General features: G+C 61.2%; 3 protein-coding genes across 3 annotated transcripts in view; all 3 read left to right on the top strand.

Annotated features, from left to right (window-relative positions):
- The window catches only part of LOC113247645 (plectin), a gene marked incomplete at its 5' end in the record, with an annotated part of 5997 nt that extends 4979 nt beyond the window's left edge, over window positions 1-1018 (top strand). The window contains one exon of the mRNA XM_057311234.1: window positions 1-1018. This exon is cut by the window's left edge and continues 4979 nt beyond it.
- Window positions 1019-41477: 40459 nt separating this feature from the next.
- Window positions 41478-64621, top strand: LOC123000583 (epiplakin). Its single transcript, XM_057311233.1, has 3 exons — window positions 41478-41565; window positions 46787-57959; window positions 58038-64621. The coding sequence occupies exons 2-3, from the start codon at window positions 46839-46841 to the stop codon at window positions 64029-64031; spliced, it is 17115 nt and encodes a 5704-aa protein (XP_057167216.1). The 5' UTR covers window positions 41478-41565; window positions 46787-46838; the 3' UTR covers window positions 64032-64621.
- On the top strand, window positions 64270-69088 carry LOC130543568 (epiplakin-like; the record flags this gene model as incomplete). The annotated part of the gene is given in 8 exon segments (XM_057311232.1): window positions 64270-64566; window positions 64615-65377; window positions 65380-66213; window positions 66378-66658; window positions 66703-67451; window positions 67508-67849; window positions 67938-68316; window positions 68318-69088. Coding segments are annotated over 8 exon segments (4416 nt in total), but the record flags the coding sequence as incomplete, so codon positions are not given.
- Window positions 69089-69092: the final 4 nt, after the last annotated feature.

Here is a 69092-nt window from a genome sequence, read left to right as displayed (position 1 = left end):
AAAACCAGACTAATATATTAATATCTGTTTGCTGTCCAGACAGTCTGTGTCTTGGGGGATGGGGCCGGTCCAGCCCCACGGACCACCTCGTCCCCCAGGTCTCCCTGCTCCTGTCTACCTGCCACTCACACAGCCAGGTGCCTTGGAGGGTCCCGAGCCAGGCCCCCAGCCCAGCCCTCCTGTGTCTCCAGGGAGAGTTTTGTCTGGGCCCAGTTCCCCCAGCCCTGCCCGCTGGGCTCCCTGACACCCAGCCACCAGTCCTAGCTGCTCGGGGCAGTGGGGGTCGGCCCCGTCACGAGCAGAGCTTTCAGGACCAGCTTTCTTTCCTGTTTTTGGGACTGACTTCCGTGCTCAGCGGGCCTTGCTGGGGAGGGCTGGGGGGGGTGGGTGTCCTTGGGTCAGCCATCTCTTCCAGCCTGCCCTGAGAAGCCCCTTCCCCACGGGCAGATGAGGGTCCAGTCTACAGAGCCAGCCGGCCCCTGCCAAGCTGCAGACTCTGCCCCCAGCCCCCAGCCCCTGATGCTCTCCCAGGACCCCAGGCCTCTGGCTTCCGCCTTCCAGCCTCAGCCCCCCTAGTAAGTGCCTTCACTGTCCTCCCTCCCACCCCAGGCCCCAAGGACCCAGCTCTGGGGTGGGAGGGAGACCCTTTGGTGAGACTCCCCACGGCCCAGTTCTCGGGCACGCCGGCCCCGGGCCAGACTGGGTACGGCTGGGGCTTCTGCAGGGCCCTGCTCTCCTGGGGCCCCACCCTGGGTGCTTCCTGCCTGTCTCTTCGAGGGAGACTGCCCCCTTTGTTTGGCCTCGGGGACAGGCCGCCCAGTCCAGGGCCGGCCCCTCCTGTCCCACCTTGGTGGCCCCCGCCCCCGGCCTCTACCCTCTGACTAAGCTTTGCATGTTCCACTAACCCCGGCGGCGGTGGGTGGGGCCCAGGCTTCCAGCTGCCTCCAGGAAGGCAGAACACTAACCCGACCATGGGTGGGCCTGCTGTGCTCACCCCAATAAAAGCAATTCCAACCTTCCTGTGGAGCCTACCTTGCTTTTTTGTCCTGGGGTCAGGTGTGCGTTGGGGTGTGGTGCAGGCCGCCGCCATGGGCTCGGAGCTTGGCCAGTGTGTCTGGGCAGGGGCAGAGAAGCAGGGCCTCGGGGGAGATGCTGGCCTGAGGCCGCGTGTGTCAGGGAAGAGAAGGCCGGACTGAGCGGCGGCCAGGTGGAGGCCAGCCCCGCTGAGGCCTGCTCCTGGACGTCCCTCAGCCCCTGCCGCTGGTCTGGCCGGCGACTCTGCCTGGCCCCTAAGGTTCCGTTCACAGCTGGCCCTTACATCTGAGGCGGGGGCTCCATGCTCTCGTATCAGCTAACACGGGCTGTGCCCCCCGGGGCCCATCGTTTGAGGGAGCAATGTGACCGTCCCGCCAAGTCGGTTCCTGTTGGCGAGGGGTAATGCTCCAGAGGTGTACGCAGTCGTGAGCCTCAGCAGCTGGCCTCTGCTGCAGTCCGTCCACCCTGTCCCTCCACGTCCACGCGGTGCCACTCACACCTGCCGGATCCCAGCTTCCCAGGTTCTTTCTGGGAAAACCTACAAGGGTGGGGTGAGTGGGGCCTCCCCACTGAGCCACTGGCCCTGAGGCCGTGACCGACGCCCATGGGCCTGATTTGCCCAGAGCAGGGGCAGCTGACCGAGACCCCCGTCCATGGAGGGTCTGAATCCTGGTGACTGGGTCTTTGTTGGCCTCTGCTCCTTGGTTACAACAGGGCGTGGAAATACCAGATGCCATGACAGGGCCATCCCTACCCCCGTGGCCCCCGTTGACTGCGGGGTTCCTGCGGCAAGGAGCTGCCATGGCCAAGTGGCAGCCATGGTGAACCCAAGTGGGTGGGACACCGTTGCTGTGCCCCGGGTGGCGGTTCCTGGGCGCTGACCGTCCTGGGCGTCAGGACTAGCCATTTCTTACTGTCGCAGGCACGAGAAGCGCACACGCCCCAGTGGGTCCCTGGGAGCGTGGTGGGTGGGCCACTTCTTCCACTCCTTGGTTCCCAGACCCAGGCAGACCGCCTCCTGGGACCACCGACTCAAGGAAACAGCCACATCCTGGGCTGCAGTCCTGGGCAGCGTCTAACCTTCAGCCAGCCCCGCCGCGTCTGAAGGGGGTGGTGTCCCGGGTGGTCCTGGGCCCTGCTGCACACCCTTGCTGGAAGGGGGTGTGAGCGCCGAGGCCGTGTCGCACATACGCGCACCCTGCAGGTGGAGACCGAAGCGCCGGGATCCCGAGTCCCAGGTGAAGAACCCCCGCTGGGCCGCGGGCTGGTGTCGGTCAGAGGTCTCTGCAGCGGGCGCTGACGGGCGGCATCATGCACCACCCCAGAGTGGCTGGGCCGGCCTGGGGAAGCAGCCTGTCTCTGCACCTGGGCCACTTGGGTTGTGAGCCTGCGTGGGAGCCCTGGTGGCCAGTGCCCCCTCCAAGCCGTCTTGTCCACCGGTGGCTCAGTGGATACCGGCACGCGGCACAAGCCCAGGCTCCCTGGGCCCATCAGCACCTCCTTCCCTCAGGCCCCCTGTCTCGGCCCCTCGGGCCCCTCGGAGCCCGCCACGCCATTCCCCAACCCCGCCCGGCCGCGAGTCCCTGTGCACACTGGCCGCCAGCTCCTTCCCACCCAGCGTGCCCGCCGCTCAGGCCAGGCGGTTCCCTCATGGCTCCCGAGGCGGGCTGTGGTCTGGTGGGCCCAGCGCACCGTGCGGGCCATCTTGAACAGGCATGGGGCTTCTCTGTCACCTCACCACTGGGAGCCTCCCCAAGGCCGTGTGTGGCCGTGGTGGGTGATGGGGTCCGGGCCACCCGCTCGGGTAGCCCTCGGGCCCTGTGTGAGCCTCGGCCCGGGGGGTCCATGCCACCTTACCCTGGACCCGCGCTGAGCCCACCCACCTTCTGGCTCGGCAGGACCGGCGGCGGCCCCTGCTGGAAGCTGGGGTGCATGGTCACGGCTGCCCCTGGCCAGATGCTCCGTCTCCACTGAGACCCTCCATCCTCGCTCTGGAACGCAGGGCCTGTGCGAGAGTTCTGGAGACCCCACGTCACACTCTTACCCGCCTGCCACAGGTGCGGACCTTTCCAGCTGTGTTGCCCTTCCTTCTCTGAGCCCGCTCACGACTGGAAGCCTCCATGTCCTCCAGCAACGGGACCGAGGCTCCACCCCCTGGTGTGTTAGGGGACCGAGGCTCCACCCCCTGGTGTGTTAGGGGACCGAGGCTCCACCCCCTGGTGTGTTAGGGGACCGAGGCTCCACCCCCTGGTGTGTTAGGGGACCGAGGCTCCACCCCCTGGTGTGTTAGGGGACCGAGGCTCCACCCCCTGGTGTGTTAGGGGACCGAGGCTCCACCCCCTGGTGTGTTAGGGGACCGAGGCTCCACCCCCTGGTGTGTTAGGGGACAGAGGCTCCACCCCCTGGTGTGTTAGGGGACAGAGGCCTACGAGGCGTTGTGCCTTTTCCTTAGAGCCAGGAAAGACAAGCCTCAGAATCTGTCCTTTACCTTGGAGAGGGTGTCCTAGCGTGACCCAGACCTCTGGACTCCTGAAAGCTTTCTCGAAGTGACCAGTCCCTGAATGTTTGCCTGGGTGTAGGCCACGCTATGGCACACGTGTCCTGCCAGGACACTCAGAATACTCGCCACCTCCTGCTAATTAGGCCTGGTGACGTCCGTTAGTGGACGGCTGTGCTTTTCTGTGCGTTGGTCAGTCTATACGGGGACAGAGCGGGAAGCCGACATAGTCTGGGGCAAAGTGTGTGTACAGTCCCTCTCCCTGAAATTCTACCAGGATGGGACAGAAACTTTTGCCAAGACGAGAGCCACAGACCCCTTACCAGAGGCCCTGTTAACCCGTTCTAGAAAAGACCATCACCCCTGCTACCTCTGTCATTTCAACGCGGATGCAGTATTTTTTATTTATTATACTGGCCGGCGAGGGGAGGAGCGTCTGGGGCCCCATTGGTCTTACCTGCTACAGTAAGTTTTTGTTCTATTGCCCGAAGAACCAAGATGAGGATCCCACCAGTGGGTATGTGTGTCCGTTGCCAGCGTACGTCCACGTACTGACAAACGTCTGCTCCGTGGCTCTGTGGGTGCGCTGGACCCTCTGTGAGTGGGACCAGACTAGGACTCCGTTCGTTCCCAGACCCCATGTTCCGCCCAGAGCAGGAGTCCGTGCTGGTGCTCTGGGCCCCCAGCTGTCTGTCAGCCCAGACGCTGACCTGGCGGTGTCCCTTCCTCGGGCTCGCTTGCCCAGAGCAACGGTTCTGTGAGCTTTAGAGAAGGCCTCGGGTCCTGCCGCCTCTACGTCACAGGGTCTCAGGGAGACCTAAGAGATCTTGCAGCTGCTGGGTTCTGGGTCTGAGAACTGGCTCAGGGAGGGAGGCGGGTCAAGTGGTTGTATCTCCCACTGGGGCGGCAGACATCAACCGTATCGTTTGTCTTAAACTTTCTGTGGATTCTGTGTAATGAGCTAGTAGTGTTCCTCACGGTGTGGCCTTCGGGGCCTCCGGGCAGCAGGCGACATGCAAATTCCCGGCCCCACCCTGGACCTCTGGGATCAGAAACTCTGGGGCTGGGACCGCAGCTCGCGTGTTCGCCCCGCCCGAGAGCGCGGCCGGAGTTCGGGAGCCCCTGCTGCGGCAACCCCCTTGCCAACACCCACCTCTCGGAGCACCGTGTTCGGGGCCGTCCTCGCCCCTGTGCACCAGGCCTGCAGGGCCCCCTCCTCCTTGCTGGCCAGCGGCGGCGGCCGTGTCGATACCAGGACCAGGGCCTTCGACAGCAGAATTACCTCCTCACAGCTCTGGGGGCCGGACGTGTGACCATGTTGTTGCAGGGCTGCTCCTCCTGAGGCCTCCCCCTGGCGTGTGGACGCCATCTCCTCCCCGGGGCCTCACGTGGTTGATCCGCCCCCCCCTCCCCCGCCGCACGTGTTCTTGTCCTGGGCTCCTCTTGTGAGGACCAGTCGACTTGCGCCAGCCCCCTCCCCGCAATGACCTTGACTTTCGTCATCTCCGTGAAGACCCGTCTCCAAGCATGGTCACTCTCTGAGGTCCTGAGACCAGCACTCAGCCTGCGCGTGGGGGCTACAGTTCATCCCGGCACATCGCCATGATCATGATGCCCTCCGCGCGGTCTGCTCACCCTTCCCTACGCACCAGTGTTCGCAGCCGGCCGCTGAGGACGCGGGGGCTGACATTATTCAGCTGCTGCCAGAAATGAGGCCTACAGCCAAGTGGCCAGTGGGCGTTCTAGCCACAGAGCACGCTCTCTGGGACCACACCCGGACCACCTGTCTCAGGTCCCCAGAAGCAGAGCCCGTGGTGCCGGTTCAAGGGCGTCTGGCTTATGGAAGTCATGCCCTCAGGACAGGGTGAGGACGGCCGGCCACGGATGCGCATTCAGCTGGAGTCCGGCCACAGCTCACACGACGGGGAGCTCAGGAGTGTGGGTGTCCCCTAAGAGGTTGTTTCTCCCGCAGCAGGTGTCTGAGCTGCTGTCCCAGTCAGTCATTGGCTAGCAGCTGCCCTCGGGGCAGGGGAGGGGCTCCCAGGCGGGCAGCTTCCCAGCGGAGGGGCACTCTCTGGCGAAGGGTGCTTGTGTGAGTCAACAGCAGCTAGGGGTGGGCATGCCGACCCCCAAAGGGTTTGAGGGGGCCGCCAGCAGCACCTGCTCTAACCAGCCGCAGCAGCGATGTGACAGACCTAGATAGCCTGGAAACCCCTCCACTCTAAATTTCCTAGGTAAAACCTCACAGATCGGTTCTCAGACACCTGAGGTTGCAAAACGGAAAAGGAAACCCCCAGGGGTGAAAAAGCAGGACTCAGCATGGCAGCGGACTCTTCCCTGAGCCATGTGCTGACTCTAGAAACCCAAACCCTCAAGTTGGAACAGGTCCTAGACCTCGGACCTCCATGAGCACAGGCTCCGTGTGAAATCTGGTGAAAACGTGGACCAGAAAAACCCTGCCCACTGGCAAATGGTGCCAGAACGGAAACCCAGCAGATTCTCTGGGCTCCGCAGGACAGCTTCCGCTAGACAGTGTGTTTTTTAAGCGCCGTGTAGAGCCCGACTCGGGGCTTGAACTCATGAGATCAGGACCTGAGCCGAGATCAAGAGTTGGGTGTTTAACTGACTGAGCCCCACAGACACCCCTTCCACTGGATGTTTATAACTCAGGTCCTCCCCCTGCCTATTCGGGGGAGCTGCATGCAGAGAAACTAAGTCAACGTGGCCCCAGATGGATTACAAGCTGGTGGCTGGCATGAGCCAACATAATCTCTGGAGGTCTTGTCCCCAAGATCTCACAGGAGTCCCAGGGCGAAAGCTCGGGCCTTCACACATGGTCTCACAATTCACAATTAAAAGAACGCAAATGCGGTGTGCCGGCCAGTTGGAGTCCCGACGGGAAACAGGGTGGCTGATACACAAGACTGTATCGAAGGAGTCGTTTACAAGATGTGGGCAGGGGAGGTCCGCAGCCCAGGAGGGCGGCGAGAGCCGGCGACTGTGGGGCAGACACATCCCGGCTGAAAACTGCCAGTCTCGTTTGGGTAGAATGGATGTCTCTTTCCCCTGTTTCCAAGAGTGCTTTTTCTTCGGTTTATTTGCCTGGTTCTACAAAGTCCCCAGGTGGCAATATTATAGACTTTATTGTCCAAACAGCTGACCCCAGTCAGGGACGATGCAGGTGTGTTCTACAAGCCACACTTGTCCCACTGACAAGCACAGCCTGCTCGGGGGGGTGGGGGGGGCGGCGATCAGCCTGACCCAGACCACGGGGCTCTGGGAGCAGGTAACTCTTCGCTGCTAGGGATGGATCAAGGTATGCCCCAGACAGGGCCAGAGCCCCTGGGACATACGGGCGTCATGGTTCAGGTACTGAGAAGCTGAGCCCCTGAGTCCCGGGTCCAGGCCTGTGGGGACCACGTCCCCTGATGGCACAGGGCCTGGTGTGGGAGGCGGGAGGCGGGAGGCGGGAGGCGGGAGGCCTGCAGGCGCAGGTGGCTTCACGCGCCCACTGAGCACACATCCACCTGCTGAGGATCTCAGGCCAGCTCCAGCACACGTGCATGGGGCCTTGGTGGCAACACTGGCATGTCCTACTTGTTCGTAGGCAGGCAGGACCCAGGTGTCCTATCTCCTGAACTCTCACCCCTTCCTGTTTGCCTGGCAGGGTCCAGAGACAGCACTGTTCCCTGGCTCCTCCACCCCAGGCTCAGCACAGATGAGCTGTCCTTGTTTTCTGGGGCCTCCACCTATTCTAGCTGACCCCTGTATTCAGCCCATCCCACATCACCCCAGCAGTCCTGGAAACAGCTGCACTGTGAGCCTTAGACTTAAGGGGCTGGGAGGAGGAGGGTAAGGCCCCAGCTTTCCTTCCAGGCAGAGAGGCCATCAGCTCCTGTAACTGTGGCTGCCGGGGGCAGAGCCCAGGAGTTCCCTGGAGGAGGCCTGGCCTCCACTGAGCCTATCCTTTGGGCTCCAGGCCCCAATGGCATCTCAGCTCCTATCTCAGCAGAATGTCGAGGGGGCATGTGTTCCCAAAGACCCAACATGAAGCAAGGGAGCGCCGGCCAAGCAAGGCAGAATTGCAGGCCACACTGGGCACCCCATGACCAAAACGGCAGCAGCTTCCAGAAAGCCAGCCCCCAGAAGGGATGGGACTTCTGTGACCCGCTGAAAAGGGGTTTCTTGCTCTGGTGTCCTCTCAGAACGTGACGCTTTACAATATTAGGAATTGGAAGATGGGACAATGTGAGTATCAGTGAAGAAAATAGCTGCTTGAATCTATGAGTTAAAAAAACTGAGTTGCTCATCTTCAGAGGGTAACCAACTTCTTATATATATTTTTAAATTGATAAATAATGCAAGAGACTCATGCATTGGAAGATGGCAGAGTATGAAGCACCAGGAACCCATCTCTGCACTAAAACAACAGTTGCACTGGCAGAATCTGTCTGATTGACCCACTAATGGAAGTCTGGGATCTAGTGAAGGTTGGTAACTTCCAGGGAAAGGCTTAGATGGGCTGATGTGGTTAATTGAGGTCAATATGAGCTCTTAGCACAGTAGCAGCTACTCATCCCCAGCCCCACCTCATGGCAGGTGCTCCTGGAGCATCGCGCACACAGCTTGCAAGATCTTGGGTGGACAAAAGGACCCTGTCCTCCAAATATTGAGGGTCTGTGCCCTAATCACTAATTGCCTCTTCTGATCACATAGGTGTTGACAGAGAGGTGGGAGGCTATCGTTGCTCCTCCTATACTGATGCAAGGCCCCTCCCCTCTGGTTGAAGTGCTTTCCAGGGTATTTAAGGGCTGGCACCAGGGCACGTGGTGGCTCAGTCAGTTAAGCATCTGACTCTTGTTTTTGGCTCAGGTCATGACCTCAGGTCTGTGAGATCGAGCCCTGCATTGGGCTCCATGCTCAGCAGGGAGTCTGCTTTAGATTCTCTCTCTCCCTCTCCCTCTGTCCCTCCCCCCCAACATAAATAAATAAATCTTAAAAATAAAATGAAATAAAATAAAGGGCTGGCACCCTTTCCTCCAGCTTTATTTTCCTCTTTTCTCCCCTATGGGAGCCAAACATTACAGCCTAGGACATTCAAAAGCAACTGAATATAAAAGAAAAATTAAGGAGTGACCACACGGGGAGCCTGGGTGGTTCAGTGGGTTAGGCATCTGCCTTTGGCTCAGGTCATGATCCTGAAGTCCTGGGGTCGAGCCCTGCATTGGGCTCCCTGCTCAATGGGGAGCCTGCTTCTCCCTCTCCCTCTGCCTGCTGCTCCCCCTGCTTGTGCTCTCTCTCTCTCAAATAAGTAAATAAAATCTTAAGAAAGAAAGAAGGAAGGAAAGAAAGAAAGTAAGAAAGAAAGGAAGAGACCACTCAGGCACACTGAAAGGAACAGGCTCAGAAAAGACCAAATAAGATCTTATGTTTACCCCTGACACTAATCGTTAGCACAGAGACAGGTAACAACAATAACAACAACAAGAATAAAAGAGCAAACCCTGGGGAAGGAGGAGAATCTGATTTCCAAAGTTAACACATTATTAGATTCAAATGTCCAGTCTTCAACAGAAAAATCAGAAGGCACACCAAGAAATAGGAAAGTATGGCCCATTCAAGGAAAACAAGGTCAACAGAAACTGACCCTGAAAAAGACCTGATGGCAGATCTGCTAAACAAAGACTTTAAAACAGTTGTCTAAAAGAAGCTCAAAGAACTTAAGGAAGATGTGGAGAATGTCAGGAAAATGATGCATGAATAAAATTGAGATATTAACAAAAAGTTAGAAAACCTAAAGAGAAACTAAAAAGAAAGTCTGGAGCTGAAAAGAACAATACCTGAAATGAAAAAAAATCATACATTTTGTACAAAAACTGAATGAAAGAGATTCAAAGGCAGATTTGAGCAGGCAGAACAAAGAACTGGCAAACCAGAAGACAGTACACTAGAAATGATCAAGTCTAAAGAACTGAAGGAAAAAAAGATTGACATGAGCAGAGCCTGAGGGAGTTGTGGCATCGCCAAGCAGACCAACATATACATCACGGGGTACCAGAAGAAGAGAGAGAGAGAGAAAGAGACAGAGAATATCTGAAGAAATTATGGCTTAAAACCTCCCAAACTTGATAAAAGACATGAACATAAACATCCAAGAGGCTCGATGACCTCCAAGTTAAGGTGAACTCAAAGAGACCCACACTGAGACACAGTGTAACCAAAACTTCAAGAGACAAAACAGAAAGAATTTTGAACGCAGCAGGAGAGAAGCAGCTCACTGCATCCAAGGGGTCCTCAGTACGATGACGAGCAGATTTCGCATCAGAAACTTTGGAGGCCAGAGGGCAGTGGGCTGATGTATTCAAAGTGCTAAAAAGGAAAAAAATGTCAACTAAGAATCCTATTTCCTCCAAAACTGCCTTCAAGAGTGAGGGAGAAATAAAGACATTCCCACATACACAAAAACGGAGGGAGTTCATTACCATTAGGCCTGACCTGAAAGAAATGCTCAAAGGAGTTCTGTAGGGTGAGATGAAAGACGCAATACTATAATAAAGGAAATCCCCACATGGCCATCTCAATTGACTCAGAGTAAAGCATTAGACAAAAATTCAGCACCCTTTCCTGATAAAAACACTCAACGAACTGGGAGTAGAAGAAAACTTTCTCAGCATAATAAAAGCCAAAGTTGAAAAATCCATAGCAAACATCATACTCGATGGTGAAATCCCGGAAGCGTTTCCTCTAATATCAGAATAAAGCAAGGATGTCTGCTTTTGTTATTTCTCTTCAAAATAGTTCTGGAAATTCTAGCCAGAGCAATTAGACAAGAAAAAGAAATAAAGGGCATCCCAATTGGAAAGGAAGAAGTAAACTTATCTCTTTTTGCAGATAATAAAGTCTTACATGTAGGAAAACCTAATGACTGAGCAAAAATCCATTAGAACTAGTAAATGCATTCAGTGAAGTAACAGGACACAAAGTCAACGCACAAAAATTAGTTGAGGGGCGCCTGGGGGGCGCAGTCCTTAAGCGTCTGCCTTCGGCTCAGGGCGTGATCCCGGTGATCTGGGATCGAGCCCCACATCAGGCTCTTCCGCTGGGAGCCTGCTTCTTCCTCTCCCACTCCGCCTGCTTGTGTTCCCTCTCTCGCTGGCTGTCTCTGTCAAATAAATAAATCAATAAATAAAATCTTTTAAAAAATTAGTTGAGTTTCTATATATTAATAACTATTAATTTCTAATAACTATTAGAAACTATTAATAATAGTTTCTATATATATAATTAATAAAAGGAAATTACAAAACAGGGTGGGGGAATGAGATAGGCTGGTGATGGGTAGTAAGGAGGGCACGTATTGCATGGTGCACTGGGTGTTATATGCAAGTAATGAATCATGGAACATTGCATTAAAAACTGGGGATGTACTGTATGGTGACTAACATAATATAATAAAAAATTATTATTAAAAAAAATTACAAAACAATTCCATTTACAGCAGCACCAAGAAGAATAAAAGAGTTAGGACTTAACCAAGGAGGTGAAAAACAAGGAAAACTACAAATCATGGCTCAAAGAAATTAGAGAAGATGGAAATAAATGGGAACACATTCATGTTCGTGGATTGCAAGACTTACTATTATGAAAATGTCAATGCTACCCAAATGATCTACAGATTCAGTGCAATCCCTATGAAAATCCTGATGACAATTTTTTGCCGAAATAGAAAAACTTATCCTAAAATTACATGAAATCTCAAGGTAACCCAAATAGCCAAAACCACCTTGAAAAAGAATGAATCTGGAGGATTCACACTTTCTGATTTCAAAACATACTACCAACCTACTGCAATAGAAATAATACGGTAATGGCATAAAGACAGATATATGGACCAAAGGACTAGAATAGAGAGCCCAGAGATAAACCCTTACATATATGATCAAATGATTTTTGACAAGGATACCAAGGCCACTCGATGGAGAAGGGCAGTCTTTTCAACAAATGGTCCTGGAAAACCGGACATCCATGTGCAAAGGGATAAAGTTAGACCCTTACCTCGCATCATATATAAGAATTAACTCAAAACGGATCAAAGATTTAATTTTAAGACCAAAATCAATAAAGCTACTAGAATAAAACATAGGACAAGAGATGCATGACTTTGGATTTGGCAGTGATTTCTTGGTTACAGGCAACAAAAGAAAAAGTAAGCAAACTGGATTGCATGAAAATTTAACATTTTTATACATCAAAGGACACTAGCCACACAATGAAAAGGCAACCCACAGAATGGGAAAAAATATTTGCAAATCATGTACCTGATAAAGAATTAGTACCCAGAATAGGGAGAGAACTCCTACAAGCACAGCCGCGAACAAGCCGGTTCGACAATGGGCGGAGGACGTGAGCAGACTATTCTCCGGAGAAGATGTGCAAATGGCCGACAAGCACCTGAAGAGAAGCCCCACAGCACTAGCTGCCAGGGAAACGCAAATCACAGCTGTTCTAAGATACCACCTCACACTCATGAGGATGACTAGGCTGACCGCTATCGGAGAATAAGAATAAAAAATACCAAGTGTTGCCGAGGATATGGAGTAACTGGAACACGACTTGTGCACTGCTGCTGGGGGAAAAGCATGGCGTTTCCTTAAAGTATCGATAATATAATTACCATCTGATCCAGTAGTTCCACTTGTGGGCATAGACCCCAAAGACTTGAAAGCCAGGACTTGAATAGGTATTTGTACACCCGTGTTCATAGCAGCAATATTGACTGTAGCTAAAAGATGGAAGTAACACAAGTGTCCATGGATGGATGAACGGACAAGCGAAGTGTGGAAAGTCCATACACCGGAATGGTATTCAGCCTTCACCAGGAAGGACATTCTGACACACGCAAACATGGGCGAACCCCGAAGACATTATGCTCTGTGAAATAAGCCAGCCATGGAAAGACAAATACTTTATGATTCCACTTATAGGAGATACATAGTCAAAATTATAGAGACAGGAAGTAGAAGGGTGATTGCCAGGGGCTGGAGGAGGTGACAATTTGGAGTCAGTATTTAATGGGTATTGTTTCAGTTTTACAAGGTGAAAAGAGTTCTGGAGAAGGATGGCGGTGATTGGCTGCGTGCTATGCATGTATGTAGCGCACAGAACTCTACACTTAAAAATGGTTAGAATGATAAACTTATGTTACGTATATTTACCACAATAACAACAAAAGGAAAAGAGAACAGTTTTTTAAAAATTGGAAACAAGCTAAACACCCAACAATTGGAGAATTATTAAATTGGAAGGGAAAAAAAGAGTCAGGGACTTACCCTGCTTTTCCTATACAAACTAGGACTCTAGGTAACCAAACAGTAGGAGAAGGGAAGTTTCTCCCTGTGGAAATACCCCAGCCAGTGATCAAAGGTCACCCCCATGAACCTTCTGACGGAAGCACAAACCACTAACAGTCTTGCCAAAAACCCAGCCCATTTCACCAACGTCCCATTCTGATGCATTTCAGAACCTTCCGGGGAGCAACTCCCACCCACACAGCCAGGAGGACCCCCAGAGGGGCACAAAGGGGCATGACCGTGTCAGAGAAGGACCCTATAAAGGGGGAGCAGAGTGTGCTGATGGATTGCTGGTCTTGGGGCAGCCACACCCTCAAGGACCATAAGCCAAGTGGAGACAGAGGACAGAAGCTGGAATGTTGGGGGAAGCCTTCTCTCCTCACCCCGGAAAAGAAAGGGGGCTTCTCTGGTGGGTCTGGACTGTGGGAAGGAGGAAGCATGCCCTTCCCCTCTGCGCTGGGCTGCGCGAGCCATGTCCCACTCAACCACGCACCCACATCCCCTCAAGAAATGGGGGTTCTAACTGCCCGTCTTTGAGGATGGGGGCAATGGGTCCAACCCGCCAAAGGCGTGATATCGACATGTGGGCTGAGAAGAGTCAGCGTCGTGGGGTTTCACTCCACCTGCTCCTCTCCTGTCCGGCTCCTTTGTCTGTCGTTGTGACTGGCCCTTGGCCAGGCCAGGAGGAGGACAGTGACTGCGAGAGCGTTACCTCTGAGGAGGCGCGTCATGTCACAGATGTCCTTCTTAATTTAGACAACTGTTTATTTATTTTCGTTTGAATATGTTGTAATTACGGTTTTGGGGTCTCCAACGATGGTGGCAAAGGCAGGTATGTATCAGGAGAGTTTCCCAGCAGAGGGCAGCAAAGCGCCTTGTTCAGATACGAATCCGGTTCCGACCGGCTTTGGGCCCTAGGAAGGGAGTGTGGGGTCCCGCCAGGCTGCGCGCACGTCAGCTCTTGAGGAAGCAAAGAAATGGCCCAGAATCAAAGGGCCTTTTGACCTGACATCATCTCAAACAAGTGTGCTTCTCACACGTGGTATAGTACACAACACTCAAAAGATGGTGCTTTGTTTTTATTTCGACTGCTTTGGGCTGAGAACACACCAGGAGATGCGGGAGGACAGACAAAGTGCATGTCAGCGAACACTCTCAGTGAACACGAAGATGAAACGTGCGCGTCAGGAATGACACTGAGCGTTAGGACTGTTTCAGAAGTTTGAAAAAAATTAACGTCTATGCTATGGAATCGACACTGAACTAAAAAAGTATAATTTAGGTGGTTTGCTGCTGTCAGTTGCTCAGACACAGGTCTCTTCCATTTATTTATTTATTTAAAATTGTATTCATTTATTGGACAGAGAGAGACACAGCGAGAGAGAGAACACGAGCAGGGGGAGTGGGAGAGGGAGAAGCAGGCTCCCCACCGAGCGGGGAGCCCGATGCAGGACTCGATCCCAGGATCCTGGGATCATGACCTGAGCCGAAGGCAGACGCTTAACGACTGAGCCACCCAGACACCCCAGGTATCTTCCATTTAATGTCAAGAATCTATTACTCTAAGTCAAACATTCTCCACAAAAATATCGGTCGGGAGTCTATTTTAAGTGGGAAAACTTACAATAGAACTAAACATGAGTAAAACATTTATATGTAAGTAACACAAACATATAATTGAATGTAAAATGCTAAACACTTCCTTTCCTAAGCACGGTGATGAACAGGGATGTTAACAAGTCCACCAGTAGGAACGTGGGTTCTCTCAGCCCAGCCCTGTCCTGAGGGCGCCCACTCATTTGTTTACGCGAGCTGTGCAGAGTGCCCTCAGTGACCACAATCACGCAGCCATTGTTTCTGAGATGTGACCCAAGATATTCCCCACACATTATTTTTTAGAAGATTTTATTTATTTATTTGAGAGAGAGAGTGTGAGTGTGGGGGGTGGAGAGCAGAGGGAGAGGGAGAAGGAGACACTCCGCGGAGCAGGGACCTGGCGTGGAGCTCTATCCAGGACCCTGAGATCATGACCTGAGCCAAAGTTAGACGCTTAACTGACTGAGCCCCCCAGGTGCCCCCTCCACACATTATTTTGGTAAAATTCTTTTATTGATTTGGGGGGGATATAAACATAAAAGTTCCCTATATAAATATTGCTGGAGGGAAAATTGAGAGATCTATATGTTGTAAAAGTTTAAGTATTAAAAACCCAGAAGTTTTCAATGTTAGAAGTGTTACCCTTATAGACATCTGAGGCTGTGCCAGCACGAGGCTTGGGTTTTGATGAGGCGATATCTAGGGTTCAGAAGACCATGCAAACAACTGTATACCTGGAATAAGGTGAATTATTATTATTATTATTATTATTACTAATTGTTATTATTATTATTTATTATTTTATTTTGCAGAAATCAGCAAAATTCAGTAACATGGTGCCAGATCATTTATGCAGAAAAAATCACCAATACAAATAATATTACTCATTATTTAGAGAATAAAACTACAAAACTGAGTAATTAAAATTATCGTAAATGGGATAAGTATGATGGTTTTCAGTGAAGTGAGTATTTGCCAACTCTGTTCCATCTTCCACCGTGTGCGAGGACTGCGCTGCCTGGGCCCTCTGTGGTCAGGTGAGACCATGTGACCAGTGTTGGCTACTGAGGTGTGACAGGAGGTGGCATCTTCATGCCAGAGCACTTAATTGCCAGAATTCTCTTTCCCTCAGCCAGGAAGACCAGACATATTCCAAATAATGGTCATTTCTTCAGCCTGGATCCTGAAATGAAGATGGCAGAGCCGAGTCTCAGCCAATTCACTTATTATGAGTGAGAATAAATTAACAAAAAGGAAACGGGAAACTACCTAAGTATCCATTGACGGATGAATGGATAAATAAAATTGGGCATGAACCTACAGAAGACTATTACTCAGCCTTTAAGGAGAATGAAATTCTGATATATGCTACAATTTGAATGAACCTTAAAGTCATTATGGAATGTGAAGTAACCCAGACACAAGACAACAGATACTATACGATTCCACTCATATGAGATACCTCAACCGGCCGATTACACAGAGACAGAATGTAGAACAGTGCCTACCGGACGTTGGGGGTGGGGTGGGACATGGGGAGTTACTGTTTAATGGGTCCAGAATTTCACTGTGGGATGATAAAAAGAATTTGGGAGATGAATAGTGGCAATGGCCGTACCACAATGTGAATGTATTCAATGCACTGAACCATACCTGTCACTATGGTTAAATGGTAAATTTTATATTTTACACGTTTTAACATAATGTAAAATTTAATTATTCTTTAAATTTAAATTTTTTTTTATTTTTTAAAGTTTTATTCATTTATGTAATCTCTATGCCCAACCTGGGGCTTGAACTCATGACCCCAAGACCTGGAGTCACCTGCTCTTCCCACTGACCCAGCCAGGAGCCCCTAAAATTTTTTTTAAAGAATCAAAAACAAATTCTGGAGTTGACTGGCGCAATCACTGAAATACAAAATTCGCTGTAGGGGTTCAACATCAAGTTTGAGCAGACAGAAGAATCAGTGAACTTGAAGATACATCAACCGAGATTATCTAGTCTTAGAAACAGAAAGAAAAATAAATCAAGAAACGTACAGCACTTCAGAGACCTGACATGTACCCAAAGTGGGAGACATATTCAAAGCGCCAAAAGAAAAAAAAAAAAGTCAACCAAGAATTCTATATCCAGCAAAATCATTCTTCAAAAATGAAGAAAAACTGAAGACATTCTTAATAATAATAAAGAAAAGCTGGGAGAGTTTGTTGTTATTGGACCTGACCTACGGGGAGTCAGTCCTTCAGGCTGAAATGGAAGGACACTGGACAATAATTCAGTTTCACATGAAGAAATTCAGAGCACCAGCAAATGTGAGTGCACAGATAAATAGAAAAGACAGTATAAGAGTAGTTTTTGTTGGGGCGCCTGGGTGGCACAGCGGTTAAGCGTCTGCCTTCAGCTCAGGGCATGATCCCGGCGTTACGGGATCGAGCCCCACATCAGGCTCCTCCGCTGGGAGCCTGCTTCTTCCTCTCCCACTCCCCCTGCTTGTGTTCCCTCTCTCGCTGGCTGTCTCTGTCTCTGTCGAATAAATAAATAAAATCTTTAAAAAAAAAAAGAGTAGTTTTTGTTTGTAACTGCCTTTTTTCCTACCCGATTAAAGGACAACTGCACAAGCAATATAAATCTAAGCTGATCCTTACACAATATATAGAAACGTAATTTGTGACAATAAAGCAAAACCAGTGGAATGGAGCCATATAGGAGCAGCGCTTTAGTAGCTATTGAAGTGCAGTTGGTTGATAATCCAAACTAGATTGCTATCAGTTAAGATGATAATGATAATCCCCAGGGGTTACCACTAAGAAAAGAGCTATTTTAAAAGAGGAGAGACCTGGAGTGGATATTAATATCAGATGAAACAAACTTTAAGACAAAGTTATTACTAGAGACAAAGAAGTACATCTTCTAATGATGAAAGTGTCAATCCATCAGGGAGCCCACGTGGCTCGGTCTCTTAGAACATCTGACTCTTGATCTCAGCTCAGGTCTCCATCTCAGGGTCATGAGTTCAAGCCCTGTGTTGGGCTCCACACTGTGCATGAACACTACTTTAAAAAAAAAAAAGTGTCAATCCATCCGTATAAACATATATGCACCCAACAACAGAGCCTCAAAATACATGAAGCAAAAACTGACAGAATTAAAGAGAGAAATTGACAATTCAACAGTATTAGCTGGAAGCTTCAATACCCAACTTTCATAATGGATAGAACAGTCAGTCAGCAGATCAGCAGAGAGGGGCACCTGGGTGGCTCAGTCGTTAAGCATCTGCCTTCGGTTCAGGGCGTGATCCCAGAGTCCTGGGATCGAGCCCCACATCAGGCTCCTCTGCTGGGAGCCTGCTTCTTCCTCTCCCACTCCCCCTGCCTGTGTTCCCTCTCTCGCTGGCTGTCTCTCTCTCTGTCAAATGAATAAATAAAATCTTGGAAAAAAAAAAAAAGAGCAGCAGAGAGAAGACCCAAACAACACTATAAGCCGACTAGACCTAACAGACATAATACAACAGTCCACCCAATAACAAAAGAATGCATAATCTTCTCAAGTATGTGTGAGACATTCTCCAGGACAGACCGTATGTTGGCCCATAAAGTAGTTCTCAATAAATTGAAAAGGATTGAAATCATGCAAAAGATATTCTTTGACCACAATAGAATGAAATTATAAATTTCATTATAAATGAAATTTGGAAATTTCACACATCTGTGGAAATTAAACAACACACTCCTAAAACACTAATGGTCGAGAGGAAATTCCAAGGGAAAGTAGAAAGTACTTTGAAACAACCAAAAAACCCCACAAAAAACCCACAACATACCAAAACTATGGGATGCAGTAAAAGCAATGCTCAGAGAGATTTATATCTTTAAACGCTTATACTGAAAAGAACAAACATCTCAAATTAATATCCTAATCTTTCACCTTAAGAAACTAGAAAAGAAGAGTAAACTAAACCCAAACCCAAAGCAAGCAGAAGGATGGGAGTAGTAAAGACGAGAGCAGAAAACAGAGACTAGGAAAACAGTAGGAAAAAAGTCAATGAAACCAAAAGTTGCTTTAAAATGATAAATAGAGGCGCCTGGGTAGCGCAGTGGTTAAGCAACTGCCTTCGGCTCAGGGCGTGATCCCGGCGTTCTGGGTTCGAGCCCCACATCAGGCTCCTCCGCTACGAGCCTGCTTCTTCCTCTCCCACTCCCCCTGCTTGTGTTCCCTCTCTCGCTGGCTGTCTCTCTGTCAAATAAATAAATAAAATCTTAAAATAAATAAATAAATAAAATGATAAATAAAATTGAAAAGCCTTTAGCTAGACTGACCAGGAGAAAAAGAGAAGACTGAAATCACTAAAATCATGTATGAAAAAGGGGACATTACTACTGACCTTACAGAAATAAAAATGATTATAAGGGAACACGACGAACAAATATATGCCAACAAATTAGATGTCCTGGATGAAATGAAATAATCCCTAGGCAGATATTAAACTAACTCATGAAGAAATAGAAGATTTGAGCAGACCTGTAACAAGAGAGACAGCAATCTAAAATCTTCCCTCAAAAAAAGCCCAGACAGATGAGTTCGCCACTGCATTCTACCGAAAGTTTATTTTTTATTTATTTATTTTTTAAAGATTTTATTTATTTATTCGACAGAGATAGAGACAGCCAGCGAGAGAGGGAACACAAGCAGGGGGAGTGGGAGAGGAAGAAGCAGGCTCCTAGTGGAAGAGCCTGATGTGGGGCTCGATCCCAGAACGCCGGGATCACGCCCTGAGCCGAAGGCAGATGCTTAACCGCTGCGCCACCCAGGCGCCCCTCTACCGAAAGTTTAAAGAAGAATCAACACCAATTTGTCATAAACTCTTTCAGAAGGGGAAGACTTCCTAACTCATTCTAAGAGGCCAGTATTGCCATCATAATGAAACCAAAGACATCACAAGAAAACTAGAGTGATATCCCTTATGAACACAGATGCAAAAATTCTCAAGAAAATACTAGCAAACTGAATTCACCAGCATATAGAAAGGATTATACACAGCTGGGACTTATCCCAGGAATGCAAGATCAATTTAACAAATGAAACTTAATCAGTGTAACACCATATTAAATAAATAAAGGGAGGAAATCACATGATCATCAACAGAATAGAATAAAAGCATTTGACAAATGCAACAACCATTCATGACAAAAACACTTTAAAAACTCGCAAGAGTAGGGACGTTTCTCTACCTGATAAACGGCATCTAAGAATAACCCACAGTTAACATCATACTTAATGGCAGAGGGATGACAGCTTTCCCCCCAAGATCAGGAGCAAGACAAGGGATACCAGCTTTCACCGCTTCTGTTCAATATTGTACTGGAGGTGCCAGCCAGGAAATTAGGCAAGAAAATAATCAAAGGCATCCCGATTGGAAAGGAAGAAGTAAAGGTATTTCTGTTTGCAGATGACGTGATCTTACATATAGAAAACACTAGAAACTGCACAGAAAACCAGTAATAATCGAATTTGGCAAAACTTAGAATATAAGATCAACACACAAAAATCAGCTGAGTTTCATATTAACAATGAACAATCCAAACATGAAACTAAGAGGCGCGTCTGGGCTGCTCAGTCAGTGAAGCGACCGGCTCTTGATTTTCAGCTCAGTCATGATCTCAGGGCTGCGAGATCAAGCCCTGTGCTGAGCCTGCTTGAGATTCTCTCTCTCTCCTGTCCCTCCCCTCCGTCCACCGTGCACTCTCACTCTCTCTCAAAAAAAAAAAAAAAGAGAGAGAGAGAAGGAAAAAGAAAAAGAAAGAAAGAAACTAAGAAAACAATCCTATTAAGAAGAGCATTAGAAGCAATAAAATATTTTGGAATAAATTTAATCATAGAAGTGCAATACTTGTATATTGAAAACTATAAAATATTGTTGAAAGAGATTAGAAAAGATCTAATGACGGAAAGTTATCTCGTGTGCATGGACCAGAGACTTCACGCCGTTAGAAGGCGCCAGTCCCCAAGTGTGTCTTCAGACACAGCACAACCTCCAACATTCCAACTGTGCTTTTCTGCACAATGGAAAAGGTGATCCTGAAAGCCCTATGGAGCTGCAGAGGACCCAGACTAGTCAACCTGCTAGGACAACAACGTTGGGGGGTTCACATTTCTTGATTCAAAAATTTACTACGATTACCTTAGCACAATTTACTACAAAGATAAAAACCCACTACCAATCAACGGTGTGGTCCTGGTATCCCGGCAGACACAGAGACCAGTGGAAAGGAATCGAGACTTCATGAATTCGTTTTGGACAAGGATGTGGTCATTGAGGAGGGAGAGACTGGTCTTCTAGCGAGCGGCGCTGGGACAACTGGACGTCCGCAGGCAAGAGAATGAAGCTGACCACCTGCTCCACACCAGACACAAAAACTGACTCACAGTGAATCAAACACCTGAATTAAGAGCTAAATATTAAACTCTTAAAAGAAACATAGACGTAAATGTTTGTTACCTTGAATTAAGAATGTTTTCTTACTGGGACCCCCGGGTGAGATGTCTGACTCTTGGTTTCAGCTCAGGTCATGATCTTGGGGTTGTGAGATTGAGCCCCATGTCTGGCTCTGTGCTCAGCCTAGAGTCTGCTTGAGATTCTCTCCCTCTCCCCCTCCCTGGCTCATGGGTGCACTCTCTCTTTCTCTAAAATAAATAAATAAAATCTAAAAAAAAAAAAGAGAGAGAGAGAATGCTTTCTTACAAAGACACCAAATGCATAAGCAACCAGAGATGTTAGACTTCATCAGGACTAAAACTTTTCTGTGCCTTGAAGGACGCTATCTAGAAAGCAAGAAGACGGCCCACATAATGGGAGAAAATATTTGGAAATGACTTGATAAGGGACTTGTATTTAGAATCCATAAAGAACACTTACAATTCAACAATAAAAAGAAACATTTTTAGATAGGCAAAGGATCTGAGTGGACATGTTTTCCAAGGAGATCTACAAATGTCTAAGGAGCTCATCAGTCCTTAGGGACATGCAGGTCAAGCCACAATGGGACACCACTTTACCTTTAAAAGGACGGCCATACTTTACAAACAAACAAGCAAACAGAAAACAGCAAGGGTTGGAGAGGACGCGGAGAAGTTGGAACCTTCATGCACTGCTGGCGGGAATGCGAAATGGTGCGGCCGCTTTGGACAACAGTCTGACGGCATGACCCCGCAGTTCCACTCCTAGGAATTAAGGAGTAAGTTTTAAGAGAATTGAAAACATATGTCCACACAAACACTTACACACTAACATTCATAGCTGCATTATTCATTATGGCTGAAAAGTGAAAACACAAATTACCACCAACTAATGAAAGGATAAAGAACATGTGGGGCATCCACACAATGGAATGTGATACAGCCATAAAAATAGGAAACATTGACACCTGCTACCACACGGATGAACCTTCAAAACATTACGGTGGGTGAAAGAACCAGACACAAACCACATAGTGCGCGAGCCCGTGAACAGGAAACGCCCGGGTTCGGCAGGTCCCGAGAGGCGGAACGTAGATGAGGGATTTCCAGGGGCTGGAGAATCACTGTTAAAATGTATGGGCTTGCTCTTAGGAATGATGAGTGTCGTGGAATTGGTTGGTGGCAATGGATGATAAATGTTGGGATATACTAAAAACACTGAATTGTTTGCTGTTAAAGGAGTGAATTTTATTTTATTTATTTATTTATTTTAAAGAGTTTATTTATTTATTTATTTGACAGAGATAGAGACAGCCAGCGAGAGAGGGAACACAAGCAGGGGGAGTGGGAGAGGAAGAAGCAGGCTCATAGCGGAGGAGCCTGATGTGGGGCTCGATCCCATCACGCTGGGATCACGCCCCGAGCCGAAGGCAGACGCTTAACCGCCGTGCCACCCAGGCGCCCCAGGAGTGAATTTTATGACAGTGAATTATATTTTGAGAGAGCGAGCGAGATGCCTAGACAAGAATGGGCTGGTTTGCAAGCCAGGGAAAGGTAAGGGAGCCAGTCCATAATTTCAGGGACTTATAAAGGTGGAAGAGACAACCGCTTCTCGACCGTAGACAGGAATACCTGAGTGACAGAAGCTATGACACCGCAGCCTTAAGTCAAGGGTTAAGTCAGGATCACACAGCACAGCCACACTCAAATCCCTGGTGGATTAGGCAGGCACCTGGAAAATCCTCTCAAGGAACAAAATAGCTCACGGTAAAGACACTAAAGGTTCTGGGTGAGGCTGAGGTATTTCTGCTTAAGTCAAGAGAAGAACTGGATTTGCATAGAGAGAGGGATCTCAAGATCTCAGTGTGTCTGGAAAAGATCGGAGGGCATGTCCGCGGGCCCACAGAGCTAACTGGAGTCAGATGGGTAAGAAACCAGCTGGTCGTCGTCGTTGTTTTTCTTTTTTAAGATTTTGTTTTTAAGTCATCTCTACACCCAGTGTGGGGCTCAAACTCACAACCCTGAGATCAAGAGTCACACATTCCACCAACTGAGCCCGCCAGGTGCCCCCAGTTAGTTTTACTTTTTAAACATTTTCTGGGGCACCTGGCTGGCTCAGTATGTCGAGCGTCTGCCTTTGGCTCAGGTCATGCTTCTTGAGTCCCGGGTAGGGAATCCCTGCTCAGCGGGGAGTCTGCTTCTCCTTCTCCTCTGCCTCTGCCCTTCCCCCCCTCGTACATGGGCTGTCTCTCAAAAATAAATAAATCTTTAAAATCTTTTAAGAAATTTCTTCCATGGAGAATTTAAACGCAGACAAACGTAGGCGGAATACAATAAGCCGCTCCCGCTTACCCACACCAACCTCTTCCACGACTAGGAGCTCCTGGCCAGCCTTTCGGGGACCCCATCCTTTCCCCCACGCCCGCCCGCCCGCAGTCATCGGTACACATCCACCAAAGACAAGGGCTCTTTTGCCATAACCATCACAATACCTTTATCATGGCTAGATTAGTGATCCTTTTATCATCACACAATCAGTACCCTGACACCCGCTAAGTGCCCCGCCCAGAGCAATATGCAAATGAGGTCGCCGCCGTTGCGCTGGCGGGGGGGGGGGGGGGGTGACAGGACACCCTGAGAAGTGAGCCGAGCTGCGCTCTACTTGGAATTCTAGAAACCACTGCCCTGCCACTGCCCCCATGCCAGCCCCATGCTCTGCGGACCGGAACACGGGCTCGAGGAGCGGGGACAGGGACGTGGACCAGACGCAGACCCAGGGCAGGCGGACTCCCCTCCCCAATTTGAGCTTCTGACGCCAGAGCTGGAGGGCAGGAGGGAGTCTGGTCTCTGGGCGCCTGGAGATCTGGAGCCAAGGCCTGGAAACCAAGGCTGCCCGCCTTGCCCTCAGAGGCCGGGACTGCCTCTTCCGTCCACATGCTGCCGTTCCCTCCACCTTGAGTCCTGGCCGGGGGCTCGTGGTGCCCGAGCTCTGCGAGGCTACGCCTCTCCTCCTGAGTATTAGAGAAACACTCACTTGCTTCTAAGAGTTTGTTGTTTTTTTTTGTGTTTTTTTTTTAGGCAGACAGTGATATCCTTTGGCAACAAAGACAATTTCTCTCTCTTTTCTTCCAGCTATTTTACCTTCATTCCTTTTATTTCCTTGGAGACTTGGCCAGGGTTTCCGTTGCAATCCAAACTGAGCGGCCGTGAGCGTGCTCCGGAGCTTAGGGGGAGAGCATGTGAAGTCTGTCTACCACGCAGGACGGTTTCTGGGGCTTTCGGTAACAAGCCAAAGGCCAGCTAAAGAAGTCATGTTTCAGGGGCCCCTGGGGGGCTCAGGCAGTTGAGCGTCTGAGCCTTGATCCTGGCTCAGGTCTTGATCTCGGGGTCCTGAGTTCAGGCCTCGCGGTGGGCTCCACGCTGGGCGTGGAACCTACTTAAAAAGAAAACAAGAAGGTCATGTCTTAGAGCTAATTTGCTAAGAGCCTTTCTGGGATTCGTTTGTATAGTCATAAATAGGTGTTGAAGTTTATCAAATGCGCTTCTGCGTCAGTTGATACCATTGTTACCCGAAGGCTGTCAACGCGGTGAATGAGAGCGGCTGTTCCGACGTCCGGCCGTCCGCGGGCGCTGACGCTACTGCCCTACTCCCTGAGACACCGTCGCATCTCACTCGGCAGTGCCACACTCAACGTGTTCGCATCTCCGTTCTTGAGCTGTGGGGGCCAACGCTTCTCTGCCCTGTGGTGTCCTTTTCTGAGTTTGGAATTGATAACGTTCTAGCCTCATAAAGTAAGCTTGGTACATCTTCTCTTTTTCTATTGTGTATGGTTTTGTTTGAACAACTGCCATGAGTTGGTGAAAAATTCTTTCAGAAGTTTGGTGGAACCTCTACAGGTGTGCGGCCTGCAGATTTTGCCGCGGGAAACGCCCTTTCCACCACTGTACTTTGCCGTTCTGCTGAAAGTCTCCACCTCTCGTTTTCCAGTTTCGGCCTATTCTGTACCCTCTAGGGGTACCGACATTGTATCTCGGTATTTAAATGACTTGATTTTTAAAGAAATCTTATGTATGTCGTTAGTTACTGACCATTTTGGATATTCGAAGACTTCTTTATGGGATGGTGTTTGGGAAGAAAGGTGGGTGTGGCTGGTTTGTGGGATGTGAGCACCTCTGAGTCTACAGGCCTCCAGCAAGTCCCGTTTACCAGCTGCATTGCTGGATCTTCCATACGTCTCTTCGTTGTTTGTCTCTCTGAACCACGTTTCCTCGAGGTGTGTGCGATCGTACGGTGCACCTGCCCTGCATTTCCTCACCGATTTTGAGGGGCTGCTGGCTGCTCCGTGCCCTGGGCTCCTCTCGTCCTTCAGGATGCCTGTCTGTAACTACTCGGTCGGGAATCAAGACTGCTTTCTTTGGTTCATGCGGCTTTTGGTTTTAAGACCAATCCTTGCAGGGCGCCTGGGTGGCTCAGTCGGTTGAGCGTCCGACTCTGGGTTTCAGCTCAGGTGGTGACCTCGGGGTTGTGAGATCGAGCCCCGCCTTGGGTTCCTTCCGTGCTCCCCAAGGAGTCTGCTGGAGATTCTCTCTCTCCCTCCGCACCTCGCCTGCTGGGGCTCGAGCGCACACGCACCCTCTCTCTTTCAGTAAGTAAATAAATGAATAAAATGTTAAAAAAAAAAAAAAGAAAGAAAGGTTGATCCTTGCAGACAACAGGCTGCTGGATTTGTTTGTGCTTTTTTCAAATCCAATCCAAGAATCTCTTCTGCTCGGTGAGTTTAACACATGCTCATCGCGTCCCTGCTGTCTGTGTGGAGGGATTTAGGCCACCTACTGCACCCCCTCTCCTCACTGTACTTTAGGGCTATTCCTTTCCCCCCTTATCGGCTAATTTTCTTCCTCTGATTTTTTTTTTTTTTCTTCCTCTGATTTTAAAAAGAGTCTCTTTTTGTATTTTTGCTGTTCCTCGGCGCTCTTCGAATTCACGCTCCTGTGGCTTCTCTCTCTGTGTGCCTGTCCCCCGGCCTCGGGGCTCCTTTAGTCCTGCTGCGGACACCCCAGCCCCCACCCCTGTCCGTTTGTTTCTTTTCCTACTTCCTTCTTCCTGCTGGCTCGGGAGAACGTTGTCCTTGTCATGATGACAGAGGAGTCGTTGCACGGCTGGATAAGCAAATCGAAGGCCCAAGCGGCCCCCGCTTCCTGTGCGAAGACAACACCCCATGATCGGCGTCCAGAGTCCAGCGTGACAGCCGGCCCTCTCAGGGGCTCCCCCTCCTCAGGCGATGGCTGTAGCCCCCCCCCCTTGTCTTGGGACTGTTGAGTCCCGCTGCCTGCGTCAGGGCCGCTTCTGGTCTCTTCCGTCCTTTCCTCTACTCGGGGAAGCGGGCTTCCGTCGCTTCTCCAGACGCCACGGGAGGTGTTCAACCCGCCCTCTGGGGTGCCTCGGCCTCCTGCCCAGCTGCCAGTGGTGAGGCTGTGGTCTGGTCACCAGGGTCGCCCCTGCGTCCCTGGCGCCCGTGCTGCCTCTCCCTGCCTCGTGGCGCCTGCCTCGCACGCGCTTCACACAGAGCACCTGCCTTCTGTTCTTTTCCTCGAATGCCTGGTTCTTGCCTCCAGTCCCCACTCACCTCCCCTTGTTTTTTCCCAAGTGTCCACATGTCATTCACTGGTCCGTCCATCTGGGTGATTCTGCACCAAGTCGTGGGCTGCGTGGCCGTCGTCTGTGAGGCAGCGGCTGTCCTCTCAGGTAGCCGTGGGGTCGCCCGCACTCCCTCTCCGCAGCCAGGTGCAGTGGAAGCTGGCTGGCCAGCACGCCCTCCCTCCGTGTGGACGCGCTCTCAAGGGGGAGCACTGGGGTGGTGGTCCCTCGGGTTTGGAGGGCCAGGGGGGTGGCTGGTCAGTGGGACTTTCCTCGGAGCCTCCAATGACCACGGTGGCCTCTGCTGTCAGGGCAGCAGAGGGACAAGGCCAGGGCGCACTGGGTCGGCGCCTGGAGAAACTCCCTGCCCTGCCCTCCCGGCCTCTGCCTGCCCAGGCTGCGGCCCCCCTCAGCCCCCACAGCCTCCAGGGCCCTTCGTGAGGGGTGCCTGGAGCCCACGCTCCCCCTCCTGCTTCGGGAGCTCCTCCGGCCTGGTTTGGAGAGAGGGGCCGACAGCCCTCTCCGGGCAGGCCGAGTTGGCTGACAGACACGAGCAGCCTGCCCGGTGAGATCCACGCGTGGCAGAGAAGGAAGGTAGTTTGGGGCGAGCAGTGGAAGGGTGCGGAGGCTTTCCTCAGTGGGGGGGGGGGGCTGCCTCCTCCTGAATCTCCCTCACGGCTGTGGGGGTGGGGGGACCCCAGCGGCCAGAGGAAAGGGGGGGTCAGAGGTCGCAGGGTCCACCAGAGTCCCCAGGCTTGTCTCATCAGCCCTCAGCCCCCAGAACCAAAGCATCAGTACCAGGGACCGCCCTGCCCCAGCCCCTGTGAAGGGAGCCCCCCGCGTCCCCTAACTGCTCCCCCCGCCTCTCCAGAGGGCCTGTAACAGGGACATGCCCTGCGCTCAGGCAGCAGTTGGCCCAAACGAGCCCTGAGCACTAGTTCCTGGGACTGGACGCTGGTGGGGGCTCAGGGCAGCAGGTGGCGCAGGGTGTCCTGCCCCCCCCCCCCAACCGGCAGCTTCACACAACAGAAGCTCCCGCTCTCCCGCTCTGGGGAGGCCAGAAGTCCAAGCTCCAGCTGTAGGCGGGGCTCGCTCCTTCCGGAGGCTCTGGGGGACACCATCCCAGGCCTTTCTCCAGTGGCTGGTGCAGCCTCGATCCTGGGCGTCCCTGGGCTTGTGGACACATCGCTCTGTTGCCGCCTCCGTTGTCATGGGCCTTCTTGTCTCTGTTCTTACCAGGACACCAGTCCCACCTGGTGAAGGCCCACCCCACTCCAGTGTGACCTCATCACAACCTAACTGATCGTATCTGCAAGGGCCCTATTTCCAAATAAGTTCCTGTCCTGAGTGCCTGGGGGTTAGGACTTCAACATATCTTTTTTGGGGGGGAATGACACAGTTCAACCTATGGTCACCAGGGAGTGACAGAAGTGTTTCCCTCACTCTTCATACGGTGGTCCCAGTGGGCTCATGGGCCAGATGCGGTTATGGCTCCAGTCCCAACACGGAGATAATGATGTCAGTGCCACTGTCGTTGACCCGAGCTGTGTGGGGGCTGGGGGCCCCTTGAGCCCTTCCATGTAGCAGGGGTACAAGAAGTGACGGCCACGGAGAATGAGCAGAGACTGTCCGAGGCCCGAGCAGGGTCACGCTGGGAGCACTGCCAGTGCGTGCTGCAGACAGAGCCGTGGGCCGGGAGACACTCTGGCCCTGCCTGCTGATCCACAGACGATCCTGGAAGCAGTTTCCTTTCCTCTGACTGGGACAGAAGGAAGGACCTTCGTGCCTGGGGAGATATATGCACATCAGAGTGCGGGAAAAATTCCCACAAATGGGCCAGAGAGAATTCGCCCTGGGATTTCTATTTGCTCCCTCATCACCCACATGCCCCTTTCCCCTCAGCAAACCTGGGTGGTCAGCCCTGGCGAAGAGCACATTTGAGGACCCCTTTGCTTTTTAAATGCAAACAGAACAATGTGTCTCCTTCTTCTAGCGGCTGAACCGTGGTGCTTATGTCCACCTCCCACTCCCTTTACCTGTGAATGTAGAAGAAGTACCTTTGCAGATGCAGGTGGATCAAGGCTCCTGAGAGGAGGCCATCCTGGATCACCCAGTGACAGGTGTCACTATAAAAGACACACAGAGGTGAAAAGAGGCCACGTGGAGACAGAGGCGGAGACCAGGGACGTGGTCACAAGCCAGGGACACCAGGAGCCCCAGCAGCTGGAAGAGGCAGGAAGCATCCTCCCCCAGAGCCTTCGAGGGAGCCTGGCCCCCCGACACCCCGACTTCAGCGTTCAGTCCCCAGGCTGTGGGAGGGGAAAACCCTGCTGCCTTAGGCACCGAGTCTATGGACCCACTAGGGCAGCATCAGCCCCCAAGACCCCCCCTTTCCTGCATAAAAAGAAGCCTCTGTGTCTGCCCCGCGCCCCTTTCCTTGTAGGGCCTACATCCTAGAGTCGTTCCGGGGTGTGGTCCCGAGCGCCCCTGCCTTCCCGTGGCTGCTGAGCGTGGACTGTGGCTTCCTAACTGGGCTCCGACAGATGGCGGCGTCCGCGCCCTCTCTGAGCTCCTGCCCTCGCCAGCCGGGCTATGCGGAGCAGCGCTCCACCCAGTCTCTGTTTAAGAGTGCAGGGATGTCTTCGGGGAATCCCCAGAATCAGCGAGGACCACCGAACGCACTTGTGATTTTGGCGGATGCTGTCGCTGCTCACGGGAGAGGCAGCTGGAGGGCGGTCTGCCTTGGCTTCATGGCCTTCTCCTGCTTCCTGCGCAGCGTGTGGCTCCGACAGCCGCAGCCCAGGGCGCTTTCTCCCCGCAGCGAGGATTGAAGCCCAGGCTGAGAATGGCGGATGGGGAATGCAGACGGCTCCTGAGTGTCCGGTGAGACCCCTCAGACGCTGAGGGGCCGTGCGCCAGCCTCAGAGAGCCCCGTGCTCCCCGCTACATATAAACCACTGTTACCGGCAGGCAAACCCAGGAGGCACAAGCTCCGGAAGTTTCTTTGGAGGCCAGCACCATTCTCCGGGGGTGACCCCCAAGCAGGCTCCGAGGCGGTCCCGGCTCAGGGAAAGCCGCTCTGCCCTCGACACGTACAGCTGACCACGGCTGCTGCCCCTGCAAGGAGAGACCTGTCCCAGCAGACTCTGGGCCTGCCCTCTCCTGCAGACGGCTGGTCGCCCCTGTAGGGGCCGCTCCTGGGTCCTGGAAGGGAAGAAGCGCATGACCAGGGACGCTGGGGACCGGTGCCCCGAGCTGCCTGCCGTCCGCGGTGCCGGCAGTGATGGAGTCCTGGCATGGCCTCAGCAGCAGAGGCTCCCCTGGCCAAGGCGGGCTGGCTGCCGCCACTTTGCAGTGTCCCATCTGTGCCCAACAGGGGCCACAAATGAGGCTGGCACAGCACCAGACCCCAGAGCGAGTGGCCCACCCTCTGACAGCATCAAGGAGGGGCAGCCCCTCCCACGGGGGCCCGGGTCCCAGCCCTGGCAGCTTGTACGATCACAGCAGGATTCCCCGGGGCCTGGGATCACCGGAGTGGGGCTTCGCACCCTGAGTGTGGGATCCGGGGATCGTGTGCTCACACCCGCACGTCTGCCCAGCACCAAGCCCATCCCACGTGCGATCCAGGGTTTTGCTCGAATTCACTTGAAAAGTCACTTGGGCGTGGGTGCTGCTGCAGTGTCCCTCAGGCCAACAGAGCTCTCAGCCCTTGGGGTGCCGTCCAAGGGATGGCCGGGATGGCACGCCTGCACCGAGATCTGGAAGAGCCTTCCTGATGCAGGGGAGGGCGCACGGGCAGCTCTGCGGGCCAGAAAGGGTGGGGGCGCCTCGGAGACAGCCTGTCCTCTCTGGCTGCCCTCCCTGCAGCCCTCGCCGCCCCAGAAGGTTGGCGCCAATGTTGGGACGGTCCACCCGCAGCATCGAGTGGCTTTCCCAACCCCCCGGTCCATGCCCCCAGCCAGTAACTTCTGTCCAGTGCTGTAGAGACAGCTCGAGCAGAGTCTCTGAACCGCACCCTGGCCATCGCTCAGCCCATCGCTCAGCCCTCTGACAGGGGAGCTCCCCTTCCCCATCCACGGCAGGGAAGAGGGGCCGTCCCTGGGGGGCGGGGAGACCAGCCACTGGACACACGCTGTCCTTCCCCTCCAGTGCTGCCAAAGCAAGGGAAGTTTCCTCCCCAGGACGGCTGGGAGGGTGAGTGTTGGCGGCTGTGGCCACAGTCGGTCCCGAAGCCACAATGGACTCTCCTCTCCTCCCACCTGAGACTCCTGACCCCTCATCCCTCGCTTGTCTGTCGCCGAGTCGTGCTGGCTGTGCTTGCCGCGTACAGGCCGGGATCCCCCGTCGCTCCTCGCAGATGCTCTGGGCTCCAAACACACCCCTCAGCCCCCAGCAACCCAACCTCTTCGTGACGGTCCTGTCAGCCACTGCTTGCAGGAAGGTAACCCCTCTCTGCACCTGCTGGTCTATGGGCGTGTGGAGCCCGAAGGAAGCAGGTGGCAGCTGTTGGTTTGGGTTCAGTGGAAGCCCAGCTGTGTCCCCCGGGGGAAGCAGACCCTCTCCAGAACCAGGGCCCCAGGACCCGCAGTGCGGGATGGAACACAGACTCACTTCCCACAAAGGCCGCTGGAGTGCTGATGAGGGTCTTCATGCCCAGACCCACGCAGCCCAGCGGGATGCAGAGTGCTTACACGCCCATCTGTGAGTACAGGTGTGGCTCCAGCCATCCTAAGGTTGGCAGCTGCTGGGCGTGGCCCGATGGAGGACGACTGCGGGGGCCATGTGTCACCCGCTGTGTCACCTCCTTTGCCAGAAAGTGGCTCCTTGGTTGGAGATTGTCTTATGCAAAATCCTACATAGGCAGATCTGTCTCTGAGCCCTGGGAATATGTTCCTGTCTGGCACCCATCAAGGAAGAGGACCACGAGTCATGCTCGTTTTCTTGGGACGGTAACAATGCACACTGTATCTTGCCGCAGGACAACTTACGCTGTGGCCCTGTGTCCCAGCATGGCCCATGGGACCCTGTGGTCTGGCGGTGCATAGCGCGTCACGCTGGCCTCTGCCATGAGGATGGCCTGGTCATGGGACCAGGTGACACCGGGAGCTCCGTTTAGACACCTCCCCATCCAAAAGATGGAGGCAGACCGACGAGGGAGAACAGGGAAGCCCCTGGGCACGAGGACGAGCGCGTGCAAAGGCCCCGAGAGTGCAGCGGGTGAGGCAGAGCTCTGCCGGCCCAGGAAGGCCCGGTGACACTCCGGTCTTCATTCAGGGCAACGAGAAGCCCCCGCAGGCCCTCAGAAGTGCGGGCACTGGGCCGTCAGGGCATCTGCTCACTTGCTACCACATGTTCTCAGAAGCGGGTCAGGAACTCAGAGCACCTCGCTCGTGCCGCCCTCTGCTCTCCGGAGCCACACGAAGTCTCAAAGTCTGTAACCTGGGTCATCCAACCCGGAGAGCCTCAGACCGCAGCACAAGTCTGCAAATGGAGCTGCTGGTCTTGTCATTCCTATCTGCTCCCTCCCACACCCCCGGGCTCAGCCCGCGAGGCTCCCCCTTTCCCGAGACATTTGTAAGGCCCGCCGGAGGCTGGGAAGAGATCTTGCCAGAATTGCCCGCTCTTGACATTGGCTGAGGCGTGGTCCGCCCAGGGAGGTCACTGGGACCTTCACCTCCCCCGGCTGCCACGGGGAGAAAAGGCCCTTCTGTGGACAGCCGCTCCAAACCTGACTCCCTCCGCAAGGGGCTTGGGGTTGCCCAGCCCATGAGCAGCTTCCAGAATCTGGAGCCAGCCTTGGGCCTCGCTGCCAGTACGATCCCCCTGAGAGCTGCACAGGGTCGGTCTACCCTGACCTGTCACCCCAGGGCTGCAGCCAGCCGGAACGTTCTCTGGCCCTCCGCCCAGCCCACGGCCTTGGCCCAGCCTCGAGCCACTTGAAGGGAACGCTGGGGCGGGAGGCACAGTCATGGGCCTCGCCTGGGCCAAGTGTATCACCAACTTCCCCGAGCAGGGCCGGCCTTCCTCGGGGGCCACAGCTCATACAGCCCATTCCTTGCACCAGTTCCTCAGCGGAGATTGCTAGGGTGGCTAGTGACAGAAACTTTCACAGAAGCGGGTGAGGCAGAAGGGCTTTCAGCCCACACGCACGAGAAGCAGGCAAGTGAGCCTTCAGGAACAGCTTGGTCCAGTCGCTCAACGAGAGCCCTCTGCTCATTGCCGACCCCTTCCTTGGCTGCGGTGTCTGTTTCTTAGTTACCTTCTTAGGTTAGACGTGGCATGGGTGGCAGCCCCTGTGTGCCTCATCGCCACAGGAGAAAAGAAACTGTTGGCCACTCCCACAAATTCCAAACAAATCACTTTGGCTGTCATTGGGTCACCAGCTGGTATGGCTTGAACTTCGTCTCCAGAAAAGATATGTCGAAACCCTCACCCAGCACCTGTAAATCCAACCTTACTTGGCAATAGGGTTTTTGCCGGTCATGTAATCAAGTTAAGGCGAGGTCCCAGGGCGGCCCTCCTCCAGCAGGACTGGCATCCTCATGAGGGCCATGTGAACACGACACGTGGAGGCAGTGGCGCTGGCGGGGAGGATGCTGTGTGGTGACAGAGGCGGGCGTTGAACCGCTGCAGCCACAGGCCAGGGAACGAGGTGTGCGGCAGCCCAGCGCCCACAGCCGGGGTGCAGGGAGGGCTCCACGGGGAGGATCGGAGGGGGCGGCTCCGGTCAGACGTTCAGACCGGGAGAGCACGGATCCCACTCACTTTAAGCCTCCCGGTTTGTGGCGGGCCGCTGCCCGAGGAGCCGGACTCAGGCACGGGCCTGTAAAGGGCTCAGGGTGGCCTGGCTTCCCGCCCAGCGTGAATGGCGCGTCATGTGGCCTGAAGCCAGGGAGGGAGCGGCTCTGAGAGTGACTGGGCCCGCTCACCAGGGAAAGCAGCTGAGCGCAGACAGGCCTGAGGCTGGGGGAGGTGGCCGGTGACCTTCAGGACCAAGGAGGAGGCCCATGACTGTGCCTCCCGCCCCAGCGTTCCCTTCAAGAGGCTCGAGGCTGGGCCAAGGCCGTGGGCTGGGCGGAGGGCCAGAGAACGTTCCGGCTGGCTGCAGCCCTGGGGTGACAGGTCAGGGTAGACCGACCCTGTGCAGCTCTCAGGGGGATCGTACTGGCAGCGAGGCCCAAGGCTGGCTCCAGATTCTGGAAGCTGCTCATGGGCTGGGCAACCCCAAGCCCCTTGCGGAGGGAGTCAGGTTTGGAGCGGCTGTCCACAGAAGGGCCTTTTCTCCCCGTGGCAGCCGGGGGAGGCGACGGTCCCAGGGAGGCAGTGGTGTCCCAGGCAGACAGGAGTCTAGGCCACTTTGTGCGGCGGACAGCAGCATGCAAGGAGCCTTCTGAGCCTTCGGTGCAGCCTGCCCGGCCCCACTCCCTACTGCACCCGGGGACACGGCTTCCGGAACAAGGTTGTAGCTGCTGGGGTGCCGCGTGGTCGCGCTCTGGAGGGCCATGACTTGTGTGTTTCAAGGTGCACGGAGGGGGAAAGGTGTGTGGGAGTTAGGCAGCCAGGGAGGGAAGGAGAATGTGCATGTTTGCCCCTCTGCCCAGCCTGGGACGGACATATGTCCCCTCAGTGCCAACAAAAGCCAAGGAGACCTTCTCCAGATCTCCCGGGACAGAGCCAGAGGTTTTCTTTCTTGCCCCTCCGGGGGGCTGTGACAGTGAGCCCGGAGCCGGGGCTGAGTGGAGCCGGCCCACGCCGGTGGCGCAGCCTCTGTCGCTTCACTCCTGCTCTCTCTTCTCTTAGGCTAGTTTGAGTGGAGTGTTTGGTGACCGACGAAAGCCTAGGTCTGCCTGTCCCTCCGTGGGCCCAGAGGGGCCTCTGCCGGGACGTGCCATGTGGCTGCTGCTTCTCCAGCTCTGGGGGGGAAGGCCCACCTGGGACAGGGGTGCAGGTCCCTCGGATCCCAGGATCCCCCAAACTCTGGGCTTTTCTGTCACACAGACACGCGCACTGGTAAGTGACAAACTGACTCTGGCCACACCTTCCGCTAGTAAATCCTCACGTCTGCAAAGAAAAGCCTCTTCTTATTTCAACACACACCTGCAGCCAGTCAAGGAGGTGTAAATGAGTCTTTGCCTGAATCAGTTCTCCCAGGAGACGCCCCTCACCCCGTGCCGGCCCCTCCTTCAGCAGCTGGAGCATCGCCCCCCGGGGGGGGGGGGGCAAAGCCTCAGGCGTGTGAGCTGCCAGGCCTCCCAGCCCTCAGCCCAGGGCTGGTGGAAGCAGAGGTCTCTCCTGGCCCCTCCTGACCCCTCCTGGGCCACCTCAGCTCCCTCGCCCCAGAAGACTAGACCCACCCCAAGCCTTGGAGCCTCGGGCCCTAGGCCACATCAGGTCCCACCCCTCCGAAGTCGGCTCCCCACACTGGCTCCAGCCAGGCCACCCTGGGCTACCGCGGCCCCACTTGGCCTCACTGCCACGTGGCCCAGCACGTTCACCAGTTAGACGCATCCGACACAGGCCGGGGGGGCACTGCCATGGGGCTCCCAGCGGCCAGTTTGGGCTGCGTCTGCAGACTTCCTGCTGATTGCATTCCCTCCCAGAGGCCCTGGTCCGGCCACAGCATGTGTCGTGGTGCCAGTGGCAGGCTGGAGGGGTGGAAGCCAGCGCAGGCAGGGCAGGACCGGTCCTTAGCCCAGGTGGGGAGGTCAGGCCTCAGGACGGGGTGCCCAGGGAGCGTCAGCTTGAGGATGTGAGAGGAGGACACCCAGAAGGGAAGTCTTGGAAGAGGGGCAGGGGCAGCACAGAGTCCTGGGAATTATGGTGCCCAAAGCCTTGGCTGAAGCAAACCGATTTCCGCCGTACATGTAGACAGGAGTGGGGGGCAGCCGTGAGGTCAGGGCCTCTGCTCCTTTCTTCTCCCTCCTGATGATGGGTCACCCCATGCTGCTACTGTGACCGGGAAGCCTCGCTCAGTGTGGGAGGAGGGCCACGTGGCCAGCCCAAGCTGCCACCAGAGGTGCAAGACCAGCTCGGAGTCCTGCTGGGTGGCTGTTACTGTCCCTGCCCTGGGGGAGCCTGGCTCAGCCCAAGACTCTGGCCCCAGGTTCCCCTGGGAAAGGCCAGTGGCTGCCCCAAGTCTGCTCTAAGGCCTTTCCAGGCCCCTGGCCTCCCTGCCCTCAGCCACGGGCATTTGGCCAGCTCTGTGGAGGCTCAAACAGAAGCCTGATCCAGCCCTATTTTGGGTGGGGAGCTGAATCCACAGACCAGGGGTTAGGAGGCAGGGTACTCCCTCCTTCCCATGGGAGGGCCGAGGAAGCGCAGGGAGAAGGGGGCAGGGGCCCAGAGGCCAGATGGCACAGCCGATCCAGGAACTCCCTGGGCACGGAGAGTACACCCTGGCAGCTGGGTGGGCACACGGGGACATCTGTGTGCCAGGCTCCCTGCGGGGGCCCACACTCTACGCCCTCTCTGGTTCTGAGGGTGGAGACTAAGAACGGAGTTTGACGGGCAGGGTGGGCCAGGCTGTACTGTGGGCCGGGCCAGCCCATCCACCCATGGTGCGTGTGCAGCCTGCCCCAGCCTGTCTGCCTGCCCACCCCACCCAACATTTTCCGACAGAAAGTTCCCAGGGCAACAGCAGCACAAACCCCACGATAAGGACGAGCCCGGGCAAGGGCGGGCCTGAGTGGTTCCAGGCTGCAAGGTGGGGGGGGGGGGAGGCAGGCACTCTGCTGTCAGGCAGTTGGGGGGGTGGGTAGTCCATGCCTCCAGGCTCCCTCAGAGGCTGGGATTTCCCACCTTTTCAGGCTGGATCTCTGGGCACCCCTCCTCAGGCAGGGTGGCTCCTGGGAGGGGCTGGGGCTTAGCATGGTAGTGGACTCGAAGTTCCTAGGCTTGTCTGCTGGACATGGCGTTGGCTCCTTGGTGGCAGCCGACAGGGGACGGAGGAATCAGCAGACGAAGGAATGAATGGGCCTACGTGCCCACCGAAAAGCGTGTTAGAAAACCATGAGCTGTCAGGGACCTGGGGGGTCCCCCTCTAGGGGGAATCTCTGCTTGTGCAAGGGGCCTGGCAAAACGGGCTTCCAGGCTGGAGGAGGGGCTGGTTCCATCCAGGGGGGATGCGGGAGGGCGTGGCCAGCGTGTGGGGTTCCTGGAAGCAAGAGTCACCAGTCGGGAGTGTCGTGTCGGGAAGCCTTGAGTGGGGGGTGACCAGGCCCCAAGGGTGGGGTGGCCAGAGGAGGAGGGAGAGGCCAGTGAGGGCCGTGTGCAGGTGGGAGGAGGAAGCAGCCAAGGGGGCTCAGATCGGGCTCAGGAGGGGTCTTCCTGCCTGCAGGGGAGGGGCGGGAACACCCAGAGGTGGTTTGGCAGCCCCCCTTTGTCGATCCAGCCAGAGGGCTCCCCAGTGAGTGCGCCTCCCCCACGTCCACTGACCCCCAGGTCACATGCAAGGCAGGCCTGGTGCCCGTCACCGGCTGCCCCTCCACGGCTGTGCAGGTGAGCTGGATGGAGTCTGGTTGGGGGTGAGAGCCCTCCGCCCCCTCCACGGCATAGGGAACGAGGAGGGGGTGAGAAGCCCCAGCCCTGCAGCCCGGTTCCCCAACCTATCCCACACAGTCATGGCTGAGGCCCTGAGACTGTTCTCCGGGAAACAGGGAGACTTGGCGCAGCAGGGATTGCTGGGGCAGGTTCCAGGGGCTGGCCGAGCTGTGCCGAGGGGGAAGGCCAGGGCAGGTCCACAGGGACAAACGTGGCCACAGCTCCAGGGGTTCCCGTGCAGACTGCTAAGTGCAGGAGCTGCATGCCTGAGTCTGCTCGGGCTGGGGCCACCGGCAGTGACCCTGGGACGGCAAGTCCACAGTGCGAGCCCAGCACCGGCCTCATGCACACAGGTATGGGGTGCTGGGCAGGCCATGCGGCCCCCCCAACCCCGCTGCCCATCCCTCACGCCGGAGGCTGCCCCAGGCCCTGCCTACCTCAGGGAAACCAACCTCGAGGCTGGGCTGCCTGGGGGCGGAGAAGAGCCATGCCTGGGCCTGCCCGAGGGCTCAGGGAGCTGCTCCCACCAGGGATCTTCTGGGCCTCGGGGGATCCCTGTGCCATGGAGGTGACAGAAGTGACCAAGGCCATGGAGGTGGGGTCCTGCTGACCAGCCGGGCAGCCAGTCCTGGGGGTCAAGGCAGCCTGGGGTGGGATGAAGATTGGGGCTCCACCCAGTGGGCTGGTGGGGTGGGCCAGGTGTGCAGGGAGCCAGGTGGGGCGGGCAGGCTGCTGTACTCAAGGCTGTGCTCTCAGGGGGTCCTCTCCTTCCCCAGCCATGTTTCAGGTAGAGGTGAAGCCTCTGGTGGGGGAGGTGGGGAGCAGGGCAGTGAACTGAAGGTCACATGGGGGCCGGGTGAGCAGACCTGGTGGGACCCAGTGGAGCTGGCAGCTGTGAGGAGGGGCTGTAGCCTGGGGACAGCTGGGCCGAAGCCCTGCGGGTGCCTGGGAAAACTAGGGGGATGGGGAATAGCTCAGTCCAGAGGTGGGGGAGGAGAAAGGTGACCCCAGACAAGCTGACAACCTGGGGGCTCTGCACTGGGGCCCTGCCTGCCCGTGGAAGGAATTTATTTTCGGCCATTTCTAGAGTTGGCTCCCGTCTCTTGCACAACTTCAAGTCCCCGCCCCTCCCCCCGCCCCCGCCCCAGCAGGGTCACGGCTGGAGACAGTGGCAGGCCCCCGCCACCACCCTCCAGAGGCAGATAGGCCCACTGGAGACAGCCCTCGGCAAAGCGGAAGCCGATCTGGGTTGGGGACAGAGAGGCTCCAGGGGGCACCTTGCACCCGCTCGAACAAGTAGAGCTCCCGATCCAGAGCTCAGTATTGGTATTTCTGACTCCCACTTATGCAGGAACTGGAAAGAAAACATGTATTTGGAGCTAGATGTAAAGAAACTTAATGCTAAAGCCCAGGTCAGGCATCTGTCCTAGTTTAATGAGCCTGGAGGCACAACCTGGCAGTCAGCGGGTGCCTCCCACCCTGCTCCGCCTCCCCCTCCCCTTCCTGTCTCCTGTAACACAGGACGGGCGCTGAGACCCCTGATGCCCTCTCGCTCGCACGCTCGGGCGCTGACTTGGTCTTGCCCTGGCTGAGCGGCTGAAACAACACAGACGACTTGACCGTTCTGGTGGCTGCAAGTACAAGGTCAAGGTGTCGGCAGGGTTGATTCCTTTTGAGGGTACGAGGGAAAGGGTGTGTTCCAGGCCTCTCTCCTTGGCTGGCAGATGGTGTGTGTCTGTCCAAATCCCTCCCTTTTATAAGGGTACCAGTCAGGGCGTCAGGAGGCCTCGCCTGAACTAATAACATCGGCAACAACCTTCCAAGTAAGGTTACGTTCGGAGGGGCTCAGGGCTTAAGACTTCAACATGTGAATTTGGGGGAGGGGTACAATTTACCCTGTAATAAGGAACAGCCCCTGTTGGCTCACCCGCTGCGTTCCCTCCACGGGCCGTGCCCTGAGGCCCACGGCTGCCCTGGCTAAGGCTGCCCTGGCCCAGCCCTCCTGCCACGTAACCGGGCCCGCCTGTGTCTCGAGCCCTTGAGGATCCGGATCTGGGGGTAGCGAGGGGGACAGAGGCCTCTTGGCAGCAGGCAGATTATGAAGCTCCTCAAACGACATGGGCTCCAGCGGGAGCTGGCGGAGAACCGCTCCTGTCTGCATCTTTGGCGCGGAGCGGAGGGGCTGCCATCATGGGTACCAACCTCTGGGCCTGTTGCTAGAGCCACTGGGCTGCCTGGCTCCAGCATCCAGTCCTTCAAGAGAGAGGTCAGCCTGCCACTCTGCTCCCCGCCCACCTCTGACACACGCCACTCTAGGCTGTGCGTCCTGGAAGCGACAGTGACGCTCTCCAACGGACACTCTGTGGAGGGGCTGCTGTATCCCTAGGCTGAGTCAGACCAAGCGCTGCAGGACCCAAGCAGGGCCTGTAGCCAAGGGCTGCGGCCCATGCAGCTACCTCCCGGACCAGGCCACGGTCAGCACGGTAACGCTGCTCTTGGGTGCCCTGGGACCCCCTCCTTGGACCCTCTGGCACACAGAGCTTGGCCAGGCACACCAGCTTCAGGAGAAAATGGTCACAGGTCGAGCAGTGAGCAGGCCTGGGCATAGGGGGAATCACCTCACTGGCCTCCTGACACCACTGCCCCTCCCTGAGGCCCCTTCCTGCTGCGCAGGTGGACCGGTGGGGAGGGGTGGTGGGCTGGCTGGAGGAGCTGCCTGCGGCCCTGGGGGCTGCTGGGCAGAAGCACTGGGCTGGAGTTCTGGGGTCAGCTTGGGGGCCTGGGGAGTAGGACAGTCACCCAGGCTTGCCCCCCACAGGGTGTCCTGGGGAGAGCTGACCTGAAGGCTGCCACAGGAAAACGAGGACACAGGGACAAGCGCTGGTGGCACGAGGACCAGCTGCATGCCAGCTTGCCCACGCCTGAGCCCATAAGAAAGACAAGCCTGGCCAGCCTCCTACCTCCTTCCCATAGTGAGGGGCTGCACACAGCTGGATGTGTGGCTTGGCCATGGGAAGGAGTGGCTCTGAGGCACGTTCTGGGCCACAAGCCACAGTCAGCATAGCCACGCTTCCCAGCAGGACATCATGGACAGTGTCCTGGTGGCTGGTGAGCAGGGCTGGGCATGGATGCAGTTGGCCCCGCACACCTTGCTGGGACATGGGCCCATGCCAGAGCTCACTACTCTGTTGGGGTCGGGGCTCTCCAGCGGCCAGCAGCAGCCACACAGAATGGCAAGTGTGGGCCACATGGATGGGGACCAGTGCCCAAGTGGGCAGAGGCCAGCCCCAGGTCCAGGGAGCCTTGGTGAGCAGGTGTGAGTGTGGGCCTGGTAGGCGGGGGTGAGGGCAGAGCCCCCCCCCCCCCGCCAAGCAGTCCAGACCCCCACGGCACAGGGACCTGTCAGAGGTGGCTGGGTGGCCCTGAATGAGCATCTGGTTAAAAATGAACCAGGCAAAGGTGAGGGCTAGGGGAGCAGGGAGACTGAGCACTCAGGGCAGGGACTGATGAATGGAGGAGAGGCCTTGGGCTCTGGCCTGGGGAGACGAGGGGCGCCAGTACTGCTCTGTCCATCTAAAGTCTCTGGGCAGCCTGGAGCGGGACCAGCCGGAAGATCCATGGGAGGTTCCTGCCCTGGGTTGTGGCCCCTGGCAGCCTGGCCACCAAGGTTGCGCCCCCAAGTTCTGGGCCTCTATCCCCTTGCAGCAGGCGGGGCCCCAGGAGGCAGGTACTCTGATGGTGTTACGAGAGGTGAGCTAGGTCCTCCTGGATGGACAGGGGACCTCCTCTGCGCCCAGGTGGAGGCGCTGGACTGGTGGGGTGGGGCCGGTCATCTCTTCCAGAGAGGACTGGAGGAGCCCCTGAGGACATTCTGGCTCAGCCCAGCAAGTCTAAGCAGCAGTGGAGGGAGCTGGCTCCAGGGGAGCGAGCAAACCTAGCTGACAGCCCGGGAGGGGACTGGAGGGGACTGGACAACGGGACCAGATGGAAGCAGAGCAGCTCAGGCGGCACCCGCCTTCCGGGCCTGCTCACAGGCAGTCAAGTAGCTTTTGCAGAGGGAAACCGCCTGGGTGGGTCTGCATTTCTCTTACAAACTCCATTCAAACGCCCCGAGGGGCTCGGCCGTGGCTCGGGGGAAGCCGTCCACCAGCGCCGCTGGGTACGAGGGAGAGGGCAGCCGTCTCCACAATTCGGGGGCGCTCCTCAACAGGGGCGCTCGCAAGCGGCCAGCCTGCCAGACGGGCGCGCCCGGGGCGTCGACCTGGCCCCGCGGGGTGCCGTGTACCTGCCGGCCGCACCCCTCTTCGGGGCGCGCCCCCCGCCCCCTCCCCCAACGGGGGCGGGGCCGCGCCGGGGAGGGGCCGGCGGCGCGTTTAAATCCTGGCGGCGGGGCGCACCGACCGAGCAGCGAGCGAGGGACTGTGTGCCGAGAGCCGGGCGCGCGGTGCGGGCAGGTGGGACTCGCAGGCCGGGCCGGGCCGGGGAGCGAAACCGAAACTCCTGCGAGGCGCGGGGCTTGGGTCCGCGGAGCGTTGGGGGGGCGCGTGCGGGCGCGTTGCGTGGGCGGAGCGGCCTGAGCTCTGGGCTCGGGCTCGGCTGTTCTCCCCGGGCAGGCTGAGCTCCGGGCCGCTGACCTCGCCGCAGCCCTGGTGGGCGAGGGTCCAGGCTACTAGCACGGACGTGGGAGATGCCGCCCGCGGGGATCCTCCCCGACCCAGCGGTTTCCCGGCAGGGCTGGTGTGCGGCTCTGGGCGGGGTCCTGCAGCTCAGGTGCCTCTCCGGGGGTGCCCCACCTTGTAGCGCGCGGTGTGGGGAGGGGGTGCGGACACTGGGGGCAGGAGTGAGTCGGGCGCCCAAGGTGGTGGGTGGTGCGAGGTAATTAGGCTGACAGATTGAGGGGGGGGGTGCTGCTCCTGGCTGGGGCCCTGGTCCGTTGGGGGGCTACCTGCTGTCGGGATGGGTGGGCACAGGGACTCCTGCGCGGGGTCATCTCAAGATCTTTGGGAGGCAGGGTCGGGAGGGGCTCTGCCTTCCCTATACCCTCCTGTTATGCCAAACTTTTATGGCCTTTGGTCTCTGCCCCGTGATGGTGGGCGGGGTCTCTGCCCCGCGGAGGTGGGCGGGATCTTGCTGCAGTTCCCCGCAGCTGCCTCCCTCTGTGGGCCTGAGGCGCCTGGCCTCCTAGTCCTGTCCTGATATGGCTCAGGTGGACAGCCAGCCATCTTTCTGCCCTCATCCCATCCCAGGCTGGAGAGGGGGGCTGACTTTCAGGGGTGGTGACAGATGGCCACTCACACCCAAGGAATGCAGACTCACCCTCCTCAGGAATTGCCTTCCTGCCCTTGTTGCCTGGGGCCCACCTGAGATGGGGCCACTCCAGGGAAGCCCCAGGAAGAGTCGTCCCCACTCTCAGATTCCCTTTTCCTTCCCGGAAAATCTGCTCAGCCTCTCTCACCCAGCCCCAAGGCCACTAACCCTTTGCGTCACACACCATGCCCACATCTGCTGGTGGCCGCCTCTCTGGGACACCAATCTTTTGGCTTCTGTGATGTTGGGCTTGCCTGGGCCTCCCACCCTTGAAACCACTCTCTCTCCCACTCCCCAGGCCCTGGACACCAGTCACATGCCCTGGTCTGTCTCTCCCAAGCAGCAGACCCCTCTGTCCAGCTGCCTTCCCAAGGTCCCCACTGCAGACTCAGGTGCCCACTCCCGGGGTCCTCCTCATGTCCCACCGGGGCAGGGTCCAAGGAGACTCATACCAGGCTCAAGGTCACTGCCAGCCAAACGGGGGCGTGGCCCAGCTGCAGCAGGCACAGGGCCTCCCTGGCTATCACCCTCACTTCCTGCTCTTCTGCTCCGTCAGATGCCCAGCCCCCTCCCTCCCACCATGAATCCCCTTTGTGCAGGAAACTGGAGCCTCCTGTTCCCGGGAGCAGGTACTGGCTCTAATTTTCCTGTCTAGTGCCCGCCTGGCACTGCCCCCACCCCCAGCACAGCCTGTCTCTAGCATAGCTCTAGGCTGGCTGCCTGTGTCCTGGCCAGGGGCCACCCATGGCCCTGCTCACTTGGCTGCTCCTGCCCCCGCCGTGGCCCAGAACCTTTCCCTCCCTTTGCTGGGTAGTGAGGTGCCTCCCTTCTCTCCCCACCCATGTCCCCTGCCGAGGGAAAGGCACCCTGTTCTCACTACCCCAGTAGCCCTGTTACCTGGTGCTACTGCTGGGACTGGGGCAGGGCTGGGTGCGGGCCGTGCATGGCTCCGCCGGGCTCACAGACCCTCTGAAGGCAGTCCTGAAACAAACATGCCAGTCATCGGTGCAGCTGGGCAACAAAGCCTGTGTCCAGGTCACGTCCCAGGAGCAGCGTCTGACAGCAGGAGCATTAGGAGTGGCCTCAGGATGGCCCCTGTGGAAGGAAGACGGGGAGCAGGAGCCGGCCGGCCTACAACATAGTCTCACTGTTGGAAGGAGGTCAGGGCGGCCCTGCACTCACCACCGGCACCCAGTGCACCGGTGGGCTTCTCGTCCTGGGAAACCCACAGGACAGGGGCCTCCTCTCTCTGCTCCACTCCTCCTTCCCCTCGCCACTCCCAGCCTCCCCCAAACACCCCCTCTGCCCATCTGCTGGGCTTGGCGTTCCCCTGGGCTGTGAACAAACCCTCGGCCCTGAGGTCCCCTCAGGTGGCAACACTGTTAGCTGCCAGAAGCCAGCACACTCCCGCCCCTACCCTGTCACAGACGCTGCCTCCTCCTGGCTGTCAGGTCACTCCCCTTGTGGCCTCTTGGTCCTGGACACAAGGAGCCAGAATGTCCTGGTAGCAGCTGTGGCCTTCAGCACAGTAGGACTGTCTGTGGCAGAAGCTGTCATCCTCTGGGACTGACCCCAGAGCTGCAGGGACGGGGAATGGGGTCCTCGGAGGGATGGTGGGGGGCCACGTCTGCTTCCATCGCTTGGCTCCTGGACCCATGTGGTCCATCTACGGGGACAGGTGCGTCACATTTAAGGTAGTACACCCCCTCCCCGGGGGACGGGGTCACCTGGGAGCTGGTGCTCCGGCTCGCCTGCAGCGCCCCTGCCACGACGGCACTGCCCCAGCCTGCCCTGCACTGCAGAGACCAGAGCCTCTTCACTGGTCACTGCGAAGCCCCAGGTGCCCGCATGGGCTTTAGATGCCCAGCTGGTCACTCACAGCCATTTGTGACCTTCTTCCAAAGCTTCGTTGCTAAGCAACACCCCCACCCATTCCACTGTGTGCTCCGTACTAGCCCTCGTCTCAAATGCCTGATGCTTCTCTCCCCTTAGGTCGGAGAGCTGGCGGGTTGAGGCCCCTCCCGGAGCCCAGCTCCCATGGCCAGTCAGGCCGCAGCACGCCCCTCCAAAGCCCGGCTCAGTGTCTGCCTGGTCCCAGCACCCCCTGTCTGCGCTTCTGAGCAGCGTGCTGCTGCTGGGGTCCAGAAGGCTCCTGCCCTACACCTGTGTATGGGAAGGGAAGGGGGCAGGATTTCACCCAGCCCCAGGGGCCTGCAGGAGGGTCCCAAGCCAAGTTGAGGGACTGAGCCAGTGCAGGCCCAGGAAGGGCAAGGCAATTCCCGAGGGGGCAGAAGTGGGGGCCATCTGCCTGCAGCCCTCCTTCAGTCCCGGGTGGGGTCTGGGCAGCGCCTGGAAGCGTCCACCCTACCAGATCTGTGCGTCATCGAAGCCCCGGCTGAGTCCTGTCGAGAGTGGGGGCTCAGCACCTGGCTGAACCGTGCTGTCCCCTGCATAGCCCTGGCCACGGAGGCCTTCCCATGGAGGTCTCTTCACTTGCTGACCACACCTGCTGCGGGGCTGGAGGACAGTGGACTTAAGCGGCACCATAGTACTTGCTGTGTGAGGCCGAGGGGTGCACGGAGGCCGTAGGCACCGCCGTGAGATGGGCCAGCAGGGGCGAGGGAGGGTGTGAGGGGGTTCAGGGCCCCGGCTGGACAGAGTGGATGAGGGAGAACCCTTCACAGAGCACAAGCAGTTTGCAGGTGCAGGGGAGTCTGAGTCCCCTCCGCAAGCAGCAGGGCACATGATTCTGGGACTCCAGGACAGGCTGGGCTGCTGATGCAGACGTGGGGGACTGAGGGCAGTGTGAGGGGCTTCCTGATTTCATGGGTAAGTGGAGGCGGAGCAGAGCCCTGTCACCAGCGAGAAGGCTGCACACCCATGACCGGATGCGGGGCCGTCAGATCCAAAATGCATTTGTTGGGTTTGGCAGCCAGAGTCCAAGGTCACCTTAGCAAGAACCGTGGAGTGGAGGCACACATGCCGCCTGAGCCTTGTACCGAGGTCTGCGTGGGGCGCGGGCAGAGAGCTGGTTTGGAGGCCAGGGCAGGCGGGGTCTGGCTCCTGAGGGGACGGCCAGCACCAGCAGGGAGCGAAGTGTGGTTCTGTGGAAACTGGGTTGGGCCGGTTCACAGGGCGGAGGAGGGAGGGGGCGTGGCTGTCCCAACGATTACCATAACCTGGGCGGCTTAGAACAGCAGAAACTCCCCTTAAGGCTCACGGGGCCAGAGTCCAGAGTCGGCCTGGCACTGGCTGGCGGTCCTCCTTGCCTCTGGGCTTCTGGCCACACCGCTCCAGACGGCGCGTTGCGGGCACTCTCCTGCGCCTCTGTCTTCCCTAGAGACACCCCTTGCGTCAGGGCCCTCCCTACTATGGGACCTCAACTGAGTTACACGCGCAAAGACCCTATTCCCAAATAAGCTAGAGTTGTAGATCCTGGAGGTTAGGACGCGGACATCTCTTTCGGGGGGACGTGACTGAACCCCGCAGGAAGGGGATGGGCGTGGGTGAGGGAGATTGGTGTGCAGGTGTGATACAGGATGGGAGGTAAGGCACTTGTCACCGCAGCTCCGAGAAGTGGGGCACACAGCTGTCTGCTGAGGGGACAGCCACCGGGCTGCTGGGGCTCTGAGCCAGCTGACCAGAGCCCAGTGCTTGGCCATCCCCACGGCTCCCGCCAGACCAGCGCACAAGCACTGTCTTTGTTCTCTTGAGCCTCCGACACAGAGGCCATAGTCCAGAGAGCACAGGGGTTGTGGGGGGCAGGGAGGACACTCTGGGGGGTTCTGCCTGGAGCCCAGTGGGGTTCTAGGAAGGAATGGAGGCCAGAGCAGAAGGTCCAGGATGGGGAGTTGGAGGAGGTGACTGGAAGGGGGAACAGTACTGGTGTCCCTGAACCCAAGGGGTGGCAGGATGGGGGGTAGAGCTCTGGGGAGCACGGGGAGGCCTGTGAGGCTGGAAGGTGTGAATTGGATGTGGCGGGTGAGGGTAGATGGGGCCAGAGCCCCCGTGGCACAGGGCTGACTGCTCGGAGCATGCAGGTCCCTCCACGCCCGGTCCACACCGGGATCCTGGAGAGGGGGCCTGAGGGTGCTGGGCTGGGATAGAGGCCAGAGGATGGCCCACAGGAGAAAACAGAGTCCACACATCCTGGAGGCTGCCCTGCTGGTCTGAGGTCCCTCGTGTCCCTCCTGGGATCCCACAGGGCAAGGCAAAGGGCCTCACTTGGATGCTGACCCTGTCCCTGAGGAGGGCCAGCCGTGTCTGGAGGCCGATTCAGGGTTTGGGATTGACCCCTGACTGTTCCCTTCCTGCCTGCCTGGGCCATCCCAGGGCCCCTAACAGAGCCTTTGTGTGTGTGCCCTGCAGGGAGCAGACACAGCAGATCTTGGGTGAGTGAATTCTACACAACTGGCCAAGCATGATGGATGGCCACACCTCTCCTCCTCTTGATGTCCTGGCCACCAACAGCACTGAGCTGACCGCCATCCCCGAGACCATGAAGGCCATGCTGGGAACCAGCACCCCCTCCGGGCCCCAGTCCAAGAGCATCGCTGGGGTGTACGTGGAGGCCTCCAGCCAGGCCCAGAGTCTCTACACTGCCATGAAGCAGGGCCTCCTGTGCGGTGAGCTGGGGCTGGCTCTGCTGGAGGCCCAGGCCGCCACTGGGGGCCTTGTGGACCCCACGCAGGGCCACTTACTCTCTGTGTCTGAGGCCGTGCAGCAGGGCCTGGTAGGCCTGGAGCTAAAGGAAAAGCTGCTGACTGCGGAGCGGGCAGTCACTGGGTACCCCGATCCCTATGGTGGCGGGAAGCTGGCCCTCTTCCAGGCCATCGGGAAGGAGGTTATAGATAGAGCACTGGGGTGCAGCTGGCTGGAGGCCCAGCTGGCCACTGGGGGCCTGGTGGATCCCATTCGGGGTGCACGAGTGGCCCCAGAGCTGGCCTGCCAGCAGGGCCTCCTGGACTGGGAGACGTGGCGTGGCCTGGCAGAGGGCAAGCCCGGCTCTGGTGCCCCTGGCTTCCTGGACCCCAACACAGGAGAGTGGCTGTCCTACCGCGGGCTGCTGGGCAGATGCGTGAGAGCCCCGAGGACAGGGCTGGCTCTGCTGCCCCTCAAGACCACTTTCCCCAGCCTGGGTGGGGCGGTGAGCTTGGCAGAGCTGCTGGAGGTGGGGGTCCTGGACGGGGAGACCGCCCGGGGCCTTCAGGAGGGCGAGCTGGCGGTGTCGGATGTGAGTGCATGGGCCGACGTGAGGCGCTACCTGCAGGGCACGGGCGGCGTGGCAGGGGTCGTCCTGCTGCCCTCTGGCCGCAAGAAGAGCTTCTTCCAGGCCGTCACCGAGCACCTGCTCCCAATGGGTGCTGCGCTCCCGCTGCTGGAGGCTCAGGCTGCCACCTGTACCCTGGTGGACCCAGCTACCGGGCAGCGGCTGGCGGTGGAGGAGGCCGTTGGGTCAGGCCTGCTCGGCCCAGAGCTCCACAGACAGCTCCTGGTGGCAGAGCAGGCGGTGACCGGGTACTATGACCCCTTCAGCAGCACGCGAGTCCCCCTCTTCCAGGCCATGCAGAAGGAGCTGGTGGACAGGGCTCTGGCACTGCGACTCCTGGATGCTCAGCTGGCCACAGGTGGGCTAGTGTGTCCAGCCCGCAGGCTCCGGCTGCCCCTGGAGGCCGCCCTGCGCTCCGGCTGCCTGGACGAAGAGACGTGGCCGTGTGTCTCTCGGGCCACTGGCTTCCTGGACCCCAGCACACAGGAGAGCCTTGGCTATGGGCAGCTGATGGCCCGCTGCGTCACCGACCCAGAGACAGGGCTGGCCTTCCTTCCTCTCTCAGACGGGGCCCTCGGAGGGGAGCCACAGGGACCCCCATTCATTGACCACAGCACCCGGCAGGCTTTAAGTGAGGCCACGGCCACCGTCTCCGTGGGCAAGTTCCGGGGCCGGCCCACGTCACTCTGGGAGCTGCTCTTCTCCGAGCCCGTCTCCGCGGAGCAGAGGGCAGCACTGGCCCAGCAGCACTGGGAAGGCGCCATCTCGGTGGAGGAACTGGCGGCGGTGCTAAGGGCCACCCTTGAGCAGGCCGCAGCCACCGCCAGGACCACGTTTGCCGGGCTGAGGGGGCCCGTGACGCCGGACGAGCTGTTGAAAGCAGAGATCATTGACCAGGACGTGTATGTGCAGCTGGAACGAGGACAGACCACAGCCCAGGAGGTGGGCAGGCTGGCCTTGGTCCAGCGGTACTTGCAGGGCACAGGCTGCGTCGCGGGCGTGCTGCTGCCCGGCTCCCAGGAGCGGCTCAGTATCTATGACGCCCGTGGGAGGGGGCTTCTCAGGCACGGCACAGCCCTCATCCTCCTGGAGGCACAGGTGGCCACGGGCTTCCTCCTTAACCCAAAGGAAAACAGGAGGTACTCTGTGGAGGAGGCCCTGAGGGCCGGCCTCATCGGGCCTGATGTGTTTGCAAAACTGGTGTCGGCGGAGCGCGCCGTCACCGGCTACACCGACCCCTACACCGGGGAGCAGATCTCCCTGTTCCAGGCCATGAAGAAGGACCTCATCGTCCGCGACCACGGCATCCGCCTGCTGGAGGCCCAGATCGCCACGGGCGGCATCATCGACCCGGTGCACAGCCACCGCGTGCCCGTGGACGTGGCCTACCAGCGCGGCTACTTCGACGAGGAGATGAGCCGCGTCCTGGCGGACCCGAGCGACGACACCAAGGGCTTCTTCGACCCCAACACGCACGAGAACCTCACCTACATGGAGCTGCTGGAGCGCTGCGTGGAGGACCCCGAGACCGGGCTGCGCCTGCTGCCGCTCAGCCTCTCACGGCCCCAGCTAGTAGACGGCGCCACCCGACAGGCCTTCCAGAGCCTGCTGCTGTCTGTGAGGTACGGGCGGTTCCGGGGACAGAGGGTTTCCGCGTGGGAGCTGATCAACTCCGAATGCTTCGGCGAGGACCAGCGGAGGCAGGTCCTGCGGGACTACCGGCAGCACAGGCTCTCGCTGCAGCAGGTGGCACAGCTACTGGACAGAGCGATGGGGAGGTGGGTGCTCATCCCGCTGCCCGCACCACGGGGCCGAGTCACGGCCTACCAGCTCTGGGAGGACCGAATCATTGACCAAGAGCTCCTGGACCGGGTGCTGGAGGGGGCAGTGAGCCCCGAGGCCCTCCTCCACATAGACAGCGTCCAGACGTCCCTGCGTGGCTCCGGTGCCGTGGGCGGCGTGCTGCTGCAGCCCTCCAGGCGGCGGCTCAGCCTCTACGAGGCCATGAAGCAGAAGCTGCTGGGGCCGGGCGTGGCGCTAGCCCTGCTGGAGGCTCAAGCGGCCACTGGAGCCATTATCGACCCCCACGGTCTGGAGACCCTCTCAGTGGATGAGGCCGTGCGCAGGAGGCTGGTGGGGCCAGAGCTGTACGGCAGGCTGAGGCAGGCGGAGGACGCCGTCACTGGCGTCAGAGACCCCTTCTCTGGGAAGTGGGTATCCCTGTTCCAGGCCATGAAGAAGGGCCTTGTTCCTGTACAGCAGGCTGCCCGCCTCCTGGATGCCCAGGTGGCCACAGGAGGGGTCATTGACCCCACAGGCCACCACCACCTCCCCATGCCCGTGGCCACCCGGCGTGGCTACATCGACCAGGAGATGGAGCTTGCCTTGTCCAGCTCGTCCAAGACCTTCCCCACACCGGATGGCCAGGGACACACCAGCTATGGCCGGCTCCTGGAGCAGTGTCTGAGGGACGAGGCTTCTGGCCTTTACTTCCTGCCGCTGCCAGAGAAGGCTGCTGCTGTCCCCACTGACGAGCAGATCCAGGAGACCCTGCAAGCCACGGAGGGGGCTGAGGACGGCACATCCCTCTGGGGGCTCCTGAACTCTTGCCACTTCACCGACGAACAGCGGAGGAACTTCTTGGAGGACTTCAGGGCAGGGAAGACCACCGCTCAGCAGCTGCAGGAAACGGTGCAGAAGCAGGTGCATGAAGCTGAGCTCCTGGCGCAGGCTCGCGTCACGGTGCCCGGCCCAAGGGGGGAGGTTCCTGCCGTCTGGCTGCTGCGTGCCGGCATCATCACCCAGGAGACACTGGCGGCGTTGGCTCAGGGCACACGGTCACCTGCCGACGTTGCTGACCAGCCCGCCGTGAAGGCCTGCCTGTGGGGTACGGGCTGTGTAGCCGGCATGCTGTTGCAGCCATCGGGGACCAAGGTCAGCATCAGCCAGGCCATGAGGGACGGCCTCCTGCCTGAGGGCCTGGGGCAAAGGCTGCTGGAGGCGCAAGTGGCGTCTGGCTCCCTCATTGACCCTCTGACCGACCGGAGGCTATCCGTGGAAGGCGCGGTCAAGGCCGGCCTGGTGGCTGGGGTGCTGCTCGAGCAGCTCCAGCAAGTCGAGAGGGCCGTGGCCGGGTACCCTGACCCCTACTCAGGAGCCTCCCTCTCACTGTGGCAGGCCATGGAGAAGGGGCTGGTGCCCCAGAGTGAGGGCCTCCCCCTCCTACAGGTGCAGTTGGCCACAGGGGGCGCAGTGGACCCTGTCCACGGGGTGCACCTGCCCGAGGCGGCAGCCTGCAGGCTTGGCCTCCTGGACGAGCAGGTCAGCCGGGTGCTAACCTCAGCAGCCAAGGACAGCAAGTTCTTCTTCGACCCCGGCACACAGGACAAGGTGACGTACAACCAGCTGAAGGAGCGCTGCGTGCTGGACGCTGACACCGGCCTGTGGCTGCTGCCATGCGCCCAGGACATGGTGCTGAAGGTGGATGAGCACCTGGTGGTGGCCCTGAGGGCCATGAAGGTGCCTGTTGGCACTGGGAGGTTCAAAGGTCTCAGCGTGTCGCTGTGGGACCTGCTGCACTCAGAGTACGTCGACATCCACAAACGGCGGGAGCTGGTGGCACTCTGCCGGTCCGGGAGGGCCACTGCCCTGCGGCAGGTGGCCGAGGCAGTTACCGCCCTGGTCGAGGCCTCAGAGAGACAGCCCTCGCAGGCCTCCTTTAGAGGACTCCGGAAGCTGGTGTCGGCCAGTGACTTGTTCAGGTCCCAGCTGATTGACAAGGAGACGCTGGACGCGCTGAATCAGGGGAGAAGGACGGTGCAGGAGGTGACGGAGAGGAGCAGTGTGAGGCGGTACCTGGAGGGAGGCAACTTCATTGCTGGGGTCCTGGTCCAGGGCACGAAGGAGAAGATGAGCATCTCCGAGGCCCTGAGGAGGCGTCTCCTGCGGCCCGGCACGGCCCTGGTGCTGCTGGAGGCGCAGGCGGCCACTGGCTTCCTCATCGACCCCGTGCGCAACCAGAGGCTGACCGTGGAGGACGCGTTTGCGGCAGGGATGTTTGGCAGGGAAACTTACCAGAAGCTGCTGTCGGCGGAGCGCGCCGTCACCGGCTACACCGACCCCTACACCGGGGAGCAGATCTCCCTGTTCCAGGCCATGAAGAAGGACCTCATCGTCCGCGACCACGGCATCCGCCTGCTGGAGGCCCAGATCGCCACGGGCGGCATCATCGACCCGGTGCACAGCCACCGCGTGCCCGTGGACGTGGCCTACCAGCGCGGCTACTTCGACGAGGAGATGAGCCGCGTCCTGGCGGACCCGAGCGACGACACCAAGGGCTTCTTCGACCCCAACACGCACGAGAACCTCACCTACATGGAGCTGCTGGAGCGCTGCGTGGAGGACCCCGAGACCGGGCTCTACATGTTACAGATCGTGAAGAAAGGAGAGACCTACATTTATATTGATGGAGCCACAAGGCAACTTCTGCAGTCCCAAACTACGAAAATGCACGTGGGGAGGTTTGCCAATCAGACGGTCTCCTTCTGGGACCTGCTGTCCTCTCAGTACTTCACAGAGGAAAGGAAACGGGAGCTTATCCAGGAGTACAGAGCCCGGAATCTATCCCTAGAGCAGCTGTTGGAGATCGTCACTGCTACAGTGGGAGAAACAGAGAAGCAATACCAAAGCATAAAGGTATCAGGCATCTGTGGAGAGGTGACAGCTACAGAGCTCTTCAACTCTGGAATCATTGATAAGAGGACCCTGGATGCCCTGCCCAGGGAGGAATCTGGGGGGCAGGATCTAAGCAGGCTGGCGCACGTGAGGACCTATTTGGAAGGTAGTGGCTGCATTGCAGGGGTGACTATATCCTCTACCCAAGAGGCGATGAGCTTCTACGAGGCCAGCAGGAAAGGACTCATCCCTATGGGGTTTGCGGCTCAGCTGCTGGAGGCCCAGGCAGCCACGGGGTTCATGCTGGATCCCTGCAGCCGGAAGAAGCTCCCGGTGCAGCAGGCCGTGGCTGAGGGCCTGGTGGGTGAGGAGCTGCATGCAATGCTTCTGGATGCTGAGAAGGCTGCCCGAGGCTACAGAGACCCAACCACGGGAGACACGATCTCCCTGTTCCAGGCCATGCAGAGAAAGTTCGTGCAAAGAGGGGATGCACTGAAACGGCTGGAGGTGCAGGTGGCTACAGGGGGCATCATCGACCCCGTACGCCACCACAGACTCCCGCTGGACGTGGCTTACACACGTGGTTGTCTGCACCGGGACACGTACCCACTCATTGCCGACCAGAAGCACATGAACAGAAGGTTTGTGGATGCAAACACTCAGGAGAGGGTCACGTACCAACAGCTAAAGGAGAGGAGCCAGGAAGACCCAGGGACGGGGTGGGCTCTCTTCCCGGTAGTCAGGGACCGCCAACCCTCTGCCTATGTCGACGAGGCAACGAGGAGGGCGCTGGAGGCCGAGCAGGTGCAGGTCCCAGTGGGGATATACAAGGACCAGAGGCCATCAGTGTGGGAGCTGCTCAACTCTGAGTATGTGACCCAGGAGATGAAACTCCAGTTGGTGAACGACTACAAAACACACCTGGCACAGGCACTGGAGAGGGTAGTAAAAATTATTTTACAAATAATACAGGAAAAGGAAAAAAGCAGGAAACAACTATGGTTCCCAGGGATCCGAAAACAAATCACCGCATCAGAACTCTTCCACGCAGACATCATCAGCAAGGACGTGCTGGAGGACCTGGCCCAGGGCACCAAGACCCTGCAGGAGGTGACGGAGATGGACTCGGTCAAGCGCTACCTGCAGGGCACGAGCTGCATCGCGGGCGTGCTGGTGCCCGCCAAGGACGAGCCCGGGCGGCAGGAGAAGATGAGCATCTACCAGGCCATGTGGAAGGGCGTCCTGCGGCCCGGCACGGCCCTGGTGCTGCTGGAGGCGCAGGCGGCCACCGGCTTCGTCATCGACCCCGTGCGCAACCAGAGGCTGTCCGTGGAGGAGGCGGTGGCCGCGGGCGTGGTGGGCGGCGAGATCCAGGAGAAGCTGCTGTCGGCGGAGCGCGCCGTCACCGGCTACACCGACCCCTACACCGGGGAGCAGATCTCCCTGTTCCAGGCCATGAAGAAGGACCTCATCGTCCGCGACCACGGCATCCGCCTGCTGGAGGCCCAGATCGCCACGGGCGGCATCATCGACCCGGTGCACAGCCACCGCGTGCCCGTGGACGTGGCCTACCAGCGCGGCTACTTCGACGAGGAGATGAGCCGCGTCCTGGCGGACCCGAGCGACGACACCAAGGGCTTCTTCGACCCCAACACGCACGAGAACCTCACCTACGTGCAGCTGCTGCGCCGTTGCGTGCTCGACCCCGAGACGGGGCTCTACATGCTGCAGCTGGCCGGCCGGGGCTCCGCCGTGCACCAGCTGAGCGAGGAGCTGCGCGGCGCCCTGCGTGAGGCCCGCGTGGCGCCGGGCCCCGGCGTCCTCCAGGGCCAGAGCGTCTCCGTCTGGGAGCTCCTGTTCTACCGCGAGGTGCCCGAGGGCCTGCGGCAGGACCTGCTGGGCAGGTACCGGGCGGGCGCGCTGACCGTGCAGGAGGTGGGCGCCGCCCTGACCTCGCAGCTGGCCCGCGCCGACGACGGGAGCCCGCGCCCGGCCCCCCCGGACCCCCGCGGGGCCCTGCGTGCCGCCACCATGGAGGTCAAGGTGGGCCGCCTGCGGGGGCCGGCGGTGCCCGTGTGGGACGTGCTGGCCTCCGGCTACGTGAGCGGCGCCACGCGGGAGCAGCTGCTGGCCGGCTTCGGCTCGGGGACGCTGGGCTTGCCGGCGCTGACCCGCAGGCTGACCACCATCATCGAGGAGGCGGAGGCGGCCGGCGGGACCGAGCGCGTGCAGCGGGGCGCCGCCCGCGGCCCGCAGGAGGCCCGGCCAGCCGGGCGCGGGGGCTCGGACGGCGACGCAGGGCCCTCCCCGGGCCAGGCCGAGGGCCAGGCCGAGGGTGGGGGCGAGGGCGAGGGCGAGGGCGAGGGCGGGGGCGAGGGCGGGGACGAGGGCGGCGCCGAGCCCGCCGCTGCCGGCGGCCCCCAGGAGCAGGCCCTGCGTGCGGCCACCATGGAGGTGCACGCCGGGCAGTTCCGGGGGCAGCGGCCCTCCGTGTGGGAGGTCCTCTTCTCGTCCTACCTGAGCCGGGCCCGCCGGGACGAGCTCCTGGCCCAGCACGCGGCCGGCGCCCTGGCCGTGCCCGCCCTGGTCGCCGTCCTCACCCGGGCCATCGAGGAGGCGGAGGAGCGGCTGAGCAAGGTGTCCTTCCGGGGCCTGAGGCGCCAGGTGTCCGCCTCCGAGCTGCACACGTCCGGGATCCTGGGCCCCGAGACCCTGCGGGACCTGGCCCAGGGCACCAAGACCCTGCAGGAGGTGACGGAGATGGACTCGGTCAAGCGCTACCTGCAGGGCACGAGCTGCATCGCGGGCGTGCTGGTGCCCGCCAAGGACGAGCCCGGGCGGCAGGAGAAGATGAGCATCTACCAGGCCATGTGGAAGGGCGTCCTGCGGCCCGGCACGGCCCTGGTGCTGCTGGAGGCGCAGGCGGCCACCGGCTTCGTCATCGACCCCGTGCGCAACCAGAGGCTGTCCGTGGAGGAGGCGGTGGCCGCGGGCGTGGTGGGCGGCGAGATCCAGGAGAAGCTGCTGTCGGCGGAGCGCGCCGTCACCGGCTACACCGACCCCTACACCGGGGAGCAGATCTCCCTGTTCCAGGCCATGAAGAAGGACCTCATCGTCCGCGACCACGGCATCCGCCTGCTGGAGGCCCAGATCGCCACGGGCGGCATCATCGACCCGGTGCACAGCCACCGCGTGCCCGTGGACGTGGCCTACCAGCGCGGCTACTTCGACGAGGAGATGAGCCGCGTCCTGGCGGACCCGAGCGACGACACCAAGGGCTTCTTCGACCCCAACACGCACGAGAACCTCACCTACGTGCAGCTGCTGCGCCGTTGCGTGCTCGACCCCGAGACGGGGCTCTACATGCTGCAGCTGGCCGGCCGGGGCTCCGCCGTGCACCAGCTGAGCGAGGAGCTGCGCGGCGCCCTGCGTGAGGCCCGCGTGGCGCCGGGCCCCGGCGTCCTCCAGGGCCAGAGCGTCTCCGTCTGGGAGCTCCTGTTCTACCGCGAGGTGCCCGAGGGCCTGCGGCAGGACCTGCTGGGCAGGTACCGGGCGGGCGCGCTGACCGTGCAGGAGGTGGGCGCCGCCCTGACCTCGCAGCTGGCCCGCGCCGACGACGGGAGCCCGCGCCCGGCCCCCCCGGACCCCCGCGGGGCCCTGCGTGCCGCCACCATGGAGGTCAAGGTGGGCCGCCTGCGGGGGCCGGCGGTGCCCGTGTGGGACGTGCTGGCCTCCGGCTACGTGAGCGGCGCCACGCGGGAGCAGCTGCTGGCCGGCTTCGGCTCGGGGACGCTGGGCTTGCCGGCGCTGACCCGCAGGCTGACCACCATCATCGAGGAGGCGGAGGCGGCCGGCGGGACCGAGCGCGTGCAGCGGGGCGCCGCCCGCGGCCCGCAGGAGGCCCGGCCAGCCGGGCGCGGGGGCTCGGACGGCGACGCAGGGCCCTCCCCGGGCCAGGCCGAGGGCCAGGCCGAGGGTGGGGGCGAGGGCGAGGGCGAGGGCGAGGGCGGGGGCGAGGGCGGGGACGAGGGCGGCGCCGAGCCCGCCGCTGCCGGCGGCCCCCAGGAGCAGGCCCTGCGTGCGGCCACCATGGAGGTGCACGCCGGGCAGTTCCGGGGGCAGCGGCCCTCCGTGTGGGAGGTCCTCTTCTCGTCCTACCTGAGCCGGGCCCGCCGGGACGAGCTCCTGGCCCAGCACGCGGCCGGCGCCCTGGCCGTGCCCGCCCTGGTCGCCGTCCTCACCCGGGCCATCGAGGAGGCGGAGGAGCGGCTGAGCAAGGTGTCCTTCCGGGGCCTGAGGCGCCAGGTGTCCGCCTCCGAGCTGCACACGTCCGGGATCCTGGGCCCCGAGACCCTGCGGGACCTGGCCCAGGGCACCAAGACCCTGCAGGAGGTGACGGAGATGGACTCGGTCAAGCGCTACCTGCAGGGCACGAGCTGCATCGCGGGCGTGCTGGTGCCCGCCAAGGACGAGCCCGGGCGGCAGGAGAAGATGAGCATCTACCAGGCCATGTGGAAGGGCGTCCTGCGGCCCGGCACGGCCCTGGTGCTGCTGGAGGCGCAGGCGGCCACCGGCTTCGTCATCGACCCCGTGCGCAACCAGAGGCTGTCCGTGGAGGAGGCGGTGGCCGCGGGCGTGGTGGGCGGCGAGATCCAGGAGAAGCTGCTGTCGGCGGAGCGCGCCGTCACCGGCTACACCGACCCCTACACCGGGGAGCAGATCTCCCTGTTCCAGGCCATGAAGAAGGACCTCATCGTCCGCGACCACGGCATCCGCCTGCTGGAGGCCCAGATCGCCACGGGCGGCATCATCGACCCGGTGCACAGCCACCGCGTGCCCGTGGACGTGGCCTACCAGCGCGGCTACTTCGACGAGGAGATGAGCCGCGTCCTGGCGGACCCGAGCGACGACACCAAGGGCTTCTTCGACCCCAACACGCACGAGAACCTCACCTACGTGCAGCTGCTGCGCCGTTGCGTGCTCGACCCCGAGACGGGGCTCTACATGCTGCAGCTGGCCGGCCGGGGCTCCGCCGTGCACCAGCTGAGCGAGGAGCTGCGCGGCGCCCTGCGTGAGGCCCGCGTGGCGCCGGGCCCCGGCGTCCTCCAGGGCCAGAGCGTCTCCGTCTGGGAGCTCCTGTTCTACCGCGAGGTGCCCGAGGGCCTGCGGCAGGACCTGCTGGGCAGGTACCGGGCGGGCGCGCTGACCGTGCAGGAGGTGGGCGCCGCCCTGACCTCGCAGCTGGCCCGCGCCGACGACGGGAGCCCGCGCCCGGCCCCCCCGGACCCCCGCGGGGCCCTGCGTGCCGCCACCATGGAGGTCAAGGTGGGCCGCCTGCGGGGGCCGGCGGTGCCCGTGTGGGACGTGCTGGCCTCCGGCTACGTGAGCGGCGCCACGCGGGAGCAGCTGCTGGCCGGCTTCGGCTCGGGGACGCTGGGCTTGCCGGCGCTGACCCGCAGGCTGACCACCATCATCGAGGAGGCGGAGGCGGCCGGCGGGACCGAGCGCGTGCAGCGGGGCGCCGCCCGCGGCCCGCAGGAGGCCCGGCCAGCCGGGCGCGGGGGCTCGGACGGCGACGCGGGGCCCTCCCCGGGCCAGGCCGAGGGCCAGGCCGAGGGTGGGGGCGAGGGCGAGGGCGAGGGCGAGGGCGGGGGCGAGGGCGGGGACGAGGGCGAGGGCGGGGGCGAGGGCGGGGACGAGGGCGGCGCCGAGCCCGCCGCTGCCGGCGGCCCCCAGGAGCAGGCCCTGCGTGCGGCCACCATGGAGGTGCACGCCGGGCAGTTCCGGGGGCAGCGGCCCTCCGTGTGGGAGGTCCTCTTCTCGTCCTACCTGAGCCGGGCCCGCCGGGACGAGCTCCTGGCCCAGCACGCGGCCGGCGCCCTGGCCGTGCCCGCCCTGGTCGCCGTCCTCACCCGGGCCATCGAGGAGGCGGAGGAGCGGCTGAGCAAGGTGTCCTTCCGGGGCCTGAGGCGCCAGGTGTCCGCCTCCGAGCTGCACACGTCCGGGATCCTGGGCCCCGAGACCCTGCGGGACCTGGCCCAGGGCACCAAGACCCTGCAGGAGGTGACGGAGATGGACTCGGTCAAGCGCTACCTGCAGGGCACGAGCTGCATCGCGGGCGTGCTGGTGCCCGCCAAGGACGAGCCCGGGCGGCAGGAGAAGATGAGCATCTACCAGGCCATGTGGAAGGGCGTCCTGCGGCCCGGCACGGCCCTGGTGCTGCTGGAGGCGCAGGCGGCCACCGGCTTCGTCATCGACCCCGTGCGCAACCAGAGGCTGTCCGTGGAGGAGGCGGTGGCCGCGGGCGTGGTGGGCGGCGAGATCCAGGAGAAGCTGCTGTCGGCGGAGCGCGCCGTCACCGGCTACACCGACCCCTACACCGGGGAGCAGATCTCCCTGTTCCAGGCCATGAAGAAGGACCTCATCGTCCGCGACCACGGCATCCGCCTGCTGGAGGCCCAGATCGCCACGGGCGGCATCATCGACCCGGTGCACAGCCACCGCGTGCCCGTGGACGTGGCCTACCAGCGCGGCTACTTCGACGAGGAGATGAGCCGCGTCCTGGCGGACCCGAGCGACGACACCAAGGGCTTCTTCGACCCCAACACGCACGAGAACCTCACCTACGTGCAGCTGCTGCGCCGTTGCGTGCTCGACCCCGAGACGGGGCTCTACATGCTGCAGCTGGCCGGCCGGGGCTCCGCCGTGCACCAGCTGAGCGAGGAGCTGCGCGGCGCCCTGCGTGAGGCCCGCGTGGCGCCGGGCCCCGGCGTACTCCAGGGCCAGAGCGTCTCCGTCTGGGAGCTCCTGTTCTACCGCGAGGTGCCCGAGGGCCTGCGGCAGGACCTGCTGGGCAGGTACCGGGCGGGCGCGCTGACCGTGCAGGAGGTGGGCGCCGCCCTGACCTCGCAGCTGGCCCGCGCCGACGACGGGAGCCCGCGCCCGGCCCCCCCGGACCCCCGCGGGGCCCTGCGTGCCGCCACCATGGAGGTCAAGGTGGGCTGCCTGCGGGGGCCGGCGGTGCCCGTGTGGGACGTGCTGGCCTCCGGCTACGTGAGCGGTGCCACGCGGGAGCAGCTGCTGGCCGGCTTCGGCTCGGGGACGCTGGGCTTGCCGGCGCTGACCCGCAGGCTGACCACCATCATCGAGGAGGCGGAGGCGGCCGGCGGGACCGAGCGCGTGCAGCGGGGCGCCGCCCGCGGCCCGCAGGAGGCCCGGCCAGCCGGGCGCGGGGGCTCGGACGGCGACGCAGGGCCCTCCCCGGGCCAGGCCGAGGGCCAGGCCGAGGGTGGGGGCGAGGGCGAGGGCGAGGGCGAGGGCGGGGGCGAGGGCGGGGACGAGGGCGGCGCCGAGCCCGCCGCTGCCGGCGGCCCCCAGGAGCAGGCCCTGCGTGCGGCCACCATGGAGGTGCACGCCGGGCAGTTCCGGGGGCAGCGGCCCTCCGTGTGGGAGGTCCTCTTCTCGTCCTACCTGAGCCGGGCCCGCCGGGACGAGCTCCTGGCCCAGCACGCGGCCGGCGCCCTGGCCGTGCCCGCCCTGGTCGCCGTCCTCACCCGGGCCATCGAGGAGGCGGAGGAGCGGCTGAGCAAGGTGTCCTTCCGGGGCCTGAGGCGCCAGGTGTCCGCCTCCGAGCTGCACACGTCCGGGATCCTGGGCCCCGAGACCCTGCGGGACCTGGCCCAGGGCACCAAGACCCTGCAGGAGGTGACGGAGATGGACTCGGTCAAGCGCTACCTGCAGGGCACGAGCTGCATCGCGGGCGTGCTGGTGCCCGCCAAGGACGAGCCCGGGCGGCAGGAGAAGATGAGCATCTACCAGGCCATGTGGAAGGGCGTCCTGCGGCCCGGCACGGCCCTGGTGCTGCTGGAGGCGCAGGCGGCCACCGGCTTCGTCATCGACCCCGTGCGCAACCAGAGGCTGTCCGTGGAGGAGGCGGTGGCCGCGGGCGTGGTGGGCGGCGAGATCCAGGAGAAGCTGCTGTCGGCGGAGCGCGCCGTCACCGGCTACACCGACCCCTACACCGGGGAGCAGATCTCCCTGTTCCAGGCCATGAAGAAGGACCTCATCGTCCGCGACCACGGCATCCGCCTGCTGGAGGCCCAGATCGCCACGGGCGGCATCATCGACCCGGTGCACAGCCACCGCGTGCCCGTGGACGTGGCCTACCAGCGCGGCTACTTCGACGAGGAGATGAGCCGCGTCCTGGCGGACCCGAGCGACGACACCAAGGGCTTCTTCGACCCCAACACGCACGAGAACCTCACCTACGTGCAGCTGCTGCGCCGTTGCGTGCTCGACCCCGAGACGGGGCTCTACATGCTGCAGCTGGCCGGCCGGGGCTCCGCCGTGCACCAGCTGAGCGAGGAGCTGCGCGGCGCCCTGCGTGAGGCCCGCGTGGCGCCGGGCCCCGGCGTCCTCCAGGGCCAGAGCGTCTCCGTCTGGGAGCTCCTGTTCTACCGCGAGGTGCCCGAGGGCCTGCGGCAGGACCTGCTGGGCAGGTACCGGGCGGGCGCGCTGACCGTGCAGGAGGTGGGCGCCGCCCTGACCTCGCAGCTGGCCCGCGCCGACGACGGGAGCCCGCGCCCGGCCCCCCCGGACCCCCGCGGGGCCCTGCGTGCCGCCACCATGGAGGTCAAGGTGGGCCGCCTGCGGGGGCCGGCGGTGCCCGTGTGGGACGTGCTGGCCTCCGGCTACGTGAGCGGCGCCACGCGGGAGCAGCTGCTGGCCGGCTTCGGCTCGGGGACGCTGGGCTTGCCGGCGCTGACCCGCAGGCTGACCACCATCATCGAGGAGGCGGAGGCGGCCGGCGGGACCGAGCGCGTGCAGCGGGGCGCCGCCCGCGGCCCGCAGGAGGCCCGGCCAGCCGGGCGCGGGGGCTCGGACGGCGACGCAGGGCCCTCCCCGGGCCAGGCCGAGGGCCAGGCCGAGGGTGGGGGCGAGGGCGAGGGCGAGGGCGAGGGCGGGGGCGAGGGCGGGGACGAGGGCGGCGCCGAGCCCGCCGCTGCCGGCGGCCCCCAGGAGCAGGCCCTGCGTGCGGCCACCATGGAGGTGCACGCCGGGCAGTTCCGGGGGCAGCGGCCCTCCGTGTGGGAGGTCCTCTTCTCGTCCTACCTGAGCCGGGCCCGCCGGGACGAGCTCCTGGCCCAGCACGCGGCCGGCGCCCTGGCCGTGCCCGCCCTGGTCGCCGTCCTCACCCGGGCCATCGAGGAGGCGGAGGAGCGGCTGAGCAAGGTGTCCTTCCGGGGCCTGAGGCGCCAGGTGTCCGCCTCCGAGCTGCACACGTCCGGGATCCTGGGCCCCGAGACCCTGCGGGACCTGGCCCAGGGCACCAAGACCCTGCAGGAGGTGACGGAGATGGACTCGGTCAAGCGCTACCTGCAGGGCACGAGCTGCATCGCGGGCGTGCTGGTGCCCGCCAAGGACGAGCCCGGGCGGCAGGAGAAGATGAGCATCTACCAGGCCATGTGGAAGGGCGTCCTGCGGCCCGGCACGGCCCTGGTGCTGCTGGAGGCGCAGGCGGCCACCGGCTTCGTCATCGACCCCGTGCGCAACCAGAGGCTGTCCGTGGAGGAGGCGGTGGCCGCGGGCGTGGTGGGCGGCGAGATCCAGGAGAAGCTGCTGTCGGCGGAGCGCGCCGTCACCGGCTACACCGACCCCTACACCGGGGAGCAGATCTCCCTGTTCCAGGCCATGAAGAAGGACCTCATCGTCCGCGACCACGGCATCCGCCTGCTGGAGGCCCAGATCGCCACGGGCGGCATCATCGACCCGGTGCACAGCCACCGCGTGCCCGTGGACGTGGCCTACCAGCGCGGCTACTTCGACGAGGAGATGAGCCGCGTCCTGGCGGACCCGAGCGACGACACCAAGGGCTTCTTCGACCCCAACACGCACGAGAACCTCACCTACGTGCAGCTGCTGCGCCGTTGCGTGCTCGACCCCGAGACGGGGCTCTACATGCTGCAGCTGGCCGGCCGGGGCTCCGCCGTGCACCAGCTGAGCGAGGAGCTGCGCGGCGCCCTGCGTGAGGCCCGCGTGGCGCCGGGCCCCGGCGTCCTCCAGGGCCAGAGCGTCTCCGTCTGGGAGCTCCTGTTCTACCGCGAGGTGCCCGAGGGCCTGCGGCAGGACCTGCTGGGCAGGTACCGGGCGGGCGCGCTGACCGTGCAGGAGGTGGGCGCCGCCCTGACCTCGCAGCTGGCCCGCGCCGACGACGGGAGCCCGCGCCCGGCCCCCCCGGACCCCCGCGGGGCCCTGCGTGCCGCCACCATGGAGGTCAAGGTGGGCCGCCTGCGGGGGCCGGCGGTGCCCGTGTGGGACGTGCTGGCCTCCGGCTACGTGAGCGGCGCCACGCGGGAGCAGCTGCTGGCCGGCTTCGGCTCGGGGACGCTGGGCTTGCCGGCGCTGACCCGCAGGCTGACCACCATCATCGAGGAGGCGGAGGCGGCCGGCGGGACCGAGCGCGTGCAGCGGGGCGCCGCCCGCGGGCCCGCAGGAGGCCCGGCCAGCCGGGCGCGGGGGCTCGGACGGCGACGCAGGGCCCTCCCCGGGCCAGGCCGAGGGCCAGGCCGAGGGTGGGGGCGAGGGCGAGGGCGAGGGCGAGGGCGGGGGCGAGGGCGGGGACGAGGGCGGCGCCGAGCCCGCCGCTGCCGGCGGCCCCCAGGAGCAGGCCCTGCGTGCGGCCACCATGGAGGTGCACGCCGGGCAGTTCCGGGGGCAGCGGCCCTCCGTGTGGGAGGTCCTCTTCTCGTCCTACCTGAGCCGGGCCCGCCGGGACGAGCTCCTGGCCCAGCACGCGGCCGGCGCCCTGGCCGTGCCCGCCCTGGTCGCCGTCCTCACCCGGGCCATCGAGGAGGCGGAGGAGCGGCTGAGCAAGGTGTCCTTCCGGGGCCTGAGGCGCCAGGTGTCCGCCTCCGAGCTGCACACGTCCGGGATCCTGGGCCCCGAGACCCTGCGGGACCTGGCCCAGGGCACCAAGACCCTGCAGGAGGTGACGGAGATGGACTCGGTCAAGCGCTACCTGCAGGGCACGAGCTGCATCGCGGGCGTGCTGGTGCCCGCCAAGGACGAGCCCGGGCGGCAGGAGAAGATGAGCATCTACCAGGCCATGTGGAAGGGCGTCCTGCGGCCCGGCACGGCCCTGGTGCTGCTGGAGGCGCAGGCGGCCACCGGCTTCGTCATCGACCCCGTGCGCAACCAGAGGCTGTCCGTGGAGGAGGCGGTGGCCGCGGGCGTGGTGGGCGGCGAGATCCAGGAGAAGCTGCTGTCGGCGGAGCGCGCCGTCACCGGCTACACCGACCCCTACACCGGGGAGCAGATCTCCCTGTTCCAGGCCATGAAGAAGGACCTCATCGTCCGCGACCACGGCATCCGCCTGCTGGAGGCCCAGATCGCCACGGGCGGCATCATCGACCCGGTGCACAGCCACCGCGTGCCCGTGGACGTGGCCTACCAGCGCGGCTACTTCGACGAGGAGATGAGCCGCGTCCTGGCGGACCCGAGCGACGACACCAAGGGCTTCTTCGACCCCAACACGCACGAGAACCTCACCTACGTGCAGCTGCTGCGCCGTTGCGTGCTCGACCCCGAGACGGGGCTCTACATGCTGCAGCTGGCCGGCCGGGGCTCCGCCGTGCACCAGCTGAGCGAGGAGCTGCGCGGCGCCCTGCGTGAGGCCCGCGTGGCGCCGGGCCCCGGCGTCCTCCAGGGCCAGAGCGTCTCCGTCTGGGAGCTCCTGTTCTACCGCGAGGTGCCCGAGGGCCTGCGGCAGGACCTGCTGGGCAGGTACCGGGCGGGCGCGCTGACCGTGCAGGAGGTGGGCGCCGCCCTGACCTCGCAGCTGGCCCGCGCCGACGACGGGAGCCCGCGCCCGGCCCCCCCGGACCCCCGCGGGGCCCTGCGTGCCGCCACCATGGAGGTCAAGGTGGGCCGCCTGCGGGGGCCGGCGGTGCCCGTGTGGGACGTGCTGGCCTCCGGCTACGTGAGCGGCGCCACGCGGGAGCAGCTGCTGGCCGGCTTCGGCTCGGGGACGCTGGGCTTGCCGGCGCTGACCCGCAGGCTGACCACCATCATCGAGGAGGCGGAGGCGGCCGGCGGGACCGAGCGCGTGCAGCGGGGCGCCGCCCGCGGCCCGCAGGAGGCCCGGCCAGCCGGGCGCGGGGGCTCGGACGGCGACGCAGGGCCCTCCCCGGGCCAGGCCGAGGGCCAGGCCGAGGGTGGGGGCGAGGGCGAGGGCGAGGGCGAGGGCGGGGGCGAGGGCGGGGACGAGGGCGGCGCCGAGCCCGCCGCTGCCGGCGGCCCCCAGGAGCAGGCCCTGCGTGCGGCCACCATGGAGGTGCACGCCGGGCAGTTCCGGGGGCAGCGGCCCTCCGTGTGGGAGGTCCTCTTCTCGTCCTACCTGAGCCGGGCCCGCCGGGACGAGCTCCTGGCCCAGCACGCGGCCGGCGCCCTGGCCGTGCCCGCCCTGGTCGCCGTCCTCACCCGGGCCATCGAGGAGGCGGAGGAGCGGCTGAGCAAGGTGTCCTTCCGGGGCCTGAGGCGCCAGGTGTCCGCCTCCGAGCTGCACACGTCCGGGATCCTGGGCCCCGAGACCCTGCGGGACCTGGCCCAGGGCACCAAGACCCTGCAGGAGGTGACGGAGATGGACTCGGTCAAGCGCTACCTGCAGGGCACGAGCTGCATCGCGGGCGTGCTGGTGCCCGCCAAGGACGAGCCCGGGCGGCAGGAGAAGATGAGCATCTACCAGGCCATGTGGAAGGGCGTCCTGCGGCCCGGCACGGCCCTGGTGCTGCTGGAGGCGCAGGCGGCCACCGGCTTCGTCATCGACCCCGTGCGCAACCAGAGGCTGTCCGTGGAGGAGGCGGTGGCCGCGGGCGTGGTGGGCGGCGAGATCCAGGAGAAGCTGCTGTCGGCGGAGCGCGCCGTCACCGGCTACACCGACCCCTACACCGGGGAGCAGATCTCCCTGTTCCAGGCCATGAAGAAGGACCTCATCGTCCGCGACCACGGCATCCGCCTGCTGAGGCCCAGATCGCCACGGGCGGCATCATCGACCCGGTGCACAGCCACCGCGTGCCCGTGGACGTGGCCTACCAGCGCGGCTACTTCGACGAGGAGATGAGCCGCGTCCTGGCGGACCCGAGCGACGACACCAAGGGCTTCTTCGACCCCAACACGCACGAGAACCTCACCTACGTGCAGCTGCTGCGCCGTTGCGTGCTCGACCCCGAGACGGGGCTCTACATGCTGCAGCTGGCCGGCCGGGGCTCCGCCGTGCACCAGCTGAGCGAGGAGCTGCGCGGCGCCCTGCGTGAGGCCCGCGTGGCGCCGGGCCCCGGCGTCCTCCAGGGCCAGAGCGTCTCCGTCTGGGAGCTCCTGTTCTACCGCGAGGTGCCCGAGGGCCTGCGGCAGGACCTGCTGGGCAGGTACCGGGCGGGCGCGCTGACCGTGCAGGAGGTGGGCGCCGCCCTGACCTCGCAGCTGGCCCGCGCCGACGACGGGAGCCCGCGCCCGGCCCCCCCGGACCCCCGCGGGGCCCTGCGTGCCGCCACCATGGAGGTCAAGGTGGGCCGCCTGCGGGGGCCGGCGGTGCCCGTGTGGGACGTGCTGGCCTCCGGCTACGTGAGCGGCGCCACGCGGGAGCAGCTGCTGGCCGGCTTCGGCTCGGGGACGCTGGGCTTGCCGGCGCTGACCCGCAGGCTGACCACCATCATCGAGGAGGCGGAGGCGGCCGGCGGGACCGAGCGCGTGCAGCGGGGCGCCGCCCGCGGCCCGCAGGAGGCCCGGCCAGCCGGGCGCGGGGGCTCGGACGGCGACGCGGGGCCCTCCCCGGGCCAGGCCGAGGGCCAGGCCGAGGGTGGGGGCGAGGGCGAGGGCGAGGGCGAGGGCGGGGGCGAGGGCGGGGACGAGGGCGAGGGCGGGGGCGAGGGCGGGGACGAGGGCGGCGCCGAGCCCGCCGCTGCCGGCGGCCCCCAGGAGCAGGCCCTGCGTGCGGCCACCATGGAGGTGCACGCCGGGCAGTTCCGGGGGCAGCGGCCCTCCGTGTGGGAGGTCCTCTTCTCGTCCTACCTGAGCCGGGCCGCCGGGACGAGCTCCTGGCCCAGCACGCGGCCGGCGCCCTGGCCGTGCCCGCCCTGGTCGCCGTCCTCACCCGGGCCATCGAGGAGGCGGAGGAGCGGCTGAGCAAGGTGTCCTTCCGGGGCCTGAGGCGCCAGGTGTCCGCCTCCGAGCTGCACACGTCCGGGATCCTGGGCCCCGAGACCCTGCGGGACCTGGCCCAGGGCACCAAGACCCTGCAGGAGGTGACGGAGATGGACTCGGTCAAGCGCTACCTGCAGGGCACGAGCTGCATTGCGGGCGTGCTGGTGCCCGCCAAGGACGAGCCCGGCGGCAGGAGAAGATGAGCATCTACCAGGCCATGTGGAAGGGCGTCCTGCGGCCCGGCACGGCCCTGGTGCTGCTGGAGGCGCAGGCGGCCACCGGCTTCGTCATCGACCCCGTGCGCAACCAGAGGCTGTCCGTGGAGGAGGCGGTGGCCGCGGGCGTGGTGGGCGGCGAGATCCAGGAGAAGCTGCTGTCGGCGGAGCGCGCCGTCACCGGCTACACCGACCCCTACACCGGGGAGCAGATCTCCCTGTTCCAGGCCATGAAGAAGGACCTCATCGTCCGCGACCACGGCATCCGCCTGCTGGAGGCCCAGATCGCCACGGGCGGCATCATCGACCCGGTGCACAGCCACCGCGTGCCCGTGGACGTGGCCTACCAGCGCGGCTACTTCGACGAGGAGATGAGCCGCGTCCTGGCGGACCCGAGCGACGACACCAAGGGCTTCTTCGACCCCAACACGCACGAGAACCTCACCTACGTGCAGCTGCTGCGCCGTTGCGTGCTCGACCCCGAGACGGGGCTCTACATGCTGCAGCTGGCCGGCCGGGGCTCCGCCGTGCACCAGCTGAGCGAGGAGCTGCGCGGCGCCCTGCGTGAGGCCCGCGTGGCGCCGGGCCCCGGCGTCCTCCAGGGCCAGAGCGTCTCCGTCTGGGAGCTCCTGTTCTACCGCGAGGTGCCCGAGGGCCTGCGGCAGGACCTGCTGGGCAGGTACCCGGGCGGGCGCGCTGACCGTGCAGGAGGTGGGCGCCGCCCTGACCTCGCAGCTGGCCCGCGCCGACGACGGGAGCCCGCGCCCGGCCCCCCCGGACCCCCAGCGGGGCCCTGCGTGCCGCCACCATGGAGGTCAAGGTGGGCCGCCTGCGGGGGCCGGCGGTGCCCGTGTGGGACGTGCTGGCCTCCGGCTACGTGAGCGGTGCCACGCGGGAGCAGCTGCTGGCCGGCTTCGGCTCGGGGACGCTGGGCTTGCCGGCGCTGACCCGCAGGCTGACCACCATCATCGAGGAGGCGGAGGCGGCCGGCGGGACCGAGCGCGTGCAGCGGGGCGCCGCCCGCGGCCCGCAGGAGGCCCGGCCAGCCGGGCGCGGGGGCTCGGACGGCGACGCAGGGCCCTCCCCGGGCCAGGCCGAGGGCCAGGCCGAGGGTGGGGGCGAGGGCGAGGGCGAGGGCGAGGGCGGGGGCGAGGGCGGGGACGAGGGCGGCGCCGAGCCCCGCCGCTGCCGGCGGCCCCCAGGAGCAGGCCCTGCGTGCGGCCACCATGGAGGTGCACGCCGGGCAGTTCCGGGGGCAGCGGCCCTCCGTGTGGGAGGTCCTCTTCTCGTCCTACCTGAGCCGGGCCCGCCGGGACGAGCTCCTGGCCCAGCACGCGGCCGGCGCCCTGGCCGTGCCCGCCCTGGTCGCCGTCCTCACCCGGGCCATCGAGGAGGCGGAGGAGCGGCTGAGCAAGGTGTCCTTCCGGGGCCTGAGGCGCCAGGTGTCCGCCTCCGAGCTGCACACGTCCGGGATCCTGGGCCCCGAGACCCTGCGGGACCTGGCCCAGGGCACCAAGACCCTGCAGGAGGTGACGGAGATGGACCTCGGTCAAGCGCTACCTGCAGGGCACGAGCTGCATCGCGGGCGTGCTGGTGCCCGCCAAGGACGAGCCCGGGCGGCAGGAGAAGATGAGCATCTACCAGGCCATGTGGAAGGGCGTCCTGCGGCCCGGCACGGCCCTGGTGCTGCTGGAGGCGCAGGCGGCCACCGGCTTCGTCATCGACCCCGTGCGCAACCAGAGGCTGTCCGTGGAGGAGGCGGTGGCCGCGGGCGTGGTGGGCGGCGAGATCCAGGAGAAGCTGCTGTCGGCGGAGCGCGCCGTCACCGGCTACACCGACCCCTACACCGGGGAGCAGATCTCCCTGTTCCAGGCCATGAAGAAGGACCTCATCGTCCGCGACCACGGCATCCGCCTGCTGGAGGCCCAGATCGCCACGGGCGGCATCATCGACCCGGTGCACAGCCACCGCGTGCCCGTGGACGTGGCCTACCAGCGCGGCTACTTCGACGAGGAGATGAGCCGCGTCCTGGCGGACCCGAGCGACGACACCAAGGGCTTCTTCGACCCCAACACGCACGAGAACCTCACCTACGTGCAGCTGCTGCGCCGTTGCGTGCTCGACCCCGAGACGGGGCTCTACATGCTGCAGCTGGCCGGCCGGGGCTCCGCCGTGCACCAGCTGAGCGAGGAGCTGCGCGGCGCCCTGCGTGAGGCCCGCGTGGCGCCGGGCCCCGGCGTCCTCCAGGGCCAGAGCGTCTCCGTCTGGGAGCTCCTGTTCTACCGCGAGGTGCCCGAGGGCCTGCGGCAGGACCTGCTGG

Source organism: Ursus arctos, unplaced genomic scaffold (genome assembly GCF_023065955.2).
Source record: "Ursus arctos isolate Adak ecotype North America unplaced genomic scaffold, UrsArc2.0 scaffold_137, whole genome shotgun sequence".
Taxonomy (NCBI): Eukaryota; Metazoa; Chordata; class Mammalia; order Carnivora; family Ursidae; genus Ursus; species Ursus arctos.
This window is presented reverse-complemented; position numbering and strand designations above follow the sequence as displayed.

Excerpts from the sequence above, each read along its gene's own strand:
- LOC123000583 (XM_057311233.1), top strand. The coding sequence starts at position 46,839 with ATGATGGATGGCCACACCTCTCCTCCTCTTGATGTCCTGGCCACCAAC. Across the intron at positions 57,960-58,037 it reads CGGGGCCCTCCCCGGGCCAG|GGCGGGGGCGAGGGCGGGGA; the intron begins GCCGAGGGCCAG and ends GACGAGGGCGAG.